Genomic DNA, 72089 nt, shown 5'->3' with positions numbered 1-72089 from the left:
GTGCCGGACGCAGACTCGCTCAGTGTGCCAACGTCACCATCAGGTAACTCCCCACAGTTCATCCATCCTCCATCTTCCCCCTCTCTCTCCCATCCATTTCTCTTTCTGCTGGTCAGCCAACTGGAAACAATCTCCGTTCTCTACATGTATGATCAAAAATGTATTCCTTTTGAGTGTGCAAGCGGAGAAATCCCTGCAGCATCTAAACAATAACGCGCCCCTGTACCTGATCAATTATACATTTCATATATGCATGCTTTACTGAGAGAGCTGCTGGAGGCGAGGGCGAGGTCACAATCACAGGATGAGAAATGATCCGTCTGTGGTGTTGAGTTTGGATTCGGACCCAGCATCTTAATGGCTTCCTCTTGTGCTTCAACAAAGAGCACTCAGCTTTAAGGTGTCTTATTTTTAGCTGTCTCTACTTTACTTGAGGATGCAGCTATTACATTTACAGGAAATGGGATAGGTCAAATTCAATACAATAAGAATATTTAGATGTATCTAGAGAAGTGGACCCATATTTGTTATTTAATAAAACTGCGGATGTTATAAAATGACAGATAAAATTGGTCGTCAGGTTTTGAGCCAGGAACTAAACTATTCAGGCAGTTTAGAGACATTTTGATATATTAACTCTCGGGAATATCCAGATAAGAGTTTCCCTTTCATGTAGCAAAGGACAGGAGATTGTCAGTATCAGATGCATTTTCCCTTATTAGGCGCATTCACACCGCAGTACTTTACCCACAAAGGTTCATGAAAACTCTTTAGTTCTGATGAACTAAGTACAGATCGCCTTCACACCGGAATCAGTTCCTGGGGAAGGATTAGGCAAATGAAGCCGCTGACGTCACTTCTTCTTCTTCTGCTTTGGGTTTACTGGCAGGCCGCAAACAACTTCACGGCGTATACTGCCACCCGAAGTCCCCGGCCGGAAGTCCCCGGAGTTGGGGACTGGCTTCAGTAGAAGCTGCTGGGACTCCCAGCAGCTTCTACTGAAGCCTTCCGAGTAAATCGGCAGAACGCCGACACCTCCTCATCTCCACCACTCCCATGTTTTATTTTGTGTTGCCATAAGTTAGTCTCTCTGCATTTGTGCGCTGGGCTAATGCTAATGCTAATAATGCTAATGCAAGGATAATAAAATGGCGGCTTCACAAAACTTTTTGGGAATTTTAAGGGCCGTGGTTTTCAATCCGCCCAGCCAATCAGAAATATCCCTGCTCTCTAGCATGGACGGAAAAGGGGGTAAAAAAGGTTCTGATTAACTCATTTTAGTTCCGGCTCTTTTTGGTGTGAATGCGACATTTCCGAACTATATCAGAACTAAAGGGGGAAAAGTTCTGCGGTGTGAACGCGGCTATTGGTTCAGTTAAAGCAAGGGGTGGCGAATGTGTTGAAAATGAATGAGGCAGGATTACATCACGGCCCACTCGTAATTCCGTCACAAACAACCAAGTCTCTCGCCGTTTCTTGACTTTTTCTGACAAATGTATTGTTGACTCTTACTAACATACGTCCAATAGTCTCTAAAGTCAGACGCTTTTCATGGCATATTTGTGTAAATGGGCCATATACGACATTCTCTTCTGATTTCAACAACCCCACACAAGCTCACTTTGAATTATCCGGGAAATGAGCGGCTTGACTCACAAATGGGCTGAGATCGACATATCAATTTGTGTTAGGAAGCCGGTAAGGTCTTAAACAAAATTAATCAGACATGTGCGCTCTCTCGTGCAGCTTCACCAGGTCATCTCAAGATAGTTTCAGAGTCACAGTGTATGTGTGAACAGGGTTTTGGTCAAATTGTTTTTAGCCTAAAAAATCCGGAAAGTACTCATGCATCGTTGATCCCTTGCTGCCCCTACTGGGCGGTTAAGAGTTACAGCTACAGTCAGTGACGGTATAACGCACCCAATATAATCATTTTTCCAACAATTAAAATCACTGCAACCACCAGAGGTCCTGGAGCGTACAGTCATACAATGAACAAATATATTAGGCTCCAATAGTAGGCGAGTTGAGCTACAGACAGTGGTTTTTGATCTGACATTTTTTTTTATTCAAAGAAAGTGGTTTTGTTTCAGATGTTTTTGTTATTCTTCTCAGCCTGTTACAGTGAGCCCGGTACTGTAACAGGGAGGAACGTTTACATGTCATTCTTTCACTTGTTGTGCAAACTGACCCGACTATTTTCCTAGTCTCTAATTAAAAAAGCATTCATCTCAGTCATTCTCCCATACTGTGTTTCTCTATCCAGAGAGGCATGCATGAAAGTCTTAAACCAACTCTGTGTGTGTGTGTGTGTGTGTGTGTGTGTGTGTGTGTGTGTGTGTGTGTGTGTGTGTGTGTGTGTGTGTGTGTGTGTGTGTGTGTGTGTGTGTGTGTGTGTGTGTGTGTGTGTGTGTGTGTGTGTGTGTGTGTGTGTGTGTGTGTGTGTGTGTGTGTGTGTGTGTGTGTGTGTGTGTGTGTGTGTACGCACATACATACAGTGGGTCTGTGAGTTTAAAGAGTGGGGGCCTGTCTGGGAATGGGTCTCATGGGAACAAAGGGTGCAGTGTGTGACCCTGTCCTGGGGCAGTGTGAACAGGCCTCTCGTGCCTCAGAGGTGTGTGTGATCTGACCTTCACAACCTCACCCTCTCTCTCTCTCTCTCTCTCTCTCTCTCTCTGCCTCCCCCCCATCACCCTCTCTCTCTCTCTCTCTCTTTGCAGGACGTCCCGGAGGCTGCCCATGCAGATTGATGGCGAGCCCTGGATACAGACCCCCTGCACGGTGAGAGTTCAGTCAATTATTTTCAGATGCATAGGTCCATGAACACGACACAGGTAGAATCCCCTTCTAGAAATCATAAGAACGCTGTTTTTAGAGGTAGATATTGTTATTCTGCACACGAGAACTAGAGCAGATTCTCAACAGTTGCTTTAAGACAAGATACTGCACCCCTAATTGCAAGATACTGAACTTCATATTGTGCGATACTGAACCCCCTATCGAATGAAACTCAAACCCAAATTACTTAAGCCACTCCCCCTAAAATCAAATAAAAACATATCATAATAAAGGTTTTCAAAGAACATGGCAGCAGCTGGTGGATGATTTCACGCAATGATTGGATATAGAATATAGTCCTGCTCAATCATACTCAAAGACCAAAGAGACCAATATGTAGGTCCCAGAGAAACACATTTGTTCTGTCTTCTAAGGGCCCTCTTGATGCCATAGGACAGCCATTTATTATTGAGAGCCAATATAACCAATGCTATGTGCTGCACCAAGTGTTCCTCACCTTTTGTCCAGGTCTCGGTTTATTTCCTTTCTTCTTTTTGTTCACACTACTCCTCTGCACATCCTCAGCCTCGACGTCCAGCACCTGCATGCAGTTCAGCTATTGTCTTCAAAGAAAATAACTAAAGCAACTATTATGCATTTGTCCTCACGATATTTCATATATAGTGTAGGCGGAGGATAGAAAAGCTTGTTCTTGTGTTATGTAGGTTAGTTACAAGGCCATGGCACAGTCTGCGGTGAAGAGCAGGACTTCATGGAAACACAGATACTGAGAACTTGCTGTATCAGCCATGGGAAACACTTTGTGATCATTATTGCATGGGAAAATGTTAAATATACCACAGTATACAATAGTTAATGATACTTGAGGTAATAGTTATTTTAGCGTTAAAACAATGGGAACAACTAACATATTATTAGAACAATTATTATTGTGTAATGATTGTATTATGTTTGTTTTTGCACACCATAACATTTGATATTCTATATTGGGTACTTGTTAATGATTACTAAATTATTTTAAATACATATAAACACACTACATGAATATATAGACCAGAAACTAATTCTAAACCACTGACAAAGTACGAGCAGTCAAAGATAATGATGTTACAAAATATTTTATAATCCATTTAACTTAAAGGGGACCTATCATGCTAAATGCACTTTTTGATGTCTTTTATACATAACTATGTCTCCCCGGTGTGTCGGGGAACTCACGCAGCGTCAGAAAATAAAACCCTCTCTCTTTTCCTCTGTACCCAAATCTCTAAAAACGGGCATACAACGGAGCTGATCCAGATTTCGTCCGATATGACGTAATATCTGAAATGTGGACCCACGGGCCAATCAGAAACGTTGCTATCAGAAACAATGCCCGACTGTTTTGGACGTAATATGGTCGGTGTTTACATTAGCATCGCTAACACTCAGAGCTAACCTGTACTGGAGAGCATGTGTGTGAAGAAGCAGGAAATAAAAAGGAACTCACCTTGTGGTATAACCGGCAAGAGAGAAAGCCTTTGAGCTCCATACTGTTTCAGAAAGAATCCTTGATAATCCATGATATGGCGTTTCATCACATCAGTATTTAGTTTAGACAGTAGCTTCTTTATCAGTTGTTATTTTTTTTTAAAGCTTTGTACCCCAAATTAGCACTTTAGAAACAGGAAGTGAAATAGAGGGATTTGAGGCATGGCTAGAATGGGTGATCTGTTTGGTATTTTGAGCAAAACACTTCATAGACATGTTTCTTAATTATGTCAGCTATTTAATTTTCTTTTTTTTTTTTTTTAATTTAAATTTTATTTAAGCTTTTAATTGTTTTAATTTTGTTTTTTTTAAATTAAAATATTAAATGTTTTAATGAATTTATTATTATTTTTTTTTATTTTTTTTTATTGTTCTTTAATTTGGTTGTAATCTTTAAGTAGAGAGGATGTGTGTTTCGCTGCCATCTCCATTTTTGTATTTTTATCATCAATTTGTTGCATGAGAAAAGAACAAATGTTACCATATCTATACGTTAACCTTCTCCATCTGATTCTTACAGATCAAGATCACCCACATGAACCAGGTCCCCATTCTGCTGGGCCCTCCTCAGAAGACGCCGTTCTTCTTCTTCAAGAAACGCAACCACAGCCGCGACTAGGACACACACACACACACACACACACACACACACACACACACACACACACACACACACACACACACACACACACACACACACACACAGCACATATATGCACAGACACACACATGCCACCCACTGTATAGGCAGCTCCACTGTTGGGAGTTTAAAGTGGGATCACATCGTGGAACATTCCCAAAGTCAGGACGCCTACTGACAATTTATTCCCAGACGAAACCTTCAGTGATGAAAGTGAAAACTCTCAGTAACCAGTATCGACCTTTTCCTGTGTAACAAATCATCTACTCGCAAAACCTCCATCCCAAATACAAGGATTTCCGTTTTTCTCGGCCCAAAAAACTCAGCGAGACCTGCACTGCCTGATAAACAAAACTCTGTCTGCTGGGAGTCCCTTGCAAAGAAGTATAGAAAGGGAAATGGAGTTAAGGAAAGCAGGTTGTAAGATGGGAAATAAAGAGCTCCAACACTACAGTAAGCAGAAGTGGCAGTAGTCCTTGTTGTTTTAAGGCCGGTGAGTAAATAGAGATCCACCTCTCGGTTGAAACACACCGAATGAATAATGAAAAAGCGGCGGCTTGTAAGAGCTCTCGCTGCAGGGCCTCCCCACAGACTGACAGCGGAGAAAGGAGGAAAGCCCTCATCCATTATTGACTTGTTTTGTTTGTGGGGTTGATGACAGTGGGGCGTACGGTATGGGTTGAAACATGCAGGGAATGATCTTAGCCCCTTTAGCATCACTGGCCTACAAAAACCCATCCTTTAAAGCGTATTGACACACTTTGTGGGGGATCTGCTGGAAGACTTCAGGCAGAGGAGGTTCCTGTCTCAATGTGCACAGATTTCACTGTATAAATTAGTCTGGATGGAAAGTAGAGATAGGAGAGATTGGGCTTTGTTTTTGCGTTCTTAAGGAGAGACACTACAGGTGGAAACACGTTTTATCATGCACTCAATTTTAAGATTTTGGAATACTTTTGCTTTCATAACCTGTCTTCTTTTAGGCAAGCAGAGACATACACATCCAGGTGTTTATTTAATTAATTCTATGGATTCTCCTGAATTAACAAGGAGTTAGTATCACATCATCCTCATTTGCATATTCAAACAGGACATTTGTGGGAACTGGATCATGGTGATATCTATTCAAATTACTTCCAATTTCTCCTGTAGTGTTTTGCAAAGCATAGGGATTTTACCATACATATCTTTCTGTCTGTTTTCCAAAAATAATGTAACTTTATTAATGTTTACATACACCAAACTTTCCATTTTCATCCCTGACTATGTTGTGAAGCTTTTTTACTGAGAGCTGTGTTCATATGTCAATCAGAGCCGGATGTATTGAGCTTTTAATTCCTGAAAACATGTCGAAAATTGGAAAAATTATTGGAAGAGCTTTCCGAAAATCCCTCTGTAAAAACCTTTAAATCCAACTGAAACAAGATTTTTAACCTTGGATAAATCTGGGTTTATCCAAGGTTTAGATTGATGCAAATAAGTATTTAATAACATAATGCCTCATATGCATATTTAAACTTATCAGAAAATGTGTAATACAAAGAAATATCATCCGAATGGAAGCAATCAACTGGGGAAGTTTCATGATGACATGTATTCATTATATTTTTCCACTGTAGCGTCTCCTTAAGAAACTCTAACAATCCTAATTGTATGAACAACAGCTCCTGTGCACCGTGTGCCAAACAACACTTCCAGCGGGACAGAATTTAAATAAATCCTCTCAAGGGTATAACAGCAGCGCCCTGGGGTTTTATTTACCAGAGCTTTGACAGAGGAACTAAATGTATCTCTCTATTTCAGGGTCTATCTCTCCTCTAGTGAAACTCTACGCCTAATTACCGTGTCAAACATCAACTCACAATGTCAAGTGTGCAAATCCCAGAGCCGTCCCTACTGCTTTAAAGCATTCATGATGAGTTGCACCAAATGAAATGGGATTGTAATGGAGGTAAAAGACATGTTAGGAGGTTTGATGGAAGATATCATTCGGAGTGTAATTCAGTGTTTTTAAAGAATGTATCCATATTACTGTCCCCACAATATGGCAAAGTATATAATACAGTGTGTGCAGAAGGCATATATGTATATTTCTGGAAAGTAGGAGTAGCTCACATATACTGTACACGCGAATGTGTTTTTAATATATCATTGTTATTAATGTGGAAATCTTAGCTTAGAGGAGTTCGGATCAGTATTCTTCGCCGTGCCGAGCCGCTGCAGTCTCTCTCTGAAGGCAGTTCCCCACTTTGTCTGATGCTCATTGCTTTGGATCTAGTTTTGTTTCATCTTGGCTTAGTCTTTGCTTGATGAAGAAACAAGCACAACAAATGCATCAAAATTACAGAATGTGTGGCAAAATTATCTCTCACTTCGAGTTCTATACATGGTCTTCGTCAGTAAATTGAGTCATTAAAGCGTTTAAAGCTAAACACAATTTAAGCAGATAAATAGTGGTATATATATATGTTGCTCAAAAGGACACAAGAAATTGCAGTAAAGAAACGTGATGATACTGTGTGTTTTAAGGTAATTTAACAAAAATAATTGACGGTCTTTGAGCTGGTATGGTATTGTGGCATGCTAACATAGAGAACCACAGTGACGCGTCCTAAAACCCGGAAGTGAACTCCTTCCGGTTCCTTCGACAAAAAAGCAATTTCTCCATAGGATTTTGGAAAATAGCTGGAAATAAGGTCTGTGGTTGAGACACATTGAAGAGACGGATCACGTTTTGTTCAGCCGGATAATCTCCACATGTCTACCCTACTTTTATAATTTTCTAATCATAAATCTAGTCGCCAGAAGCTAAATGCTAACGTTATGCTATAAAGGAACTACAGCAGGGTCGCTGCTTCAACGTCACGCCAACGTCAGATCCATATTCAGAACTACAGATTCTAAATGGTACGAGTTTAAGCGTTTGTTTGAACAGCTTGCAGGAGGCAGGTACTTGCTTTCAAGCAGAACACGGGGGAAAACAAACTTAGCGGGAGTGTTTACGTTTTCGGTGTAATGACGTACAACGGCCTCGATAACTTCTGTCGTCCTATTCAGCCACTTGGTAACAACCATCGTTTTTCAGACACGTGAACTCTTCAGAAATCCCCAGTGGGGTCACTGCTGATGGATTTAATGTTGTAGAACAAAACGTGATCTGTCTCTTAAATGTGTCTCAACCACAGACCTTAGTTCCAGCTATTTTCCAACACCCTATGGAGAGATTGCATTGCTTTTTCGTCGAAGGAACCGGACGTGGTAAAATGCTAACTTACTTCCGGGTTTTAGGACCCGTCACTGTGGCACTCTGATAATGCTAAAATGCTATCTTAATTATGTCTGGTTCACCCTATTTTCCAGCCTGTTAACATGATAATGTTTGCTAATTAGCACTAAACACATCGGAGCTTGTCATTATTTGTGTGGTCTTATGGGCTGTACCAAGTTACAAATGGCAGTCCATTCAATAGTTTGTATAGACGTTAAGCTAAAATCCACCGATCTGAAGCTTGTTTGAACAGAAGGATTTATCATCTGAGGACCAAGAATATTACATCCACTAATTGTTGAGTAATATGAATCGTGACCAAAGTGGTGGACTTGTTGAACAACATGCAAATTGCCATACTTAAAGCCATGGATAGCTTAAAACTAAATACAAGTTTATTCTTGAAATGTAAAATGTCCCACACAATGGATATCCTAAATAGACACACATCAAAAATTATGCTGTTTTAAAAAAAGAAAGAATATGAACTGACATAACCTCGCCTTTTCTTGATTCAACATCTATATTGGCAGCAAACGTAGTTAAAGAAATTAATGGACCTAGAAATGTTGTCACACACACTCGCCCTAAAGCTAAAAAAAGCACCAAACTAGAGATGCGTTGAAGTTCAACCTGCAGCAAGCTTCCACACAGTCCTTATGAAGAGCTATGAAGTTATTGCATCCCATTGCAGCCATACAGTACCGAAAAAAGATTCCTGTGATATGTTGACATATTACAAAGGATATTGTCCTGGCTGACATATAAGAACAAGCATCCTGGCTACAGAAACAGCTATTATTCCGGAAACTGGCCAACCTTTTCAAAGACAACGTAAAAGTGTGATTGTTAAATGATCCATTGTGTGATTTGAGTTGGATGATTGTGGGAAACTGTCTGCTGTAAAGTGGGTTTTAACAGCAGGACGGAGAGAGACTGATGTTCGCTCTGACGGTTCAAACTGAGCTCCACTGTAGGGTCAGGCTTTAAATGCCTTTACACCCTTTTCCCTTTAAAATACACTGAGCCAGTACTCTTGCACCCAGGCCCCTTGATTAAAAACAGAGTATGGAGTTAGTCATGTGTCATTCGTATCCAAAAAAACAAACAGAAAAACAGCATATCAGAATACTTTCAGGTCACTAATGGAGCCTGGGCGCTAATGGAGCATTTCCACTGCAGCGCGTAGCACGGTTTAAGCGTGCCGTGCCAAACCCGGCCTCTTTTTTGTTGCGTTTCCACTAGCGGTAGTTCCGGCTAACGGGTACTTGTTCACAGTTTTTTCTGGCCCTCCAAAATCGTGGTTCTTTCCGGGCCAACAACCGGGCTGAATATGCTAAACTAGTGACGTGAGTGGCTACAACTACAACACAATGAACATATTTTACCGTGATTTAATTGTAATCCACGTTTCAAAATGATGCCGAAGTAACAACATACTGATACCGGTTAGTAAAAACCATGAATTAATGCTTTGACAAGTCTGCAGACAGACGGCAGGCGAAAAACCTTTTAAAATGCGTGTGTTCTGAATGGAAATCGGCTAAGCTAACGGTATATATGCTCCGACCGTCCACACTCACAACAACAGCCTATACAGACATAAATAAACCAGCGATTGTATTCGCCATGACACAGACAGTCTGTGGTTTCTACTTGTTTAACTTGTGTCTAGTTTCTGAACAGATATGAGGAGCTGTGAGCTCTGAGTGCTAACAGCTAACGGCTGATGTTGGTTTTGTGGTTCTCATTGAAGATGACGTCATGGCTCCGCCTACACTGCGTTACTATAGTTACTGCCCCGGCTACACCACTGTAATGGAAACGCAGCATAAAGTGAGCCTGGCCTACCAAGGCCTAACTATACCGTATTAAGCCGAGCGAGGCCCTGCAGTGGAAATGCGCCATAAGAGTACTCAGTGAGAAAAGTGTGCATGTTTACAGTAACTTTACATTTATTGAGAGAATTGTTTTAGACAGCTATATTACCAAGTGTATATATTTGTTTATAATATTTTATCTGAAGATGCATCACCGCATGCCTGCTGAGACAAAAGAAGAGTGAACAAAGAGTGTGGACTATTCAAACTTTGCTTAAAACCATTTACCTGATATATTTATTTCTTGTGGTTTCCTTTTTAAATGTTTTGTTGGCAGCTAGAAGAAGTTGTCTTGTTCCATTAAAACAAGGGAAAGAAAGTAGTATTCCCAGAGGAAGTTTCTAACATTACAACATCCATTTGTGATTTATTGTAGAATCAAAATGGCGGCAACATGCCCGCCCACACAGAGCCTGAGTCAGTGAATTTCCAATATGTGTCACACAAATCATGTCTATTCCTGTCCTTTGAAGTAATCAATTGCCTTAACCACCGAATGGACGCGCTCTGTGCTTACAGCGCACAAAGACAACAGAGAAAAGTACAACAATTATTTTATGGCAGCACATTTACCTAGAAAATTACAAAAACAAGACGATTTGATCAATTTCTGGCAACGAAACAGTCATTTTGGTGTCCTCCAAACATTTAGTTAGTTATGTTGGTTACCATTGTGAGCTGACGTAATTTGCAATTATTGAAATGCCAAACGAGAGGTGATACCTGTTTGATATCTGCAGTTTCCTGAAGGTGTCTTTAAGATAAAGCAACACATCCATTTGTTTTTACTGAATACTTAAAAGTATCTGTAACATTTCCGAATTAAACTGTCTCGACGAATTGTGTGCAAACATTATAACAAATGTTTGCAACAGGTTTTAACCCTAGACATATCTGTAATTCAATCAAACGGTGTGTTTCCTCTGGTGTCTTGTGATTGCTTTTTGTCCCCTTCGAGCATGTGTTAGCGTTGTCTGCCAGATGTTGTTTGAATATACTTTTTACCCTGTTTTAAGCCTGACTTTACCATACACATTTTAGATCTTTGTTGTTTTTAACTCTCCAATGACTGGATTTTAGTTATCAAACGTCTTGAACGTCTAACAGGGAAACAGAGCAAACGTTAGCGGCAGCCAAACAGCATCAGAGAAACACAGATTTTTAGCATGAAACTGATTTTAATTTGAGTTTTAATGCCAGGGTATCTTTGTTTTTGAGCTAAGGAGACTTTAACAGACAATTCAGCTCTGGGTAAAAACCCTCTGAACAACAGGATACTATCAGAAATACTACGCTAAGCTAACGTTAGCAATGGCTGGCAGGAATGCGTCAGCGTTGTCTGCCACTAGTCGTCATCAATTGACTTTTTATCTAGTTTTAACCCACATTTTTAACGTACACTTTTTAGATTTGGCTCGTTTTTAACTCAATATTTTAACCTGTTGATGGATTTTTAGGCATCAAACGTCTTGATCTTAAAGTAAACGTTAGCGACAGCCAAACAGCAGCGAGGACACATTTCTTAAGAAACAAGCTGAGCAAATGTTATTAAATGTCATTCCAGAATTGGAGGATATTTCATGTCCCCCATATAAAAAATCTAATAATCCATGCCCAAAAAGCTAAAACACGCACTTGTTGTGTTAAACATACTTGTCTTGAGACAAAATGTATATAGAGTTGTAGAAAAAGTGGTTTCGAAATATTATTTAAATTATCAAATAGCTCTCGAACACCCCTTAAAATAGCATTTTTCTCTTGTCCCCGCTTCTTGGTGACCAACTTGCATGTCAAATATAACATTTAAAATAGGGATTTTATTTAATTTTTTTGGTATTATTCTATTGATATATGTCTCTTGAAATGGTCAAATCAATTTGTTAAATCATAAACATATTTTAAATAACAGTAATTTTGCACAGAAGGTGTGTCCCTCAACATGCGTTCAACCCAAACCTTTGTAGATTGGCAGAGGAAGTGAAAAAACTGTAAGTCAGATGACACAGTGGAAAGGACATCAGCAAGCCATGTGCTAGTGCCATGGGTAGACCAAAACTAAGTCCTCACTTTTATTTTTCATATTTTTACAATCGTTTCAGTCTTAAAAGAGTGTGGCATTCTGACCCACTCAACCCTGTTACTGATATTATCAGAATAAAGCATATTCATTTCAAAGTTATCTTTCTTTCATTAGATATCCAAGGTTGTCCTTGCCTTGAAAGTAGCATTACATGCTACATCTAGCAATAATTCCTGAGGTTAAAACTCAAATTAGCATTGATTTTCAACCCTGTTACTATAATTAGAGTAACAGGGGTAATTCTTCATTGGAAAATATACATTTGGTTCCTATCTGGGCAAATCACTTTTTTTGATGGTTTATTATCTGTTTTTCCTAAATACATAAAAAGAATTATAAAATAAAAGGTTCATTTTTCAAAAATGTTGGTGTCTAAATTGTCCTCCAATTCTGGAATGACCATGAATTCCGGGTTTTATTCAGGTTTAATCGCTGTGTCCCTTTTGTTCTGGAGAGTTGGAGACTGTAGATTACCTAACCTTAGTGGCAGACAACTTTTTCTTGTGCATTTGTATCTTAAAACGCAGTAGTTTTTATGCAAATACCACTTTAACAGGAGTAAAAGGTCAAACTGAACATGCCATAAAGTGAAACAACTTAATAATGTGCAAAAAGTATTAAATGTTCCCATGAGGTTTTGGCAACCTGAGTGTATATATATTGTTTATTATCATTAATTAACTGTTGGTTTTGTTGGCTTTTCAGGGGGTTTGTTCATGATGAGAAAAAGAATATCACCGACCTTATCCTTTATTCTGTTTGCTTCTTTTTAATTATTGTCATAAATGACTGATTGTGAAAGCACTCAAAAGGCACATTTAGTAATCAGGTTCAATCAAATAAAAATGAATCCACACCTGGACACTGAAAGGAATCCAACTGCTACTTTTTTCTTCAGATGTTTTGTGTGATTGTTAGCAGGCTTTACGTCTAGTTACCAGAGAGTGGTTTCCAGTTTAAAAACAAAGGAAGTGTAACCCTTTATACTCTCCGGTCTATTCAAGTTCCTCTTGGTAGAAATGTTGTTATCTCTGCCTCTTTAATGTCTCCCTGTGTGAGTTTTAAAGCACACATTGATGAGTCAGGAGCAAAGTCCTTGGACTGAAACCTGCCTCACAGTGATGCTTTTCACTCTTTCAAATGACATATTGTAATCTCACTGGAAATGTCTCATACTATTCATTATAACACAATACAACATCAGAAAACACACACTCACATACAAAGAATTTAACAGAAATGCAATGCATCGACCAAAATACAGTTTATCTGGTGGATATCAGCCCTTTTCTTGTTGAGGGTTAGCTTAGCATAGAGACAAGAAGCAGAAACAAGCCTATTCGAATTGACTTGCATTGGGAAAGAGACATCTGTAAGTGTGTTATATTTTTGTAAATCAACATCCCAGTACAAGCACTCTAATAACCCTCATTTCAATCATTAGGTCCTCAAAGTTATTATATATCCAGAGATCATACTTGTCAACCCTCCCGATTTTCGCGGGAGACTCTCGATTTCATTGCCCTCTCCCGGTTTCCTCCCGGGGTCATATTTCTCCCGGTTTCTGACCAAATCAGATTTACTCAGGACTGTTTCCACTCGGACTTTAATACAGCTACACCATTGTTTGGTTTCCATGGTAACACGTCTCTTTAGTAGCGCGCGCAACTGAAAGTCTGACAGGGTGAGGCAGATAGTCACAGAAAACAGAACAAGAATCGACAACTACTCTACTCTCTGCTCGCTCCTTTCCTGCCCACACATATGCTCCATCAAGGATGGTGCTACAGGCTGCACTTAGAACTACAATAAGCATGTTAATGTTAATCTAACAGCTCCGGCGATAAACTAGCACCCCGCCCCCCCCCCCATTTTGCATTTTGAAATGCTCCCGATTTCTGAGGTATCAAGGTTGGCAAGTATTCCAGAGATATCTTTCCTCCTCCGTTCGCTTGAAAAAGCCAAGACAGAGCTTTTTATGAGGGTTGGTGTTAGTTTCTAAGAAAACGCTAGTTCACTTGCTCCATTTTGCGCAAAGATGCGGAAGATCCCAGAAACATTTGGGAAGTTTTATCTCCAAGTAATCGAGCCATTTTGGCTTCATTGGCATCTGATTAACTTTCATAGGAATGAACAGGGCTCCACTTAAACGCTGTATCCAGTTCTCTTTCTATATCAAAACCAACTATTTATTGTAAGCGCCACAAAAAAATAAAGTGTCTTAATATTATCGTACAGTATTGGGCATTAATGATCAAACAGATTGCACATTTTTATGATTATTTCAAATCTGGCAACCCTGAGAATTACATTTCCATCTGTTCCCCCGACTATCTGAGCCCCCTCCCCCACTTTTTGCTAGCAGACATGACTCTATCGTCTCGATATGTTGATCCAGATCTCGTCCCGGGACAGATCATCAGTATTGAGTGACATCAGAGACCCAGCAGACCCCCTGCAGCGTATTCCTGCTCTACATGTACAATAAACCATCAAATAATAGAAATAAAGTGGATCACAGATCAGATGCTACATATCATAATAGCAACGTCATCACACAGCCTCCGGGGATTATTACAGATGAGGGAAAAACTACTGTATGAAACCAAGATGAAAGTTAATCAAGTTATCTGATTTATTAAACTCTCTGTGATCTGGCTTTTTTTTATTCCCCCTCGGGGTCTCGGCACACAGAGGGTCAAGGACACACCGCCCCCCGTGATGTACAGGACGGTTAAAGCAGGAAAATCATTATATCAAGCCTCTGCAGTCTGTCAACCTCAATGTGTGTTGACATTTTAGTGAACATAACACATTTCAAATAAACAAAGGAGGTTGACTACTGTTACGTTATTTTTTCTTTGAATCACAGACATTTAAAGCTATTAGCTCAACACTTTTGTTAAATTATTTTCCTCTTATTTTAATTCTATATCATCAATCTAGATCTTGTTTGGATGTAGGTAAGGTTAGTGTCTAATTTAGTGAAACTATGGCACTTAAAGCACCAAAAAATACATTTGAAAAAACTTAACATCAATGTTTATTTCCAACAATCTTGACCTTTTTACTCAAGATGATCCACAGACCTCTTTGAGGGGAGTTTTGTTTAGGAACGTTTTTCTTTCTACTGTATCCTCCCGCGCAATTAGCCCCCTCTTCCATGACTAGACGCAAACTTCCTTCTGCGCAGTGATACGTTGGCGCGTGTCATTCATCAAGGTCCGTGGATCATCTTGATTAACGTGGTTCCTGGAACATACATTGCTGTTGAGGTTTTTTAATTGAATGTTGTTGGCGCTTTAAACCCAACAAGCTGAGTACCATCGACTTCCGTTATATTGAAGAGAAGCTAAACTACACACGGGTAGAAGTTAATGGGGAAAAAAGAAAAACTTGAATTTCTGATTTTTGTTTGGTGTCCTTTTAAGATGGTTGGATTTGAATTGATCTTTAAGCCCTATGCAGTACTTTGTGTTATTTAACCCTAACCCACTACTGCTTGATATAATCAGAATGTGTTACATGGGGGCTTTAGAGAACATTGTTTGTTTTCTCTGTGGACCATTTGAAAACAAATACATGGCACTGAGTCACTGATGACATTAAACAGTCGTGGTGAGAGAGACTGAGTGAACAAACAAAGAGACAATGGGGTTTAAAGAGGGCCATGTTTACCCAGTAGACTCCAGAATAATTATATCTTACTGTAAATGCATCCCATGAAACCAAATCTGAACTTACTATGATGGAAACATACACCAAAATGTAAACCTGTATTACCTCACAAAATAGTCCTTCATTGAAAATGTATTTTAAAAAATATATATGTTTAAAAAAATTCTGATACAGAAAAATGACCCCTGTGAGTAGTTTAAATTGTTAGATAAATACTATAGATTTATCGATATAAATGTAGTGATTTGCTGGTGTAGTTAGCTAAGGTAATTCTAATATTGTATTATACTTTTGGAAATATATTTTAACTTGTTTATGTATTGTAAGAAAAAAGTCACGTTAAGCAAATAGTGACGAAAGAGACATTTTAAGTGATAAAGTGCACACATTTACTTAGTTACATAAAACAATATAAGAACATCTTATTGTCCATGACATTAAATGAAACGGGATTTGCCTAAATACTGTAAAACAGACAATAAGCAAACATTAACAGTAAACCATTAACAGAGCACATTCATGTTTTACAATTTTAGAAAATAGCTATTCCCCCACATCACATGTCACTTGTTAGACACTTTTATCCAAAGCGACTTGGCGACTGCAGTGGGGTTAGGAACCTGTGACCCCCTGATCCTAACACCAACGCACTAGTCCACTGCGCCACACGCCTCCCCCACAGGAGTAATTAACTTCTTCTTCTTCATCATCATCATCATCATCATCATCATCATCATCATCATCATCAGTGTAACATGACTTTTGTGTCATTGATTTAAAACCAGATACCTGAAAGGAAACAATGACTTGATGAGCAAATTAAAGCAGATCAAAGGGAAGTTTTAATAGCTGCTCATTATTTCCTGCGATGTGTTAAGAATCTTCTTTTTGCCCTTTTGGCCTCAGATCCGTGGCCCTGTAGCTTCTCACAGTGAAAGCAGAGAGAGCGAGAGAATCATGAAGAAAAGGGAAAATGTCAAAGAAGAAGGAAGAGGCATTGAATTGAGAATGAGACAGATGATAAAAGAAAGCGTGGTTATACAACTCAGAGCCTGCCTTTGGCGAGGCTTCTTGAGTACGGCTGCTAAGATAACAAGGCAGGAATTATCTCCCAAAGTGCTATTAATAGCAGGCAAGTCACATCTTGTCCCTCAGTGAGAGAGCATCCTACGCCCAGAGGCACCACTTCCCATTTTAACTCTTTTTGAAATGTGCAGTTTGACAGACATTCTGCAAGCTAGGACAGAGTGCAGAGAGACTCCATTATTATGCTCTCTCCCCCTTGTGCTTCATCAGTGTCTCAGCTGTGAAGGCCAGGTTCACTGATGGGATTAGGGACTGAGAATATTTATAAGAGCTACAATATCAAAAGGAAAGAAGCTCCGTGTTTATGTAGTTGTAGGTGTAGTGGTTTAAATTACTTTTAAATTAAAGTTGACTGTTTTTACTTCAGTTGGTTGTAGGTAGCTATTGAAGACTGAAGTTACATTTTACAATTTTGTTCCTGTTTTTTGTATGGTTAAGTAAGAAATAAAGTCACTCTGTTACTACCTGAAACTTTAGGCTAGGTAATCTACAGTTTTGGTGGGATTTAAAGAGGCCCTATGCTTTTGAGGTTGTCCTAATATTGTGTTATGTAGGTTTTAGTGCATGTAAATGGTCTGCAAATGCTAAAATCCCTTCTATTGGCTACAATCCAACACATTGTACGTGATAGGCTAAGGGGCGGGACATCTCTAAGTGGTTGACCAATCATAACAGAGCCGGCCAGCTAACCAATCAGAGCAGACTGGGCTCTGGTTTCAGACAGAGGGTGAAAAGAGGTGCAGCACAGGCAAAGACAAATAAAGAGCTTTTTGAACATTTCAAAGCTTGGAGACATGTCCCAGTAGAGACACTACATACTGATATGAACCTAACATTTAGAATAATGTGTCCTCTTTAAATTAAAGTAAAAAGTGTCACAACCAACCCATTTATTCCCTTGTTGTTTTTTAAAATGACATATTTTGTTTTTACTTTCTCTAACTGCTGTAAAGAAAAAACCTTTGAACTTCAAAAAGTGGTAGATTGTCTGCAGTAAAGCATCTGACCAGGACCATGGTTCTGAGCTTTCAGGTGTAGTGTGTTCATGTTGTCCTCACCTGGTTTAGTGAAGGATCCTCAGAAACAGGATTAGCACACATTGTGCTGACCTGGCTCTTATGTCAGTGTCACACTAACCTATAGTAGTAGTCTTCGAGGGAACAGGAAATTAGCGCCTTAAATCTCGCCCTGCCTTCGCAACACCCACTCTCACATTCACCCAGAGAGAGAGGGAGGGATGTACACAGGCAGCATGTCACCCGCTGCATATGGCACATTTATTTAAGGAAAGAGTAAGAACAGCAACACAATGTGCTCACTCGCCACACGCCTCCAAGTGACCACCCACCACATCCGCAGCAGCTAAGAGGTGCACCATACAGTGGACCTACAGGCTTTAAACACAGATATTTATATATTTCAAGGTATTTTTAAGGTCTTGCAGCTCCACGATTTAAGCGCTACACCTCCAAATGGAGCTCATATCCTGTAAGACAAGCTGTTTGCCTTTGGCCTTAGACCTGTGGGATGAACAGCAAAGATAGCACTGTATGGTCCTGTGTCACTCCATGCATGTTTGCCTGTTCTTTCTATTACTGCCTCTGCAGCAGGCTCATAATCTCTGCATCACTGCTGCAGGGATTTGACGGGGATTATATTTTTCATACCAGCTGCTGGAATCTGTGTGTGTGGGGCCACAGAGTTTATACGCAGGATTCCTAATTTGGGGACAGAGGTGATAATGACAAAGGTTATATGTTCCTGACCTCTGACCTTTGGGCTTCAACAGCTGTTCCTTGCATGCATATTTGCATGCAAACAGTCACACGCAAGTCCTCATATCTTATTTTCTCTCAATGCTTTATCACAGTTCATTTAGGATGGCTTGTTATTTTAAAACAGTAGAAGTAAACTATATTTTATTATAGTTGAAGAACACTTGTTTGAACATAGATGAGCGGGAAAAGGGCCAGGTGCCCAACATGTCAGGAGCCACCACGGTTTTAGCTAATGTAAAGTGGAGGCTGTAGCTCAGTGGTTCGTGTTCTGGATTTAGAATCAGAGAACAAGTAGAACAAATGACATGTAATGTAATGTAATGTAAAGAGACATGTACTTACCAGGAGGAGACTCAAAATGACCAAAAAGGAACAAAAAATAACAACAAAGAACCTACAACAAAGTGTCACATAATTACCAAAAACAGACACAAAATGTCCACAAAGTCACATAATGAGCACAAATCGACACTAAACAACTACGAATAGAATCACAGAGGCCACAAAGTTCAATGTTTGATATTTTTGTTGCTGCAGAAAAGAAAGTTGATGGAAGTGGTTCACCTTCTGGGGAGCTACTTATACAGATGTGCGTCTAAGAAAAGTATCTGAATATTATCATGTGATTGGGACACTGAGGCGTGTCCTTCAAATATTTTTAAACCTGGTTTACATTTTAAATTGTACAGGCCATTATTCAGGATTTCCACACAAGGATGTAGACCACAATGTTAAAAGAAATACAATATACTAAACATGTATTCAGTGAATGAACATTTCAACATGTTTTAAAGAGGGATGTACACACTCAGCATTAAAACGTTTTTAGAAAATCCCCAAATAAAAAGTAGAGTAGATTGTTTCAGTTAATTATTTCCCTTTTGCGTCAATAAATTGATAAACAGATTAACTAACCTCATCATCGCCTTTTCTCCTCTTCGATTAAAACTAATCAGATTGTGTGCAAATATAACTGCTGAAAGAATTATGTTGTTTCTGACAGTGAACAAACAAGCAAAGTTTAAACATTTAAACACGGCCAGTCATGCTTCATGATTGTAATGCCTCTCTACTTTCCATGATTCATTCATTTCTATCGTGTCCTTGAAATACATTCTCTCATTAATAATCCTTTGTAATCCTCAGCCATTTGCGTCATTCATACTGTTGCATTACTATTCAGTTTTAAATCACTTTAATTTAATACAAGTGTGTCAATTTTAATGAAATGTGTCCTCACAGTGTTATAATCTATCATTAGGGTCAAGGGAAAGTCTGCGTGAGACTGACGTTGCTACAGGGTCGATCTTTAGTACATTTCCAATGCAGCTGGCCCTTTAACAAACACATCTTGGCATTGGTGGCTGAAAAAAATGTGAATGAAATCCAGCCATTCATAAAAATAGGCTCCTGCTGCGATGTGACTGGTCAAACCGAAGATTATGCATAATTCATGTCCTCCAGAGACGCCATTGGCTACTTCACTTGACGGACAGGGTAGCTCAACCAATCAACGGCCGTCTCTGCGTGCCGCTTGGAGCCCAAGGGAAAAACCGACCGAGCCATTAACGAAAAGCTCAGTCAAGTTTTGTGAGTCGAAGGAGGCACATCACTGTAACATTGCGCAGACAATTACTCGACTACAGACACTTTGTTTTTATATTTGTGGATATTAATACCGCATTTTCTCTCTAAAGAGGACGTCTATACACACAAACAAGGTAAGCTGCATTATTTATTCATCCGAAAACTTGCTCTCTTTTTTTTGAAGCCGTGTTACGGGGTCGTTATTTTTCTTACGCCATCTTATTTAAAGATATTTACTTTGACAACCATCTTATATCTGCTCGTATTAGTGTAACATACATGTTGTGTGTTGTATTTAAACCGAAAAGCGTGTGTTTAATCTGCTTAGTTTATCTGCGTGGGGTTGGTTTATCAGCGCGAGCGCGATTGTTTGGGATTTTTTTCCTTTTTTTTATGAATGGACGGGCCGTTATTTCTCTCCTCTGTTTCCACACGGTTCGAGTTTCACTTCATTGAGAAAAACAAGGGAGGGATGTGTGGGGGAAGGGCCGGGAGGAGGAGGAGTAAGGGGGGGGGGGGCACCACTGGGGGAGAAATATCTCCTCCCCCCCCCCCCTTTACTCCCCAGCTTCAAAGCAAAACTTTTGCGAAAATGTACACATTTTTACACATTCACCGTAGTGATAAAAGTTGGTTGGAAATACGTAGTAAGCAAGTTAACTTTTGTGTTTATTAGGCAATGCCTGTGAAGCCGTAGTGAAAAAAATACAGACCAACAGTGTGAAAACTTTGGTGCATTTTAGGACCCCTTCATGATTTAATCTTCCTTATCAGATATACTCCACTTTTATTTACCCTCATCAGTAGCTCATCACTGTTATTTCGAATAAAGTTACTTTTTTGGCTCACATTTTGCAGTCAAATTCTTGCAATGTGTGAATGCTATTAAAATGTACCACTTCCTACTTTTAATTGTCCTACACTTCAACCTTATTATAAGCTACTCTGCTTTCATTTACCGTCACTGTTGTTTTGTCAAAAAATAAGCACTACCTGCTTTTTATTGACGTGCTACAGTACCGTCTTTGATTGTTTGATCCACTTGGAGAAAAGTACAGTGAGTCCTGATGTTGTAAGTGTAATATGTGCTCGGCGTCAGTAATTATTGCCCTGCAGCTATCCTGTATTCGTCATCCATTAACAGGAGATATAGAGTGAGTCATATCAGCCTGCTGAGGGAGAATAGAGGGCAGATATAGTGGCTTAGTTTTTCTGTTATTGTTGTTTCAAAGGGATTTTGTTATTACTAGTGTTTCTGACTACATTGAGGGTAGACAGAGTTCAAGTTCTCCAGGTTGCAGCATCAACATTACCTCACAACTGTAGATGTAAGCCTCTATAAACTCTTTTACTGATCTTTTTTGAAAGTGTTTGCGTTGCAGTGCATGCCACAATTAAGTGTAGATGTACTCTTAAATGGTGGAAATTACTCTTTTTAGGTTTTTTCCTCAACATTTCCAAGCTGATTATAGTGGAAAGTAGTGCCCACAGATGGCCAGTGAGTGTTATATAAGTGTATTAAATGCGCCATGTGTTTACATTGTGCTTCTCACTCCGTATGGCCCAGTTCAAAGGGCTGTTTGTTGGTTAAATAACAAGCTGGTAGATGCTGGTGGCCTCGGCACATTATCACCCCGTTTGCTGCTATATAAACACATGACAAAATACTGAAGCACGGCATGGCAACATTAGTAATGGCAAAACATTAGGCAATAACATATTTGACATTGTATTCACCCTTATCTTTTTTACAAGCTGGGGAGTAAATATTGCAATATCAAGATAATATTTTTATTCCGGGGGTCATTGTTTGATTCAAAAGCTTGTAAATCATTACATAGTGTGAACATGTCAGTATCTTAGATCAGTTGCGTGGACATAAAAGTCTTAGTTTTTTTCAAATAAAAAATAACGCCTACAGTTAAATGTAAGACAAAGGGAACATGTATTCAGGCAAAACCTGCACAAAGAAACACTTTTTACTGTAAAGTTTTTCAATTCTTAGTGACTTAAAGAATAGTAGGCTCATGCTATACAACCAATACCTGTTACTTAAACACAATTGGTCAGCGTAGGCTAGCTGCAATATTCATTTCCAAAACAAACTACATAATAACTGTACAAATAGTATTTTGTGTGATTTCTCACCGGATCACACAAAGTTCATCTTACAACTTTGACTCTTCTGCAAACTATCAGCAGCAAAAAACTTTAAAATCCGTAAGTTTGGAATCAACGTACAGTTAAAACCCATTTCCCCCCTGACCCGCCAAGAAACTCATTCAAAGAGCCCCTTTGTGACCCCTTGCTGTATGTTTTTCCAATCTTGTGTTTTCCAGTGACCCTCAGAGTGACCCGGGCGCTGTCGCTTTAAAGCGAACACCTCCCCCTCCCCCCAAATATCGGAGCCCCCCCCCCCCCTTCCAATCAAGCAGATAACATGGACGGATTCTACGACCAGCAAGTCCCATTTATGGTCCCACCCAGCGTAAGTGGACACATGCCAGCTCCTCTCCTGCTGGTCACTAAAGATCACTTTCAAACACACTTGTATTACATTTCTCTTTTTGAACTTTTCTTTTCTTTCCCAGCAGCACGAGTCTCACGTGGAGGAGCTTTCTCACATCAGACCTGTGAGCGACAGGAAGAGGAAGTTTGTGGACACAGAGCTCGCCCAGGACACAGAAGGTAAACGTCAGGACGTTAATAAACAGTTCGTATTTTAGCTGAAGTAACTAGAGCTGCAAAGATTCATCACACTTTTTTTTATATAGAAAACTCAACTTTTTCTAATTCCAACTTCTTAAATGTGAATTCGTTCTGGGTGTTTAGCTCCTCAGTGACATTAAGCTAAATATATTTTACATTGTGTTCAAGAGATTTTAGGAAATGTTCTCTTTTTAGGAAACACTGATCGATGTTTCCTCCATTTTCTGACATTTCTTCAACCAAAACGAACCAATAATCCTCAGATTAACGGCAATGTAATGAATCACGTTTAAACAACAGGATTGAAATCTTTTAACCTTTATTTCATATATTTCACTTTCAGATCTCTTCCAAGACTTAAGTCAGCTTCAAGAGATCTGGATCGCAGAAGGTAAGTTATTTTATAAATAAAGTCATATTTGCAATTTCTTTTTTTGGGATGAAGGTCCTGTATCATCTCTAATGTTTGACATGCATCTCTTAGTCTTATTTGTTTTCTAAATAGTGAACAAGATGAAGTATTTTCATTAAAGATTAACTTGATAAGAATGTGAACTATTGTTTTTTTGTGTGTTAGCAATTTCTGCACGTAGAGCAAAGTCCTCTGCATGAGAAACTGCTGACAGCGACCATGTTTGTTTTTCTAAAAGTAACTTTCTCTCCATGTCCGCCTAGATGACATTCCTGCTCTCTGCATAGTGTCTTGGATGTTGGCTGTGAGAAAGCTTGATTGTCCTCCCATGTGAAACCCTCTCTTATGTCTTCACAGCCCAGGTGCCCGATGACGAACAGTTCGTCCCAGACTTCCAGTCGGATAGCTGTGAGTACCTGATTTACGTTGTTCTGATTTCCCGGGTCGATCCGTGACCATGATGTTGGTGTTTTAGCCCCGCCTGGTTCTTGGCAGAGGGATTCAAACTGCAGTGGCTATTATGGCATTTCTCACCACCTTCTGGTATGTGCTTTTCTCAAAGTACTGTTTCTGATTGTATGCTCAGGTCACCTCTCTTTCATCGAAATGTCTTCATCGACTCTTCCAAACACAGCTCTGGGAAAGGCTGCTCTCCTCCCTCCCCTCCATTTTGAGTTTAATCAGCCGATTGGCATGGGGCATCACATGAGCCAAGCTCCTAATCTGATTTCACACTTCCCCGCACTCTGGCCCTGCTGCTGAGGCGGCTCGATTCCAGCGGATAGCTTCAGATCTGTCTCGCTTTACACAACCCATCCCCAAAAAAACCTTAACCCGTTGTTAATCCATACAGCCTCCTCTGCACATTTCCTTTAGGCTGCAGCTGAGGGATATGTTTGAATGATGCCCAATGAAGCTTTTTACGACCTCCTCCACTCCCCTCTGTCCTTCTAAATTGATGCTTTCGTCTGATGCGTAGGAGGTGCAGACGGGGCGTGGTAGCTACTCTATAACATCTTTGCAAATGTGGTAAAGCGAGCTGCGAACTGACCTTGAGTGCTGCAACATGTTATTGAGGTCGATGCATTGACATGTATGCATTTTTATGGGGCGCCGTGTGTGTGTGTGTGTGTGTGTGTGTGTGTGTGTGTGTGTGTGTGTGTGTGTGTGTGTGTGTGTGTGTGTGTGTGTGTGTGTGTGTGTGTGTGTGTGTGTGTGTGTGTGTGTGTGTGTGTGTGTGTGTGTGTGTGTGTGTGTGTGTGTGTGTGTGTGTGTGTGTGTGTGTGTGTGTGTGTGTGTGTGTGTGTGTGTGTGTGTGTGTGTGTGTGTGTGACTCAGTCAGTCATAGAAGAGATGTTGGCAGTGACTTCTGTTGCCGTGCTGCAGGCCGTTCCCTCTCACAAAGTCGCCTATTCACCAGAACCACATTTTCCGATGTGAGCTTCAGTCAGTAGGACACCACATGGGGTGAAGCGACGTTCCACTGACCCGAGCTGAACCATATTCAACTTTTCTTCGGAGTGGAATATCACTATCAGTTTATAGTCTGTGTAGTTATAATGTGTTGAGGTTAAAGCCTAATGCTGCAACTAATGACTTTTTTCATTTTGAGATCGAAGTATAGTTATAAAAAAAAATGGCTGAAAAATGTCTCAAATCGCAAAAGGATGTCTTAAATGTCTAGTTTTAATCAGCCCAAAACTCCAAAATATTAACTTTTATTATAGTATAAAATGCAATAAAAGTGAACCCCATGAGGACAGGCAAGCGTTCAAATGAGGATCATTTGAATATTGCATTAAAAATGAGTGACAGTATAGACTAAAATAAAAAAAAGTGTACATAAATAGTTATGATCAGATAAATATGTCTACATTTTTTTTTTAAATGGCACAAAAAATTAATGTTACTTTAATCAAGTGTCAACATAGTTGGTGATTTGTCGACGGAGCGCTGCAGATCTAGTGCAGGCCCGTTTGTGTAGAGTAAGAAAAGAAGCCTGATGTCTTCATTACTTACTTTTCTGCTGCTGCTGCTCGGGTCCATCAGCACGGCGCTGATTTATTTGGCCCCCGGCTCCTCTGCGCCGAGGGATCCAGTTTCTGCCCGGCTATTAGGTGGCGCCCCGGAAACTGCAGCCGATACGCAGAGAGCAGCAGCAGCTAGTGTCTAATGGTTACAGCGCGGGAGAAGAAAATCATTGTCCGCCATTAGATTACAGCCGCACTGATTCATGGGTATTGGTATTGGCGGGCCCTAATGGGAATCAGACGAGGACTTTGATAGCCTCTGTGTGTGTGTAGAGCAGTCAGTATGGTGCTACCTAGCAGCGCTGGGTGGATGGCGTGTGTTCAGACTCCCCTGTCATTAGAGCGGATGATAAATTGCTGCTAAGTGTCTCTGTCAGTCGAGGGAATACACAGACGTCGTCCATTTATCCATCAATTCCAAATGTGGTTAAGAGAACTGCTGCACTTCTGTTCATGGCTTCAATTAGGTGATATCTGGAGTTGATCTAATGCACTCTCTTTGTGTGTCTCCAGTGATGTTCCATGGCCAGCCACCGGCCAAGATCAAACGCGAGCTGAATCCCGCCAAAGAGTTTTCTCCTTGTCGCCAGGACAGGAGTCCCATGCCCTACGGAGAGAAGTGCCTTTACAGCTACAGGTATGTCCTGGGTCATCACAGAGAGACAGCTGCTTTAGCCCCACGGTTCAAACCAGAAGTCACACGCCTGGGTGTTATCCTTTCCTCAGACTAACATGTTTTAACTACTTTATTTTAACGTTATGTTTGCTTGTTTGCAAGGCTCTCAATGGTCTGGCCCACATTACTACATGTTGTTTGTTTTATAATCCTCAAAGGCCTCTTACATCCCTGACGCTTTTGAAAAGAAATCATCAAACAAAAGCCTTTTTTTAACAATGCATCAAAAACAATGCATTCCTTCTCCCTGAGACTAAAGGAGGTGAACACCTGTGTGTTCAGTGTTGCCTTTAACTCTCACTCTTATCTATGTTTGAAAGGGGCTCTATGAATTCATGTCTTATCATTACAAAGAGCACGATGGCTGCCGCTGGATATCCTCTTGATTCTGACTGTCTCTGTCTCCTCAGTGCCTGTGACAGGAAGCCCTCTCCCGGGTTCAAGCCATTAACCCCCCCCTCCACGCCGGTCTCTCCCTGCGGCCCCTCCAGCACGCACACCCCTCCTCCTCACTCCCACGTAGCCAATCCCACACGTCCAGTGCACGTACACCAGCCAATCACAGCGAGCGCAGGCTCCCCCAACCAGCAGGCGCTCTCTGTGCACAGCCCCCCCTTCGCCGTGCCCTGCGCCCCCATCAGCCAGGATGCCAACAACTTCTCCCCTGAGCACAGGTGAGCACTCGCAGTTTGCCCTTTTTATCTAGGGGGGTGGGCCGTGGCTGAAGAAGGCTTTACTTGAGTAAAAGTACCAATACCAATTTTTGTCAAAATACTTAATTGCAAGTAAAAATCCTGGATCAAAATCTTGTTGTCCTTAAAGTATACAAGTGATCATTGTGTCAAAAACGTTATGTGTGTATAATTGTATTTAATTTTACACACATAAAGGTTTTGACACAATTTTGCATACTTGTATCTAATTTTAAGAAAGTTTAGTCAAATTCTGGATGGAAATGATTACTGCCGGTTTGTATTACATATTTTTTTCCTTTTTATTCCATTCCATTTCTATCTACTAAAAACTGTTATATTTTTAATATTTTTAATATTTTTCTCTATCTGTGTTTTTAATTCTTGTTTTTCTTTTCTGTGTGCACCACGACACCAAGTCAAATTCCTCGTTCGTGTGAACTACCTGCTGATAAACCAGATTCTGACCCGGAGAGGGTGTTTCTGTTCATTTCGTGTCTTTGCGCGTATTATTCCTGAACAAAGACCTCATCCCTCTTTCCCTTCCATCTCCTCCATCTCCAGGTTCCAGCGGCAGATGTCAGAGCCATGCCTCACTTTCCCCCCCTCAGAGAGCCAGGCGCGCCCCCACTTCCTGCCCCAGCCTCCCAGCAGCCACCACAGCCTGCCCCGCGACGGCCGGCCGCCGTACCACCGCCAGATGTCCGAGCCGCTGGTAGCCGTGCCGCCCCAGGGCTTCAAGCAAGAGCTCATCGACCCGCGCTACGCAGAGCAGGGCGTCCCCTCCATGGGGCCCCCAGGTGCTCCACGGGGGGCCCCGCGCCAAGCTTTCCACCCCATGGCCATCAAGCAGGAGCCACGAGACTTCTGCTTCGATTCTGGTGAGTAGAGATGGGTAGTTGTGGTGATCAAATAAGTAGAGAAGGGTCCATTACCTCCTCGAGATGTCACCGTGGAGAGAATGCACAATTGAGAATAAATAACGTCAATACTTGAACTATAGTTGCAATATGATTAACGACACAATACTAAAATCAGAATCATATATTACATATTTATCCTGTAACTAATATTGCACCTCCTGCAATTTGAATACTGCACAGCCCCATTTTGTGATTAGTTTCGCAGCCCTGCTCCTGCAGACTTGTTTCTCTGCATAGAAAGCATTGAAGTGTATCGCTGGCTGCGTGAAAGCCATTGTACAGGGCTGTGAAAGTGGAGCGGGCAGAGGGTGAGGAATGTGCCTCTCTGTGTTTGTTCTGGGCGCCAACACTCGCCTGTGAGTTTTAGCACGGCCACTCAGGTGCTCATTTCACACACACACACACACACACACACACACACACACACACACACACACACACACACACACACACACACACACACACACACACACACACACACACACACACACACACACACACACACACACTCTCCCTTCAAGCCTAATCTGAATGGTTCCTCCAGAGGCATGCCAGCAAAGTAAAACTGGGACTTTTATCTCAGCCTAAGCCTCAAAGGGCAAAAAGGAAATGGGTCACGCAGCCAGGTGCGGGCAACGTCTTCACTGAGCCTACCTGGAATAGATCTGGGTCGCAGCCCTCAGAGGACTGAGTGACCTGCGGCACAGCGAGATGATCGTAAGAGCCTGCACATTCTGCTTTATACAGAATGTAGAATCGGCCAACCGGTGCCCGTCCTCTGCACAAAGCCTCGGCAAACAGAGGCTGTTTACTCGCTTTCAGTCAAACAAGCCGGAGCCACTGTCGCTGCCTTGTTTGATCCGAACGCCCACACACCCAGCTGTTGTCCCTACATCCTCTTTTCCTGCAACAACTTTATTTGTAATCTTTTCTCACTCGCTCCAGTATTTTCTATCACTCCCGTTCTGCCTGTTGGCCGACCGGCTGGCCGCTCAGTGACGTAATCACCGCAAATCCTCTTAGCATCTTATGGCCTTTTTAAATACCTACGTCACACCCATGTATCTGTACAGGGGTGAAAGGAGGGCATGCCAACATGGACCATCATGTCAGCAGCAGGGCCGTGTAACCGCCATACTTATCACGATACAACTTCATATTAGTGTTGCTGTAAACAAGGCCTTATTCTTATCTATTGAAAAGTTTCATAACAGGACACACCACCATAATGCAGCAATGTTAATCCAAATGTATTTTCATTTGTAATCATTCAAATCAATGGGACATGTTTCTAGTATTTCTCATAATCTACTAGTATCTGCTACAAATCTTTGCCTATTAGCTGTTGTATCAAATGCAGCATGGACGCACTGTAGCAACAGAGCTTCTTTTCATTAGGGCTTATTTGTGTTGTTATGTTTTAAAAACACAAGATTTGAAGTGGTGCTTTGTGGTGCTTTACAGATCTGTATCTTCTAATTGACTATAGCAAACAATTAGACGCCAAGTGACTATAAATGTCTTTATCTGCCATTATTGTTGGTGCTCTAGGAAACAGATTTGAGTAGGAGATAATTAGCCCTCATCTAAATGGATGCATTGAACAGAGGAAGTCTTTCTCCTCACGCGTGGTTTGACTCGGCTCCACCAGTGACTTCCTGCAGACTCTTCTCTTAAGTGAGGACAAGCGGAGACAGAGACTTAAGGAAACACTTGCTCAAGATTGATGTGTGGTTGCCTTATCAGCAGACAGGAAGCAGCATAATAGATGGTGTGTGTGTGTGTGTGGGGGGTGGGGGGACGAGGGGGTGATGCTCACTGCAGACACACTACAAACGGAAGACAGGCCTTGACCCCCCGGGGGGCGGACTGGTGTAACTCGATTGTCATTGAGATTGAATACAGCAACCATGGTGCTAATCTTATTTAAAGGCTTGGTGGACATGAGGGGGATGTTGTGTGCAGTGTATTTGGATTGAAGATTTAGTGTGTGCGTATTTTCGGTCCAGCTGTTGGAGCTGCTCTAAATCGGCCATTGATTGGTCAAAAAAGCAGCCTTCACTCAGAAGAGTCTGGTGGCTATAAGGAAAGCTAATCCATTGCATGTTTTTAAATGAAACGAATGATCCAAATCCCTGTTGACATTGTTGTAACATATCCACCTTAACTCCACACACACAGCATCCACCATGTGTTTATTGTGACTTGAAACACTCCTATAGTGTGGACTGGCTGTCTATAAACGGTTATCAAAGCTGTGTTTCTTTGTACTCTGTGGCACTGATCCAGAAATATCTGTCAGCTGCGCGGCGGATTTGATGCATTAAACATCTGATATGACAGTGAGGAAGTCTCTGGTCTAAATGTATCTGCTCTCTTTGTTTACAGAAGTGCCGAACTGTCAGTCATCGTTTGGGAGAGCGGGGAGCTTCTACCAAAATAACCATGAAAGTAAGTTATGTCTCAGAATGATTTCATTAGCCCAGTCCTTCTGGTTGTGAGCCCCTGACTCATGGAGCTGGTTAAAGCGCAGTATTGGGCGAGAGGATATCGGGTCAGCAGGGGAAGTGAAAGTATCAATGAATCTGTCGCTGCTCCACACACACTGTGCATCTCTCACATCAGCAGTTGGCACAAGCTCAGCTCAATATAAGCTTCCAGTCTTGGGAAGCTGCCCAGTTATATTGCTTTGCATGCAGTTTGGGTCTCTGGGTCTGGGTCTCTGTTTCCCACGCTCTATCTGCTCGTCATCCCATTAATGTCGCATTTCTTTCTTCCATTGCAGGTTTCTCCTTCGACAGAGAGACTCAGCTGTACTTTGACGACACCTGTGTGGTCCCTGAGAGACTAGAAGGTAAGACTGGAAATACAAATGAATGTATAAAGTGCAGATCCACCAAAGCCAATGTGGCATTTACTGACCCCTAAGGACCCTACCTCACACATTTGGAAGTTAGTCTTCTGTGTGTTTAAGCGCTTCAATTGGTAACACACACAACGTGAGGTGTTGCATTTTAAATAATCAGAACGTTTAATAACCACTTTAATAGCTGTGTCAGAATAGTTCTCGTTTAGGATTTTAGGGGGAGTTCATTTGAATTCTCCAAGTCTCTAACATGGATGTTTAATAAGAACTGGATACAGCGTGGGAGGCGGGGTCTCGTTCTTTCCTATGAGAGCTGCTCATTGGCGCATGAGGGCAAAATGGCCCAACTTTTGAGAGAGCGAAACGTCACAGATTACCCATCATGCCTGGCTGTCAGAGCAGAAGAACCCGCATGTGCGCTCATAGAGCATGCGCCCCTTAAGCCCCGCCTCCCGATAAATCTAGATTCGGCTTTTAGTGCATTTTACAACTTTGAGGACCGAATGATTTTAATAAGGGCTATAACATAGTTCATACTGGGTAGCTTATTTAGTTAAAAAAAAGTATCCGCTGATTTACAGAAGTTTCTTTCCCAATGTTAGTCAATGGGGGAAAGTCTTTCTGGGCCCAGAGACGTCACGGACTGATATGGAAGTTTTAGTACCGCCGTTTGGACACAACGAATATTTTCATCAGAGTCCGGCTCACTTCCTGGGGGCTTGGTCTCTAACTCATATTTCTGATTATTCTAACCCTACATGAATGAAGGACAAATGTCTTTTCTTTCAATGTTAATAAAATAGCCAATTGATTCAGATCTGCTGCAAAATGTAACTAGTTCTGTGTAGGTCTGTGCTACACCCTTCCACCAAGTATAAACAAATCTGATCAATATATTAGATTTTCTGTAATCCTGCAGATAAACCGCCCAAAAGTACCAGATATTGTTGAACATGTTCTGAGTCCAGTCCTTTGGCTTTGCTCTCGGTGCATAATGAACAGCGAGTCCACTTCACAGTGTCCATCTGGCAGGAATGTCTCACCACACTGAGTACAGTCCTCTCTGACACTTTTCCTTCTCCTTCTGCCTCCTTTTTCTCTCTCTCTCTCACTCTCTCTCTCTCTCTCTCTCTCTCCTCTTCCTCTCTCACAGGTAAAGTAAAGCAGGAGCCCTCTGCGTTTCGTGACGGACCCCCCTATCAGCGCCGCGGCTCCCTGCAGCTCTGGCAGTTTCTGGTCACGTTACTGGACGACCCGGCTAACGGACAATTCATCGCCTGGACCGGCCGCGGCATGGAGTTCAAACTGATCGAGCCCGAGGAGGTGAGTCCTTCAAACAACTCATGTCTTCTGTCCAGATCTCCTACTCCCAGAAGTTTACTACCTTTTGATTCTATTTGCTTTACTTGCACTGCTATCATCTGTTTCATTGTGTTGCACTGTTGGAGGAGCCTCTGACCTAAGAATGTCCTTGTCATAACTACACTGTAGCTACTATGTTCACATGACAATGACTTTTGAATTCGCTGCAGCTCCTAAATCAGTGTTTGTGTGTCCGTGTCCTCAGGTGGCTCGGCGCTGGGGCATCCAGAAGAACCGGCCGGCCATGAACTACGACAAGCTGAGCCGCTCGCTGCGCTACTACTACGAGAAGGGCATCATGCAGAAGGTAAAGGCACGTTCACCCCTTTTCCTTTCTCTCCCCACGCCCCACCCCTCTGCAACTATGTCCTATTATGTCCCATAGAGTCTGAATGATTAACTCTTCTACTAAATATATCAATCTTAAACAACACATACAGTGTTGTCCATTTGTTTGTATCCTCCCCCCCCCCCCCCCCCCCCCCCCATGGAATAAGACTAGATTAATAGTACAAACACATTTACAATGATAGACAAACAAATGGTTTAAATCACAGCACAAAACAAAACTACAAATATACATAAAAAGGTTGAGATAAAAGTTTGACTAAAGTACATCTGTGTTCTAATTCAGTTTTTAAAAATGATGAATCCGTTAGGGAAGAGTACACAGTTTCAAACTCTCCATGTACGTACAAAACGGTTGCCATGTCCTATAAAATGTAAAAGTGGAGCCACCCAAAGTACACTTTACTTTCTCCATGTGTAGAAACTGCATAAGTTCTGTCACCCACTGGACATGAGTGGGACACGCCTCCTGCTTCCACCATACGTATAAGTTGCCTAGCAATCAGGGAAGCAAAAGCTAATCTGCTTAAACATTCAATTAAATATGTGTGTTTTGGTGTTCCTCAGGTGGCCGGTGAGAGGTACGTGTACAAGTTTGTGTGCGACCCCGAGGCTCTCTTCTCCATGGCCTTCCCCGACAACCAGAGGCCCAACCTGAAGGTGGACCCGGACAGCCTGCCGGGCCCCGAGGAGGACACGGTGCCCCTCACTCACTACGAGGAGAACGCCCCCTACCTGCTGGACGCCAGCGAGCAGTGTGTGGCAGGCCTGCCCTTCCCCGACGGCTACGGCTACTAAAAGCAAAACACACATGGACACGCAAACACTCCCAAAGTCGCCCGGGAAAAAATCCAGAGCTGGAACTTGCTGAGTCGCTTGGAGGGCAAATTCCTCTCCTGCTCCCTGGACAAAACCTTCATAAGACTCTGAGGAAGCTCCCAAGCTAAGAATGAATGAGGGGGAAAGAGCTCCTCTCCGCCGAGTGAAAGAGAGAGGTTGTGTAACCAGTGAAGAGGAACTGGACTGCAAGAGGCCGCTTCTGCTGCAGAGACCAAATAAAAGCGAAGCCACGTGGCGCCATCTTTAAAAGAACTGACCGGGGTGGGGGGGGAGGAAGCCCGCTTTGTACAAGAGTCGTTCTGATTTTGTGACAATCTGCTTTTCTTAAAAACAATCAAGTAAGTTTTAAATAAAAACTAATTCTAAATGCAGCACTATTCTATAGTTGCCTTTTTTGGGTCGCCCCCATTCTTATGTCGCCACATCCGTGAAAGGGCTTTAATTTTGCATAACACGGATTCAAGATGGAAAAACATATATTCTAAACTCACAAATCAGTTAGTTTTCTGTACATACATTTTAGTTTGCATCCGCCAGCTGTTCTTTAGAGACCCAGGCCTCTCAGGTTTCTGGGGCGTTGCTGTGTTTCAGGCTTGTTGGTTGGGCTGCGCTCTCTCGTGTACATGTTACGTTCTTTAACCGCTTCTACCCGTGTAAGAGATTGTATCCGCTTCCCTTTAGAGACTGCAGTCTATACAGTGCACTCCTCGTGTCTACTCATCACCGCTGGGTCCCTTTTTATTATACCGCTCCAAGTTTTAGAGATGATTAGCACTCCATCTCCTCCATTTCAAAAGGGATGCAAGTATTTCCCCTGATAAATGTATGATCAAAAAGGTCACGTTGCTCCTATTTGTTTTTTATTTTGTATCTCTGTCTGGGTGCTTCATGTTCTCCTCGGCAGTGTACTAGTTACTCTGATGCACCAGTATGGCAGGCTGCATCGGGATGTTGCATGCAAAGTAAAAACTAAATAAAGAAGGGTGACTTTCTCCTTCTTTCGGACACCTGCCAGTCACAAGTGGTCAACAGGAGGCTTCTCTTTGCATGGTGTAACACTGTGTCCACTAACATATCGCTTTCCTGTCTCTGGACAAAGAAGATATTTGTGATATTCTCTGCATTTTTTTTTTTGTCTGTGTGTTCATTATGTAGGTTTCTTAATATGGGGGGGGAGGGCGAAGACAAACGTATATAAAGTATATATTTTTGCTATCAGGCTGCATTTGTTTTGATTTTAATGTAAAAGCTGTATAGTTCTGGCTCTCATAGACAATGTAGCTTTTTAAATATGGATGCTACTACTGCAGACTGTTTCTTTAAGAGGCCTCACGGTTGGAGAATGGAGGAGGCGATGTTATTCCCTTGCCTGTAAAAGTGTGTGTGTGTGTGTGTGAAGCCGGAGTTCCATCAAAGGTGAACACACACATTATATCATGGGCTCCACTCCAGGCGCAGGGATTGTCTGCACTTGTATAGGCGTCGGCCCCCTCCCCTCACAATGTGTTTCTTACACTTCTGAGTTTATGATAATCTGTACTGGGTACAATAAACGGTCCTTTATGCTTCATTGCCTGCAGTCCTGGTGTGTTTCATCATATCCCCCCCCCCCCTCGTTGCTCTGGGTCAGTCAGCTGACTTCGGGCTGCTGTGGTCTGGCAGTCACTGCTTGACCTGGCTCATTTCTACATCACATGCTTCTCTAAGTTTCTGGGTAAATGATTACTGTGTGTTGACCTGCGGACATCAGTGTGTCTGCTAAGCTGTGAACGAGGAAAAACACTCCCATGTCTGTGTTTCATTTTCTTAACATTTAATTAAATGCTTTAGCTCATTAAGTGAGGAATCTTACAATTAGTATTAACCTTCTCGTGACAATGTTTAACTTAACTTTATTACAGGCATGTCACACAGATGCCTTTTTGCATGCTTTAGTCTAAATAATGCCTGAATTTGACAATATAGATTATTTAAAAATGCTAACACATGGGAAGTAGGAGTTTAGTTTATTTATTTCTCAAATTGCATTGTCAATTCTAAAATAAAAAATGTTTTGTAATACTTTTTTCTTTTTTAAAGCATCATGCTGATAGTGGAAAATAGCGAATAGAATTGCTCCAAAATGTTACAAATTTTAATGCGGGGTAGCATTTAAAGAGTCCTAAACCTAATTTGGGATTCTCAGTATTTATTGCAGTAAAAAATATTTGTCAAGAGAACAAAAATATCACAAAAATCTGATTTTTGCCAATCTACAAAAGCTACATTTGTGTAGAATATGTAGAAAAGGAATAAACTAAATAGATGTACCGTAGACATAATGCCACCTCAACATAACATGGTTGTTCTATCAAAGTATATATATAACTACACACACACACACACACAATACTACACACAGTTAAACATTAGCAAAACTAATGTTTGAAAATAAAGCCACACTGCGTCCCGGGCTTTGTTCCAGTCAGAGTGTCCGAGAACAAGAGAAGATTTACTACCCATTTTAATATTTATGGATTAGTTACACATGAATGTTCTCGTGCTCCAGCGTGATTCATCAGTAAATAATTCACAGTCTGCTGGTGTAAAACCTGCAGTGAGCTCCAGAAGTATGTGGCACAGTAAGAGACTGTGTAGAATTATTCATGAGTTCAGACTTGAGTGAGAGCACAAGTCAAAAATATTAAATACACACGCAACTTTACAATGACTAAGAGGTTAAAGTGCAGTCTGCAAGCCGAGATAACTCCAGCAGCTTTAACAGATATTCCATTAAGAAAATGTAAACGTTGGTTTGACATTTTGAGACATATTGCAATATTTTGCATAATATTGTTCCAATACATTTGTTTTGGGCTGAAGCATATGTTGATATTTAACACTGATGGGGAAAAGACTTTAAGAAATAGTTGATTTAACTAATTGAAAATAGTGGTTCTAACTACTGTGTAAAGTATTTGTTGGCTACCTATTACTGCACTGCATTTCTTTGACACGTTTTAAATTTAAAAAAAAAAGCATAATATTAGTTAAAAAAGATTGGCTTCAGTTTGACGAACCACAACAATAAAATGCATGCATTAATGATGAAAAATATATGTAATTAAACAACTGGAAAAGGAGCAATGAATAATTCAAATAACATTTTTAGTTCCAGGTTTTTATTTGTGTATTTACTTCAGTATTTCTATACTTTCATGCATAGAATTAAAAAAGAGTTTATTTAAATAATGATGCTCAAACTCACACAGATTGAATACTTATTTCCAATCCTTTTCTTGCTTGTTTACCTTAAACTGCTTGTTCTTGTTTTTTATTGAATTAACCTTCATATTCAGTTTATAAGTAGACTACTTTCACATACTGTTTATTTAATATTTTGTTCATTATTTTCATGTTGTATTGGTGTTGTTTGGGATGAAGCGAGCACGTGTATGTCCTTGTTCCTATGTCTATTGTTTCCTGTTTTTTTATTTCTTTACTTAAAGGTGGGGTATGTCATTTTGGAGAAACCAGCTCGAGTGCGCTAGAATTTGAAAATACACAACCGGAAAAAATCTGCCACTTCGTTACAGAGCCCCTCCTCCAACACACACATGACCAATGAGAGCACGAGATAAGTTTGTGCACGAGATGGAAGGCTGACAGGCAGGTAGGCCATCCAGTTACTTTAGCCGGGCCGGCTCAGATGATTGGTCGTGCTTTTTACAGCGCCACGGCTTCCACAGATGACGTTTTTTTAATGTATTTATTGTCAAAGCATTTAATATATTCAATGCTATCGGGATGTTAAGAGCATTCCATGGAATATAACAAAAAGTGTTTCTGAAATAAATAAGGTATCATTATCAATATCCATGGGCTTTAATGTTTACCATCTCAAAAGACACTCAAACATGTTTTCATAATCTGGAGTAGTGGTTATGTCATTATTTTCTAATAGTTTTTTCCCAGGAGCTTTTATCCATGCTTATGTGCTTATGTGTCATGGTTCTGTATGTATGTGCATTTAATTGAGCCTTTGCTTATGTAAATCTGACCTATTTCCATAATAGACATTTAAGAAAGGACATTATATATTAACATAGTGCCCATGTTAATATATAATGTCCTTTCTTAAATGTATACACTATTGCCTCCAATTATATTCTTTAATAAATAGCCTACACGTTTTGCAGACATATAATACATTTTGTTTGAATCTTAATCTGAAAACCTGAAACTAAAGTTAGCAAATACATACAGTGTAGAGAGAGAAATATGCAATAAGCCCTGGTAAACATGGTGCAGGCCTGCAGGAGAAGTAAGTAAATCATTGTGAACACTAGCTGCTGACTTACGAGCTGTATGAATGTTTCAAAACTATCTTGTGATGTTTGTTTCGTTTCGACAACTCATTGAAGATTTCCCAACGTTTGAAAAGCTTCCCTTAGGCGTTTGGCGTTATTTTTATAACACTGTCTGCCTTGTAGTATCTCTTTGTTGTTAAATGTGTCTCGAGCTGAAATGCGTATAGCATGATGGAGTATGTGAAGCTTTAGACTCGGGCTTTGTTTTGATGGCCAGCAGCACTCTGCTGGTGTTGAGTCAGAGCCTCATCAAACCACAGAGTGTAAAAGTCTCCAGTAACAGCCTGGCAGGCAACTCTCCATTGATCGAGGAGCAGAGTGCCTTTGAATGCTTTGCTTTTAGCGTACTCATGGGAAGTGCCCTGCCCTGATAGTGTGTGTTTTTCTGAGCTGCAACCTCATAACAGATGTTTTTTATTGTTTGTTTTTTAATCTACTGTGACGAGCATATGTCATTTTCTACCACCATGAGCTGTTTGGTGGTGTAGTGATGTAGCAGATATTGTGAATTTGTAATTGCCCTTCGCTTCTCCTGGTTAGGATTACTACAATGTTTAGGACGTTTTTATTAAAGCCAAATTGTCCAAAGGTCAAAACAACTGCACACATTTAGTAAAGCTAATACAATAAAGCAGTTTCGTGTTAGAAATCAGTGTTATTTTTGGTTGACCCATGACGTAGCGGCTGCTACTGTAGCTAAACGCTAAAATGTGCTGAGCAATTTATTTTTTCACCAGTGGCTGAATTATCTGATCTCCTCATCCAAAATAAAACAACATGACAATTCATACTAGTAGAAACACTGAATAAATTGTTTTATTTATTAAAAATCAGGGTTTCCATAGTGGACAGGATGATGGTGCTACAAGCTAAATGTTAACCTTAGCTCAGCTTGTTTCTCTAATAACTTAAGATACAGATGTCCAATGATGTCCAAAAATCTTCATCTGGTTTATTAATATTATGGTAAATTGTTGGAAATGTACAACTCAATCAAATATAAGTAATTTTAATACATTTCTATGTGCAAATGTTACATAATATGTCTCTTCAGCTCAATGTTTTCCTTGTCCTTTATGGAGGTGAGAAATTCAAGCATTTATGTCTAATCAACTGGCCTTCTTCTGAGAACAGCTTGTCTGTGTTTCAATTCTCCTCTTCATTTATTGAGCAGTGGTTAAGTGATAAACAACAGTAAAAATGCAGTATTTTTGAAGAAATTAAAGCATCAATATTCACACCTTAGCTGTGAATTCTCAAGAGACGCCCACAGTCCTCTTGTCAGATTCAGATGTAACAATGCATCACTGTCACAAACTCAGTTGTCTGCGCTTTTTAAAAATGCAACATTACATTGATTACTTAATTGTGGTTATAACGAATAATCAAATTACCTCAACGACGGTATCACCTTATAGTGGAGAAGAAATGTCATTAGGCTTCATCCTCTTGGGAATATGAATGTGCATAATACATTTAACAGAAATCCATTCCAATAGTGGTCACAACATCTCACCTAAAACCACAAGTTATTTTAAATCAAGGCAATCAAATAGTTATTGCGATATTTCCATCTAGACCAAAGTGTTGGACCAACAGACTGACCCAAGAGCTAAAAGTGCAACTCGTTCCTCTATCACAGTCAAGATTCGGCCATTAACCCAATGTAATGATGCTGATCCATTTAACAGGAGGCTTTTGATGCGCTCCATAATACAGAATGCTTCTTCCTCACCACTTACTGACCTGCCAAAGGCTTACCGTGAGGTATGGACTGGATATGTTGCAGGAAGGATTTAGGGCCCCACATACTGTATGAAACAAACAAGGCTGCATCATAAACATTACACTAAATCAATTCATAGTATTACAGAGTGCTTGACACATGGCCCTGCCTGGGAGAAAAGTGGACGTAGTCCTTCAACATACATCATACCACATGACCAGTAGCTGCTTCAGAGTGAATTATTGATCCAGATATTGGACGAGGCAGCTCAAACTTAATGTGGTTTCAGCTTTGAATCTACAGAGCATCGCAGGCACTCACACACTGACTCCATCTACTGCAGTTTGAGAGAGCCAAGCAAGCACTCAGTTCTGGCTACGATTACTGAGAAATATGGGTCATACTGCGGGGAAGGGAACAGCAGAAATCTTTCACATTATTTGGCCGATGCGGTGTGTTCGCACAATGCTAATTACCATGGTGAGACCTTGCTCCTAAAACTCTGTTACATAACTGATTTCCCACAAACACATACTACACACGCACGCACGCGCACACACACACACACACACACACACACACACACACACACACACACACACACACACACACACACACACACACACACACACACACACACACACACACACACACACACACACACACACACACACACACACACACACACACACACACACACACACACACACACACACACACACACACACACACACACACTACACACTACACACCACCCACAAGTCAGTATTTATTTCAGAATTTGAAGGGAGTTCTTTTTTATTTTACATTGACCCTGGCTGCCCTCTAGTGGAAGTATCTCGCCCATTAGAACATGAGTAGCAGGATGTTTTGCATGCAGTAATAGACTTACACAGTATCATTTGAAATGCAAAATAGCAATAATGTTTTAACTTTATTTATATGGCACCTTAAACAATAGAGTTTGCAAAGACAGCAAAAGCATACTCAGAAGACAAACTAACTGCAATAAGGACAAACAATATTGAGATTGCTTATTTACTAAAAAAAACATTATTTCCCCACCTATTATAAGTGGTACAGGTGGACATACTGCCACTGCATATGCAATCGGAATAAAGTCATAAGTATAAGTATGAAAGTGCATTCTTATTAAAGTTTGTTGCCACACTTTGTAATAGATTTAAAGGCTTTAACACTCATTTAAAATTGTAACAATGCAGCATGCTGTGTTCGTTGTTGCAAAGGAAACAATACTTTAGCTTGTCCCTATGCTACTCTACTCTACTGTACTGTATAGACTTGCGTAGTGATATAGACTTTGTGATAATGTGTTGTTGAGTATGCAGTATACTTGAAACTATGCATCAGACTAGCTTTATCACCAGGGAGGTAGTTTACTGGCTTAAAAAAAATAGCATATAGTGCCCTGCAGTCTTTAAAATGTCACATTGCAAAAGCTGAACAAACTGTTCCCTATTGCAGCTGCATTTTTGAGAGACTGCAGCTTTCTTTCTTTCCTTTTTTTCTTCTGTAAATCGTGGGTGTAGTGTGGGAGTTTAGAATTTATGCTCTTGTAAAATGGGTTTTTCTCTGTCAGCCGCACATTGAATTTCCCGTCTAGGACAATAAAGGTTCTGAACTAAATTGAACTGCTTAAAATAAAAGTTAGCACTTGTCAGATTGGGATGTGAATATTTCCTGGTGGCACGACAATACGGTGACTAAATATAATCCTGTGGATTTTAAACATGCTGACGTTAAACTTACATAATTGTTTGTTGCCAGTGGCAGTTTGGAGAGAACCACAACAGCAGAATCCTAGAATGGTGTGCGGGGGTGTTGACCACTAACAATCAGTGAATTAAACTTTCTCAGATCTTGTACTTAAGTAAAAGTAGAATTATCAGAGTGTAGGAATACAAGTAAAAGTCCTTCATTCCAAATGTTACTCAAGTAAAAGTTTGTGCAAATTGGCCCATTTCAAAATAATATGTTTTGATTATAATTATTGATGCATTAATGTGTTTCTCCAAGTTGGTAAATGGTGCAGCTAGTTTTAATGACTTTTTATATTGCAGGTTATGTGAAGTTGAGTCCGGGTGTAACTAAAGTCTGATTTAAGAGTTGATTATATTTCACATCATTAATCCAAATCTGTAAAGTAACTAAAGGTATTAAATAAATGTAGTAAAATTGCACAATTTACCTCTGAATTGTAGTGGGTAGAGTTACAAAGTAGCACAAAATGTAAATACTAAAGTCGAGTACAAGTCTCCCAAAATTGTAATTTAGAACAGTACTTGAGTAAAATGTAGTTAGTTACTGTACACAACTTGTTATATGGAAGGATACATGATGCTCCATTTTGGTGAACTTTAAATCCAGTACATGGCTCTCTGTGTGAGGCAGAGTACACAAAAGAAGAGTGGGTGAAACCATAGACTGTATATAAAAAGGGTGAAACATGCAGGATAATGGATGTTCTTCCTTGGTTGTGCATAGTTTGTGGAGCAACTGCAGTATCATAAGGTAGGAAAATAAAGATTATATATATATATTTTATATATTTTCTTCTTCAAATGAATGTATTTTGGAATATACTTTTGGTTAAACCTTGGACCCCGTGATTGGTTGGTGATTTGGCGCAGACCATGGGGCAGACCATGGGGCAGGCCCTTGACACGCCACACATGACATTACAGTTGATATCAATTAGCTTGAGTACCTGAGTGTTAGCAGAGATAGCTAGTAAGCTAAGGCCACCGCCTACAAAAAGGCAAAAGTAATACTAACTAAAGCTATCATTGACGCTGAACATGGCTAGTGGACAGGTAACATGCGTTTAACATTTATGTAGGTTAAATAGTTAATATTTGTAAAAGACGTTAGCGTTTTGCTTTGATATTCGTGTAGCTTAGCTAATGTGATAACCGCATGGGTGACCTATCCTCAACACTTTTTGAAAGCATAACTTGTTATATATGGTTGCCTTGTTTGCCTGAAGTGAATGTTGTCTTTTTGCCTTATTTTCTTCTCAGAAAGTACCAGAATGCGTAGTTTACATGTTAAATAATATATATATTTTAAACGTAATCTTTAATAATAGGAAAACTAGTGTGTAAAAAAATCACAATAAAGTGACGCACATGAATAACCGTTAACGTTGTGCTTTAGTTGTCATGGAGTCACATTAACGTCACGTTTTTATCGACCTAAAATACTGCTGATTTTAATTTCATTTTTGGACTATATTTCGGACACTAAAACCATATCTGTGTTTCAGACAATCCATGGCTGGCCATCGTACCATTTCATGGTGCCATATTGGAATCTGGTGATTGAAAAAACACTTCCACGTAAGTAACGATATACTGTCATGTAAAGTAACTAAGTAGATTTACTCAAGTACTGTACTAAAGTATACTTTTGAGGTACTTGTACATTACTTTATTTATTTTTATTATTTTATTTTATTGGTATTTCCATTTGATGCCACTTTGTACATCTACTTCACTATAATTCATAGGTACAGTGGGGCAAAAAAGTATTTAGTCAGCCACCAATTGTGCAAGTTCTCCCACTTAAAAAGATGAGAGAGGCCTGTAATTTTCATCCTAAGGTACACTTCAACTATGAGAGACAGAATGGGGGGAAAGAATCCAGGAAATCACATTGTAGGATTATTAATGAATTAATTGGTAAATTCCTCTGTAAAATAAGTATTTGATCACCAACAAACAAACAAGATTTCTGGCTCTCACAGACCTGTAACTTCTTTAAGAGCCTCCTCTGTCCTCCACTCGTTAACTGTAATAATGGCACCTGTTTGAAGTCGTTATCAGTATAAAAGACACCTGTCCACAACCTCAAACAGTCACACTCCAAACTCCACTATGGCCAAGACCAAAGAGCTGTCAAAGGACACCAGAAACAAAATTGTAGACCTGCACCAGTCTGGGAAGACTGAATCTGCAATAGGTAAGCAGCTTGGTGTGAAGAAATCAACTGTGGGAGCAATTATTAGAAAATGGAAGACATACAAGACCACTGATAATCTCCCTCGATCTGGGGCTCCACGCAAGATCTCACCCCGCGGGGTCAAAATGATCACAAGAACGGTGAGCAAAAATCCCAGAACCACACAGGGGGACCTAGTCAATGACCTGCAGAGAGCTGGGACCAAAGTAACAAAGGCTACCATCAGTAACACACTACGCCGCCAGGGACTCAAATCCTGCAGTGCCAGACGTGTCCCCCTGCTTAAGCCAGTACATGTCCAGGCCCGTCTGAAGTTTGCTAGAGAGCATTTAGATGATCCAGAAGAGGATTGGGAGAATGTCATATGGTCAGATGAAACCAAAATAGAACTTTTTGGTAAAAACTCAACTAGACGTGTTTGGAGGAGAAAGAATGCTGAGTTGCATCCAAAGAACACCTACTGTGAAACATGGGGGTGGAAACATCATGCTTTGGGGCTGTTTTTCTGCAAAGGGACCAGGACGACTGATCCGTGTAAAGGAAAGAATGAATGGGGCCATGTGTCGTGAGATTTTGAGTGACAACCTCCTTCCATCAGCAAGGGCATTGAAGATGAAACGTGGCTGGGTCTTTCAGCATGACAATGATCCCAAACACACCGCCCGGGCAACGAAGGAGTGGCTTCGTAAGAAGCATTTCAAGGTCCTGGAGTGGCCTAGCCAGTCTCCAGATCTCAACCCCGTAGAAAATCTTTGGAGGGAGTTGAAAGTCCGTGTTGCCTAGCGACAGCCCCAAAACATCACTGCTCTAGAGGAGATCTGCATGGAGGAATGGGCCAAAATACCAGCAACAGTGTGTGAAAACCTTGTGAAGACTTACAGAAAACGTTTGATCTCTGTCATTGCCAACAAAGGGTATATAACAAAGTATTGAGATTAACTTTTGTTATTGACCAAATACTTATTTTCCACCATAATTTGCAAATAAATTGTGATTGTAAATGTGATTTTCTGGATTTTTGTTTTTCTCATTTTGTCTCTCATAGTTGAGGTATACCTAGGATGAAAATTACAGGCCTCATCTTTTTAAGTGGGAGAACTTGCACAATTGGTGGCTGACTAAATACTTTTTTGCCCCACTGTACATAATGTACTTTTTACTCCACTACATTTCACAGTCACTTGTTTCTTTAAAACAAATGATATGCTTATATTTGACTTGAGTAACATTTTGATTGCAGGACCTCTGCGTACATACTGTCAATAAATAGCAGATCTTCATTTGGTTAACTTACAACATGACTTGTTTCTAACTTCTAACCTAGGTGCTACTGCAGGATACTTTGACTGAACATCATGTTTCTGTGTGGACTGTATGTTTTATAAGCTAATGTTACACACTTTTTGACCCCGGATTTATCATCTAACTAGTTTCTTCATCAACAGTAGTACACCGGACATTCCACCTGAACAGGTATGTGACTCTTGTATCCTCACTCAAATGTAAAAAGGCTTTATCAGTGTTGGAAATTCTATACTCTAGTATTGTAATATTTTGACATATTTGTACTTTATTTGAGAATTTCTATCTAATGCTACTTGAAATATGTAATAATAATGTTCTCTTTTATATCAAACACAATATCCCTTGGTTTGTATTAATAAAAAAAAAATACTTTTTAAGAAATCATTTTTGACTTTGAGAAACTGGGATGGACATTTTTACCACTATTTTATATCCCCAAATTAAAACATAATTTAGTTGCAGCCTACCAAATGTATGAATATACAAGACCTGTGTTGTTCATTTTACAGGTCTATATTTGAATTGGTGGAATCTCATAACTACCTGGAATTAACTGACCAAAGGCTGCTGCAGTGGTACCTTGGTTTGAATTTTGAAGACAGAAGGATTATACAAGGTATGCTGCTCTTTCAATAATTAAAGAATCGTTTACCAAATGTTTTTTTGATTTTGACTGTTAAGACAAAACAAGACCCTTTTTTAAAGAGGTCATCCTGGACTCCTGGATTTTTGGTGTGTTTATAAATCAGACAATTCGTATTTTAATAATTGATTGAACATTCATACTCGGGTCGTCGTCATCTTTTAAATGAAAACGGAAATGATATGGCAATAAAAGAGAGTAATGCCAATGGCCAATATATTACTATATAAAGTTAGAGTCTATCTGCCCGCCTTCGTGTAAGACATTTTGATTAAATGTTGCAGCACATTTTCATATTTAATTGTTTTCCTCTCTCCTAGACGAAGGAGGGTTGCACTTGTTCTTGGTGAAACATCCTGCCCTGGAGCTGTCTCTGCAACATGTTTATGTGAAGCGTGAGTCTGTGGAGATATCATATTTTAATAGCTGTGCACAGACCAAATATTGACGACAGTTTTTATTCACAATCCAGATTGTCATAGTGTCATGCCTCTGCTGCCGACCATGACACCCAACAGGCCTACGCATGTCTCACCGTAAGTACAGTGAATACTCAGACATTTCATCAAATGAATGAAGGTTTTATCATTTTTACAGTGATTTATTATTAATGCTGTTTTGTTTTCAGATTTACATCAGCAACAGCAAGAACCGGTAACTTACAAGCCTCATACACTACCAGCATTTCACTTCTATTTACCGTTTTAAAGTCATTGACATAAAAGTCATAAGAAATAATTGGAAAGAAACATTTGTCCAAGGCTTGGTTCTTGAAAAGATATTTAGTCACATTAATTATAAAAACTCAACTCCCATACTACATAAGGATTAATTTCTTTATCATAATGTTTGTTTGCTCCTGTACACATCTAGACTTCGAGATGCTTCCCAATGCGAGAGACCCTTTATCCCATCTTGGCTATAGCAGCAGCGGAGATGGATCACAAATACGTCAACATGAGGAAACCTTGCACACCGAAACGCTTCTCCACCCACGGGAAAGCTACCAAACAGCTTTCACTAACTTCTACTCGCAGGAAGCAACCTATCAGAGGGTACGAACTTTCTGTATGTCTTTATAAAGTTATAACACTGTCGTGTAGTCAGAGGTGGGAAGTAACTAACCTCAAGTGTTTTGACAATAATGTATTGGTACTAGGGATGCACCGAATATTCGGCCGCCGAAAATGGTTAAAAAGGCCCTTTCGGCTTTCACCGAATGTCAGAGAACAGGGTTACGTTGATCATACTCCGTATATTTGTCCGGGTGTTTTGATTTCAAGTGGTGGAGTAATCCCGAAGTGGTGAAAGTCTTTGCAGTTACACCCCCTCGAGAAATGTCAGCTGAACACGTTTTACAAATCGCAATCCGCGCCTCTCTCTCTTATATTTTTGAAATATCTCCAAGCGGCAGACATGTTGGCTGTGAGCCAGCCGCGAGCATGGTCGCGAGCCGTGCTTGTCGCCGCGTTTTGATTACGTCATCACAACAACACGTTAGGTTACCAAACTTATAGGTGCATTTGTTGTTGTTGAAGGCCTGGCTGTTAGTCTTTATTTACACTATTTTGTTGTAGGCCTGCTGGCCTCAGGGTTCCCGCGGGGTCTTAAAAAGTCTTACATTTGATAATCTGAATTTAAGGTCTTAAAAAGGTCTTAAATATGACCAAAGAAAATAAGAAAGGTCTTAAATATGATTTTAGAAGGTCTTAAAAATGATGGGATTTGAAAGGTACTTCTGTGTTGCGATCGCGTCTAAAATGTGTTTTGGGGGAAATGTCCGGGCTGCAAAGTAACCAGTACGGTAATGGCCTTTCAGTTCCCCCCAACAATTTCTATTGAAATAAATCAACATGGAACCAGTTATCACTGACTTCGTTTCCCTCAGCCCCTTATCGGAGAACACCCAGCTAGTAACCTAGCAACCAAGCTTCAGCTAGCGGCAGTCAGAAACTCATGTCTCTTCGAATCTACTTACAAATAAATATGGGGAAGTGTAAGTTCAACCGTATTTGGTTGGAAAACGTCTAATTTAGTGCTTGGTTGAAACCAGTGGAGGGGAACGTGTTTGAAGCCCGCTGCACCTTTTGCAAAATAAATTAGCGTGTGTTTTGCTAATGTAGCGTTAGCTAGTGCAGCAGCTCCCGCAACAACACCGGGGGACCTCCGGCGATGTTTGGGTCTACGTCGTCAAACCTAAAAGCGGAGGTGATGCTAAATACAGTGGTTAAACACCAATCATACAACGGCAACAATGAAAGATTGTAGCCAAGGCAGCAGAGCTCTGAATATAGCTAGTGTTTCTCTCTCTCTCTCTCTCTCTCTCTCTCTCTCTCTCTCTCTCTCTCTCTCTCTCTCTCTCTCTCTCTCTCTCTCTCTCTCTCTCTCTCTCTCTCTCTCTCTCTCTCTCTCTCTCACGCGCACACTAGGGCTGCTCAATTATGGCAAAAATCATAATCACGATTATATTTGGTCAATAATTGATATCACAATTATTAAATAATTTGAACAGTATCTTTTTAACTGTTGATTACCCTGAATGTATAATTCAACTGAAAAACCAATACTAAATTAAATAACTTACATATTTAAATAAATAATGTCAAAATAATAAATACCAATAAACAAGATCAACAAATGTTTTGGAGCGCACTTCCACAAGCTACTAAACATAAATAAATATAAATTAGACTAAAATGAATTAGATCAAATGTGTTGTAGTGCACTGTCACAACCTAGCAAAGCTAAATAATAGTTTTTTTCGATTATGTTGTTTTTGTAATCGTGGCAGGCCAAAATCGTAATTGCGTTTTTAAAATATGATTAATTGCACACACACACACTTTTTGGCACAGTTCTGTGCTGTTATGCTGTTATGTTCAGTCATTGTTCTTATGTTGAACATGAATTAATTTACTTTGTAAGTAATTATGGGACGTATTTCTTCTTTCATCGCAATTTTCCTTCGTACTTTCTTGCCGTGAAATAGGTCTTAAATTCTATTCAAAGTGGTCTTAAAGAGGTGTTAAAGTCTTAAATTTGAGTTGGCGAAACCTGCAGGAACCCTGGGCCTAGATGTTTATGCAGTTTTAAAGCACCTTGGCTTTGTTCTGAATGCACTTTGTTGTAGTTATCCTACAGAGAAAAGAAAATGCACTTGACTTGGAATTAATGGACCCATTTTATGGACCCATAATAGTGATTATTATTTAAGTTAAGTTTTGCCATAATTATGTCTTTTTCCATAATCAGGTAGCTGAACAACATTGGTAAAAAAAAAAAATACATATATATATATATATATATATATATATATATATATATATATATATATATATATATATATACATACACACACACACACACACACACACACACACACACACACACACACACACACACACACACACACACACACACACACACACACACACACACACACACACACACAGGGGTAGACATTAAGGGTAAAATGCCACTGGCCCTCCGGGCCATTGTATTCACTGGCCCGGAGCATTCGTCCAAAAAAAATAATGAAGAAAATGAACACATTTGTTGCAATAGTAATTTATGCACTAACTACATTACTACTTGTACTACAACATTTGAATCATCAGTTCTTCCTCATTTCCTCAATTGTTCATATTTGGTTTATTAAAATAATGATATTGTGGTCATTGTTAAAAAATGTCTGCTATTATTATGAGTATTATTATTTGTATAAAGCGCTTTCTACCTTCCTGTCATTAGGAGTTAGAAATGTAATGGCTATGTATTAGATTAGATTAGAACCTTCATTCTCCTAAACTGCTGGGACATTTCCCTAAAGCCAATACCTTTTATATTTTCTACTCTTCACTTACTTGTCAGCATAGGTCGGCATTGATGTACAGAGCCGACAGAAGACCTTGTTTATATGGGCATCATATTGAGAGGTGCAGCGACGCGTCGTAAAACCAGGAAGTATAAGCTGCTGGTTTCCTCGACAAAAAGCAATGGGATTTCTCCATAGGGTTTTGGAAAATAGCTGGAAATAAGGTCTGTGGAAAACAAACCTGTTTGATAAATGTACGTTTTGTTCAGCCGGATAATCTCAACATGTCTACCCTACTTTTATCATTTTCAAATCATAAATCTAATCGATAGATTATAAAAGGGTTTTAGGACGCGTCACTGAACTAGAAGCCAACTCCATCGATCAAGCTGGCTGAAACTTTCTCTCCCTCTTCTTCTCATGCTCCCTGTCACTCTCCTTTAACTCCTCCGGTGACTTTCTTTTGTTTGAAGATTGTTTTTTGCCTGGCGCTTGGCCGGTTACCGCTGGTATTAAAAACATTAATGGCGAATGGTTAGGTGGCGCGATAGTCTGTAGTTAAACAGCTGTTTGCTATATATATATATATATATATATATATATATATATATATATAAATAAATCATTTTCGGCCTTTCGGTTTTCGGCCAACTGTTTCCTATTTTCGGTATCGGTTTCGGCCAAGAATTACCCATTCGGTGCACCCCTAATTGGTACTTTTACTCAAGTAAAGCATCTGAATACTCCTTCCACCACTGGGTGTAGTCATGAAAGGCAGAATGAGTTGGATTCTTCTAAAGGTAATTACACCTCTCAATCACTGCTTACCACTCAGAGTGTAGGGGTGTCTGTATCTGCAGACGGCTTGTCCTCTGCTTACGTTTAGTTATTTTCCTGTGTTTTTGACATTTCCTGGCATCAATCTTAAAAACCAGGTGTAGGAAAAGCATGCATCCAAAAGGAAGCGAGGAAAACGGAAGACATCGTGCCAATAAATGCGAATGTAGTGAGGCAAAAACATAACTTCAGCTCGTTCCAAAAAGAGATTGAATCTATAGTTGGAGTCTACCCGCGGGCGAGAACCGTAACTCTTGTTTAGTTGAGGAGGAAGTGCAAACTTCTGAAAGATCCTATTCACTCTGTCTTGGCTGTTTCGTAGTTGTAAATGCTAAATTCCCTTGGGCAAAAAGATTAATGCAGGCTTTTTTGAAGGAGTCATCCCATCTATATGAACAAAGTCCATCAAGGCCGATGTCCAGCAGCAGTACCAGCAGCTTAGTCGTATGCAAAGTTCCAGCAGCCCTGACCAACTTATCTCTGGACATGGATCTGGAAAGAAGCCAACCGTGGGGAGAGCCGAAGAGCCAGATGTCGAGGTCCCAAGGCCAGAGTGCTTATGACACACATGCTGAAGTCAGTCCATCACAGTGAGTGTGAATCTTGTGTCTGACACAATGTGACATTTGTTCATATCTTGCAGCTCCACCATACCCATCTAAGCTCTTTTTATATTTAGCTTGACGTGTCTGGATTTCCTAGTTATATAGCTTGAGGTTAAATTAGGGGTTGGTATGACTGAAGCACATTTTTTGTATTTGTAAACCTACTTGCCAAAACACCTGATTCTGATTGCTTCATGTTACAGATCAGAATGGCCAAATATTGAAAAAGACTCTCCTGATTATTACAGTGTTGACAGCATTCATATGGATGGCACAGAGTACAATGACAGGATCGTCATGCAGTCAGACGGACAGACCATCCCTCCTCTGGTTGAGGAAAGCAGCACAAATGAAGGATGCTTTGAAGATCAAAGTAACATCTTCCATAGCATCATGGAGAACGATGAGAGCATACTCACCTATGAAACCAGTCGACATATGAAAGCTCATAACAACGGGCTGCACTCAGTTGCTGGTGAAGCTCTGGCAGCCAGCAGTGACACCTGGAATACTGCAGACAAGTACATCTCCTCTACACCACGGGTTACTACCTGTGACGTGATGGTTGGCACTGAGATGCCACTGTGCACGTCAGCCGACACCCAAACTACGGCTCCAGAAGCAGCTGACAAACATATCAATACTGAAGTCCATATGGTAGATCTGGACTCATTAGTAAAGGTAATGATCAAACTAAAGAGTAGTTATTATAATAGCTTGAACAAAATGTAACGTAACCTATTTAAACATTTCACTTTCAGGCATTTACCAAACTCGAGGGAAAATATAAAAGGTATGAGACACACACAGTCCAACACTAAACGTGGGCATTTCTTCCACAGTAGTTGTTGAAGCCATTTTGCATATCTACCTTATTTATATAATTATAATTAATGTGTAATTATATTATGCAGCGAATGTGATGGATATCCCTGTGTTCATTATTGATATTGAGGATCACTGAATTAAAGTGACGTCACATATAGGCGTGTTTTTGGCTAGGGATGTCCCGATCAACTTTTTTTGCTTCCGATCATTTGATTTTGACAATTTGCCGATACCGATTTTTCCCCATCCGATCTTTATGCAATGCATTAAGAGAAAAAATATACGCTGTATGGCTTCAACTCTTTTGTTTATCTGTTTTTAAAATGGACTATTTTCTCAGTTTTCTTCAAATATACGGATGACAATGGATCATTCATGTGGATGTGTGTTGATTTTCCAACTGCCCCATAACAGTAGTACTATTAGCTTTAATCAGATACATATTTTTCCAGTTTGGCTCGTAAACTGAGAAAGGAACGTGAGTGTTTTCAGCGTGCGGACCTGAGCCTCCTGGCCCTGCAGTACAGCATGTGCAGACAGCACTGCTCCACCCTGAACGACTCCTCCGCTGAGGGAGGCCTGCTCGCCCCACAGTAAGGACACATCAATCAATAGCTTACCAGAGTTTTCCTTTTTCAAGATTCAAAGGCTTAATTGTCGTCATGCACGACCCACATCCAGTTGTGCTCAAAAGTTGACAAACTGTACACATGCATTTCATGACAGTATTGACTTTGCAATAACTCTTATTTTTCTAATAGAAAATGTTGCTGTTTGTGTATTTTTGACCCAGTAGATTTGATCACATTTTCAGAAGCCCCATTATAAAGTCATAAAAGAACCAAACTTCATGATTTTTGTAAAGTAGTATGTGCTCCAATCACTCTATCACAGAATAACAAGAGTTTTAGAAATGATTGAAAAGTCAAGACTGTCATTAAATACATGTTCTTTACAAGTGTACGTCAACTTTTGACCACAGCTGTAGTGTAGATATGGTGTTGACAATCTTAAGTCCCAAGCTCCTCCAACAATGCAACATAATATATAAGACATAAAACAAATATGAAAAAAAGTACAAGATTATGTTACGAGACCAGTGTGCAAGTAATGCAGATAAAGTAAACTATAAATGTCAGAACAAAATAACCTTGATTTAGCAGAGAATGTTGTGACCAAGTAAATGCAGAATTTACAATTGAATGACTGAGCAGTGGAATAAAGTACAGTTTATTGTAGTAATAAAAACATTGTGGGAACCAGACGAATGCTTCAGGCAGTGAATGTGTGCCGGATTGGTCTTCACTTGTATTATTCCCTTCTCTCTGTCGGCCCAGTAACCCTCCTGCAGACATTGCTACTGTTCTGCAAAAACTGGAGTGTGACTATAAAGCGATGAGGGATCAGATCCTGGCAGGCGTCCCTCTGGAGCAGCTGGAGCCTCTCTCTGTTGATTCTGAGAAGACAACCACGGGGGGGAGTTACATCCCTGCTCAGGTGAGACTCAGCCTGCTAACCCTATAATGTCTTGGAGGCCATCTTTCTTAAAAATGTTTGTCATTTCATATATTATAACCCCAGCTGTGATAGTAATGACTTAATTCTCTGTTGTCCCTGTTTAGATGGTTGCTGATGTGCTGGGAAATGTTCCATCAGGGTATGTCACCGACGTTTATATGTGTGTGTGAAGGTATTCAATTTGAACAGTTTAGCTTTGACTAGACTCTAGATGCTCTAATGTGTTTGTTTCTGATCCCAAGGAGCTCCCAGGAACTGCAAAAACATGACTCCTCACCAATTGAAGACACTGCATGTCCTGATGGTCAGATCAGAAGTGAATGCCAGGTATGCGTACACACACTAAAGGGCACATGTACAAAAGGGTTGATAGACTTGCACATATGAGAGCCCATTTACACGCAAACGAACCCAATACGATATCAAAAAAGTCTTCCGTTCACACGAGACCGCGCTGGAGACAGTGGCGGACTGGCCATCGGGACGAATCCGGATGGGCCGGTACTGAAGTGGGCCGGTCGGCCGATGTGGGCCGCCCCATAAGTCACTAGCAAACGGGCTATACGAAAGAGAGAAGTAGCGGATACGACCGTTTGCCTTCTCGTGTAAACGGCACATGAGACAGAACTAAGTAATACACAAAGCACATCTGAAATTCACCCCAACTCCATTTTGACATCATTTGGAGACCTTTCTATGTAAAAGAACCTCATCGTAAAAACAGTCCGTTTCACATAGATCAGAGTTCAGAGCCACACACAGTTCCACTGAAATGATTAGTGTCTCAAGAGAGTTGGTGGTAACTGAACTACACTTAAAGGTTGTCATGGCCAGACTTTAAACTGATAATTGCAGCAGTGATTGTAGCCATGTGAACGCGTCATGTTCCAATCAAACCCATGCAATTAGGGATTTAGTGACAGGATGCAAAGACAGACCTGAAGGATTACGGAAATATAAATACACTTAATGGGTGTGTTAGCGATGTTATATCATTGGCATCATATTTTCTGGTCCTTTGGGTGGGGCGGATAGCGGTTCACAATGACGCTCTGTTCATGGTGTTATCAGCAATCCATTCTTTGTGGAGTCTCCCCTGACACTAGTTTAGTTCAACAACGTGACCTTTCATCCTCAGTTTGACCATCTTTGATGTTTTGTTTTCATTTCTTCACCAGCAGAGCAACAATGAGGAAAAACCAATGAAGAAGGAGAACAGCGCGGCTGTCCCCCAGGATAGAGATGCTACCCATAATGCACACAAGCCAGAAGAACAGCAGACACGTAAGCAGAAGCCCCCCTCTAATGCTTTAAGAAATCCCATGATCATGAATTTATTAATCAGAAGATGTGCCATTCTCTGAGTGAGCAGCAGCTGCATGTAAAGATGTCAGCACATTGGAGGCGTGGTTCGATGCTGAAGAATACCTGCAGCCTGCAGCAGCTGCTGAGACTGAGCCGGACCCTACGGTGATCACAACAGATCAGACCAGTGGTGAGAGATCAGGGATTGAAGTTAAAGCATTATAGCTGCACATTTCCATAAGGTTTTTAAATAGATTTGGGATCAAATCCTTAGTGGAGAATTTGTGTTACCCACAGAATCCGGCAGCAAGGAAGTGGAGAGCTCGGTACTCTATGTTTCAAACCTGCCCAGTAACGCCTCAGAGGTGAGGTTCTGCTGCTGACTGCACACACATTACCATTTAAAGCCGTACTCATAAGAACACATGCTATTATAGTTGTTTAATATTTATTTGTTAGACATGTTTTATTAGCAAGTCAGACCTTGTAATGTTATGGCCTTGTATTACAGAGGTGTAGCCACCAGGGGGCGGTACAGGATTTAACAGACTCTTGTTTTCCCCAGTGTGATGTGATGCAGTGGTTTGAGAAATACCATCCCTCTGAAGTCAGCATCTCTGCTTTAAAGAACGATTTGAGGTGAGCGTCTGCTCTGCTCTGAAGAACGTATATATTGAGACACACACACACACACACACACACACACACACACACACACACACACACACACACACACACGTTTTTCTTGTCATGCATCCATCCGATCTATGTGTGGTTGCATGAAGAAGAACACAATGCTCTTCAGCTGTAATTGTGTTATGTTATGCCTGAAATCAGAATCAATCAATGTTTATTTATATAGCCCAATATCACAAATGTTACATTTGTCTCAGTGGACTTCACAGTTTGTACAGAATATCAGTATGACAATACGACACCCTCTGTCCTTAGACCCTCACATCGTACAAGGAATCAAGTTTATTTCCTAGTAAGTCAACACATACAAGGAGTTCGCTGTGGTGTATGGTGATGTCAACTTAAACAACATTCAGGGGGTCCGCGGGGTCTTAAAAAGTATTAAAAGTTGATCAATCAATTTAGCAAAAATGAAGGCTATTAAAAAGTATTAAACAGCATTTTCCGAGGTTTTACATTTTGTAGCTTGTCTTCAATAAGTATATAAATGGTCCAAAGAGGTTGTATTCTACAGTCTGCCTGAATGTAATCATTGCGTAGGTGTGTAGTGTGATTCTGTGGAGTTTATTTATGGCATCCCGTTGGGACGTCATCTGAACAGGACATCGCACGCTCACTGCTTGATAGCGCGCGACGGTCCGTTTACGCCGGTTGCTAAGCAACATCGTTATGGGGAAATGCAAGTCTACGTCCAAATGGTTTGAAGATAAGGAGGAAGGACAATCAATACTGTATATAGTCAATGTGAGGTAAAGTGTGTCGCCAAGGTAACCGGTTAGAACTCAAAGTAGCGATGAGGTCTTAAAATGTATGGAAAGGGTCTTAAGGTCTTAAGAGGTTTTACATTTGACTTCAGGATTCCTGCATATACCCTGACTGACAAAACAAAATAAGTTGTAAGAAAATGTAAAAAATATAACGATTTAACATTCAAAAATAATAAAGAAGAGTATTTACACCACATTTAAATATACTAAAAAATGTAAGAACAATGAATATATGACAACCTGCAGTGTATTCATAAGTCCTTCGTCAGTCAGAGAAGTGAATATGTTCTTGCCGTCAGTGTAACATATCCCTCTTTGTTCTGTAGAGTTGCCATAGTGAGGATAAGTGGAGCCCGATCTGCAGAGGTTGCAGTGAGAGAGCTGAATGGCAGCAGCAAGCACGGCCATGCTCTACATGTGGGGCACATCAACAGAGCCAGGGAAGAGACCCAGAACCAGGACCAGGCCTCGGGCACCGTGAGGGGGCCGGAGTCCGCCCCAACACAAACCTCCAAGTCTGACTCCAGCAGCGCAGACAGAAAGGTGAACACTTCAATGATGTTCACTTTAGGTAGACAAAGTGATGATTGTAAGAAACGATGAAGTGAAAATGACAAGACATGACAATCATTTGTAATCTTTTAATAGTCTACTGTACGTGCTGTGCAAATGATGAACATTATTGATGCTTATTTCTTCATTTGGAGCTGACCAACAGAAACAGCTGCTTTAAATGTGTCTCCCTGTGTATCGTGTACCCAGAGCTAAAACAATAATCATTAATACAATAATAATAATAAAGAATGAATCAATCTTTCAGTAATGTTTCAAACAAAAAGGCCAAACGCTGTTTTCTGCTTCTCAATTGTAAAGATGTTTTGCTTCCATTGTTTGTTATTATATAACAATGTCATGATATTAACATATTTAAAGCTTCAGAGTTAGTCAGACAAAACTAAGTAGTCAGCTTGGACTCTGGAACATTTTATAGACAATACAAACATTAACACTTTTAATTGAGCACCAGGAAAAGCGCTTTATAAGGTATTATTATTTTTAATCGCTGCCTTACAAATAAAATATATTTGTGCTTTTATATCATTTATTATTTTACAGGATCCTGAAAGTTTAAACAGCTGTATATGTCTTTGTCATGCTTTGATCCCTCCCTCTCTGCAGCTGATCAGTCAGCCGCCGCTGAGCTCCAGCCTGAGGGCCAGGAGGGTGGTGTGCGTCTCGTCCACAGCGAAGGGAACCATGGTGCAGGAGAACTACTGCACCATGGGAGGCTTCAACGCCCTGATGACGGAGCTCACTCAGCGCCACCCGGGCGTCTCCAGGCAGAGGTTTATGGACGCTCTGCTGGAGCTGAAGGCCAAACACAAGGGCGTCCTCTGCGGCCTGCCGCTCCGCACCATCAGGGAGATGACCTCTGACCTCATCACCGGGCCAGAGAGCGCCACACAGCAATGAGGAAGCAGTCTTTACCGGTTTTTTGGTTTAAAAAGCATCATAAAATGTTTGTTTGTTTGTTCTTTACAACTCGAGTAGTTCAGAGGGAGAAATTCACCTAAAGGAATTGGGTTTGCTTTAAAAGATTTGTTTTTGTCATTTCCAGTTGTTGTATTTTCAAAAGATGCTTCATAGAAAGTTCTAGTTATTTATTTGGCATTTCCAGTTGTATATTCAAAAGATGCTTCATAGAAAGTTCTAGTTATTTATTTGGCATACAGTTACTTGCATACCGTTTTATGCATCAGCTTTGTTTGTATTTGATGTCCTCTTGCTTTGTTGTATTTGATGTCCTCTTGCTTTGTTGTATTTGATGTCCTCTTGCTTTGTTTGTATTTGATGTCCTCTTGCTTTGTTTGTATTTGATGTCCTCTTGCTTTGTTTGTATTTGATGAGTTCTATCAATAAAAAGGACACAACATTTTCCCATCTTAACCTTTGTTGTTAGCCCTGCTCTGTTTATTGGATTAACCACTCTGACGTGAGGAGACCCATAACACGGCAAAGTAAATATATCTCAAATAATGTATGCACTGTCATTTCCCCACATGAACATAACAGTCTGCAATGAAACGGTTGTCTCCTGTGTGTTCCTCTTCCTACTTGGCGCACCGATACATTTCTCGTGCGCACGAGAGGCTGAGACCGGCTGAGACCGGCTGAGCCTCCGAATCCCTCGGAACATCATAAAAGACATTTTCAACGGTTTTCTGGTGAAAGATTAACTAGGTTACTGGATGAAATAATATGACCGGTATAGGTGCGACAATTATTACTATAAAATGTTGTTATATATTTATAATTCAAATATTACGATAAACTCCCAGCTATTTCACGGCCCGGCAGTAACACCTCCGCTGCCCGGTACCGGTTCGGGGGAACCCCTGCTCAAGAGGAGATTCAGGTGATAAGGTGTGGGGGGGGGGGTTACCTTGGTTGGTGATTGGCTAATGGTTACACAAGCCAAAAAAGTCGTTATGACATAAAGTGGCCAAAATCTGATCAGCTCATTTTCAGACAGGTTTTTATATAAATGGATCAGGACAAAGAGAGAATCTTTTTCCCTGAAACTTTCAGAATCTCTTTACACATGTTGATGTGAAAAGAAGTGAAAAGGTGGATTTTGCATAGGTGACCTTTAATTTAAAGTATGTATTTTACCTCTGGAATCTCGCCCTGGAACCGGTTTGGTGGAAAAGGGGCACAGTTCCTGGATGATTCCCCAGGATCCACCACTAGGTGTCCGCAGCTCCTCTGCCTCCTGTCGGGTTTTAAACCACAGTGTGGTGCCAACTGTTCAACCAGCAGCGGAGGGGTTAATATAATCCCTGCTAGGGAATGGGCGGAGATTCCAGCTGGGACACAAACCGGACCAACCGCAAAGGCAACACTGAAACCTGGAGCAGAAACCCGCTGCTGGAGTTGTGTGCATTAATTTATCTTTGTGTGGCCTTTTTTGTTTCCTATATACCTTTTTTTGCGCATAATTCCACCGTGTGGTACCGAGGAGCGCCATGAAATCCATTGAGAAGTTGTGGAGTTGCTGTCAGCTATGGGTGAAGTAGTCATTAGGACGTGGAAATCTGCTGTGGAGAAGTCCAACAACAGAACCTCAGGATCAACAGGACTGCGAGGAGCGCTCCCTTTCTGCACAATCTAAAACAATGGTAGAGGCTCCATGCCTTTACGCGGATACAGCACTGTGAGCCCAGACAACGCGCTGTAGAGGGGCTGAGATGGTCTAAAAGCACACTTTACTGTGGAGGTTTGCACAAATAAAGAGGAGTTAATCCAATGAGAGGGCTGATGGTAAAGTAATTACCGGTGTCAGCAGCGAATAGACACACAAATCTGGTATTTCGACAATACGCCGACTGACACCATGTGGAGCCCGGGGACGTGGATATGGAGAGTGGCTGTGTGCTGCATGCTTCTGGAAACATTTCTGCACACTGCCAGAGGTAGGACAAAGCGGGATTGTCTGCCTTTGCAATAAATTATCTTCTATCGAGCCTGTTTGTGTAGAAAAATCACACAGTGGGTCAGTGTTTGGGGCACACACAGGGAGAGTAGCTACTGTAAACTGGAGCCACATGCAGGAGAGTCAACATTTGGGTGTTTGTTTACAGTGCAGCCATGGCTCTGAGAAAATATCATTAATACCCTCTTTCATCAGAACATATGATGGACTTGCACTGTGCCTAACTCAGTCCTTCAGGAAGATAGATTTAAAGCACAATATGAAAAGATGATGAATACATTTAAAGCAGATATATGAAAAAGAAGGGGTTTATAGATTTCTGTTTGGGACTTTTTAGGAATATTTAACAAATCATTTAGATTCTTTAATTTTCAGTGTGTGAATTCAATGATAATTGGGCAATATAATGAATGCCTTCAAAAATATCTCTAATTCTGGGTTAAAACATTTTTGTATGTGCATTTAAGCTGCATAAATTGACCAAATGAAATTTAGCAAAAACACAAGGTCCCTATAGGCCTTTAGTTCAAAGTAAGATGACACTTTTGAAAATGTCAACACTCTTTAAACTGACTGACCTGAAAACCTCACTTGCAATGCCATGCAAACTTCCTTTGTGAGTATTCTAATGTTTAACTGTTGTTGGCACTGAGTCCGATCACTGGTTTGTTTTTCTGGCTGCTGTTAGTTTTATTGAACTGCATTTTTACTGAGAGATGTCATTACATTGATGTCACTTCAATTGGACATACCATAAGAACAAATCATTACAACTAACATTACCATAGAGCTGAATAAACAGACGCACTGCTATTGAAAACCATACATTTCACAAGGAGTCCAGCAGGTCTGTTTTCTGGTCCCTAACTTTAAGTCCCATTAGAACTACATTAATGATTTTTTTTCCAGTTATTTATTTGTACTGTAACCCTCCCTGTCTCTGATTTTCTTCAGGTCTTAACATGTGTATGGGTGGCAGCGCTACTTCCTGTGAAGAATGCCTCCTGATTCACCGCAGTTGCGCCTGGTGCGCACAAGAGGTACCTTATTGTTCTCATGATTTAAACACTGTGCAGGTATAGTTTCCACAGAGGTCAACAGAGGTGGGAAGTAGTGGAGTACAAATACTTCGTAACTGTACTTTTTCGTGTACTGTTACATTTTTCTGGTATCAGTACTTTACTCCACTACTTATTTTTCTGACGACTTTTTACTTTGACTTCTTACATGTTGAACACAAATACCTGTACTTTCTACTTCTTACATGTTGAACTCAAATACCTGTACTTTCTACTTCTTACATGTTGAACTCAAATACCTGTACTTTCTACTTCTTACATGTTGAACTCAAATACCTGTACTTTCTACTTCTCACATTTTCCAAACAGGCTGGTTCCTTTAGTTTGAATGTGTGTTTGGTGGCGTGATCATTATTATTTAGAGTCATTGCGTGCCTATTGATTTGAACACGATCCGTGTATCCATCATTTCCTGGTCTTCTCTAAAGAAGAGGGACCAATGAAAACGTTGTCATGTTGCCGTTGGTCACCATGGAAACATTCATTAGCTAACAATGACATTATTGTTCTATTAATATAAAGGGAGGTCAGGTACTCTTTAAAACAGCTGCTAGTTATGGGTACTTTTTACTGAAGTACATTTCAAAGCCTCTTTACTTTGACTTGAGTAAAGAAGTTTAGTCAGTACTTCTACTTTCACCAGAGTATTTTTAAACATGAGTATCTGTACTTCTACTTGAGTAAAGGATGTGTGTACTTTTGCCATCTCTGGAGGTCAAACAATGATTGTAGGCCACTTGTATCATTATGTTTCCCACCACTGTCAATAACGTAAGGTTTGTTTCCTCTCCATCCTTCAGGCGTTTGGGAGGGGGCGGACTCTGACACGCTGTGATTTCAGTCAGAACCTGCAGAAGAGAGGCTGTGACGCTCGGTTCATCGAGTACCCCACCAGCAGCGTCTCGGTGCTGCACAACATGCCTCTGAGCTCCAAAGGGTCCGGGTGGACCCAGAACGACGTGGTTCAGATTCAGCCTCAGAAACTCTCCCTCAGCCTGCGGCCAGGTAAAGATAGACTTTAGAGTGCACACGCCGGAGAGAAGGTTTGGTTAAGAAAAGTCACATAATGAATCATACAAAGCTTCTTTCCTCGAGTCTTAAAGGAATTCCTCACCCACCAAAAGACCGTATGTTTATGAATGAATGACCACCTTGAAACTTTTTTAAAGAAGAATCCAAAATCTGAGGAAAGTCTGAATGAATTAAAGTAAATGGCGGCCAGGTTTTAAAATAGCAAACTTTATCGAAACATCTGTTTACAAACTATCACAACACTCGTGCAATGTCATCCAAGTCTTGTGTTTTCAGTGGCATGCTCACTATTTTTATAATTTCATGCATTTTATAATAGAAGCTGACTTTATGAACACAGAGCATCACGCCTGCAAAAGCATGAGACTCACTAGCAGTGTTTTAAATAATCCGGTTTTAGTCATATGCATGTGTTTGTAAAGTAGTATGCATGGGCCTGGATAAATGAGACGGTTTGTAAATAAATGTTTTGATAAAGGTTCCCTGTTGTTTACTGCTGCCCTCATTTACTTCAATTCGTCAAGATGATTCTATAGTTTTTGGATTGTTCTTTCTCCCTGGAGGCATGAAAACAACCTTTCTCGTTTGGATTAAGCACCCCTTTAAGTGTTAGTGTGAGTAACCCAGCTCACAGCTTCTCTCCTCGGCCCCTCCAGGAGACCAGACGTGGTTTGAGCTGCAGGTGCGGCAGGTGGAGGATTACCCGGTGGATCTCTACTACCTGATGGACCTCTCTCTCTCCATGAAAGACGACCTGGAGACCATCCGTAACCTGGGCACCAAGCTGGCCCTGGAGATGGGAAAGCTCACCAGCAACTTCAGGCTGGGCTTCGGCTCCTTCGTGGACAAAAACATGTCGCCCTTCTCCTACACTGCTCCCAAGTACCAGGAGAATCCGTGCAATGGGTGAGTAGCGGCTGCAGGATTGAACCCTCCTGTCACGTTCGGGTCAAATGTGACCGATATTCTACTTTCATCAATCACAAATATTATGTTTTACATTTGATTGCCTAAAAGCCCTTATGATATCCTCCACAGTAGGCATTTAAACATATCAGAATACCTGTATTCGTCCAGCAGAGGGGAAATTTACATATAACTTTGTAACACCTATGATGTTCGCCACACGTAAATGAATAGGTAACCCTCGACAATGTTCATCCATCAGATATTACAAACCCACAAATCAAAGAAAGTTATTTTAATTATAAAGTCAGTGTTTATTCTTTGTATGTTCACTGCAGTTATACGTGTAAACCAGTAGTCTGAGAAATAGTTTACAGCTTAAAACGGGGTTAAACTAATTTGGTGATGATTCATGTTTTTTTGTGTTAAATTAAGAGCAGTTAAAACAGACCGGTCAAATTGAACCCCAAAGTAAGGGCGGAGAAATGAACCCCAAAGTAAGGGCGGAGAAACGAACCCCAAAGTAAGGGCGGAGAAACGAACCCCAAAGTAAGGGCGGAGGAACGAACCCCAAAGTAAGGGCGGAGAAATGAACCCCAAAGTAAGGGCGGAGGAACGAACACGACAGGAGGGTTAAAGCGTGAATGTAAATGAAGCAAGGAGCCTGCGTGTGACTGAAGAGGCGCTCTGTCAGGAGATGAAAGTGAAGTAAAAATTGACTCAAACCCACTCGTTCTATTTTTTCACACTCATGAAACATGCACGGTTGGATATCCTTCAGTTGCAGGGATGGGAGATTCTTCATATTTGATTAAAGCAGAGGGAAGCTGGCTCGATGAGGGCAAAGTGACAGAAGCTGCAGAGCACCATGTTTGCCCCGGAGCTGAGAGCGCTCTGCATCGCGCATCACTTCACATCTAGGCTATGGCTTCTGGTTCTCTCTCTCTCTCTGTGTGTGTGTGTGTGTGTGTGTGTGTGTGTGTGTGTGTGTGTGTGTGTGTGTGTGTGTGTGTGTGTGTGTGTGTGTGTGTGTGTGTGTGTGTGTGTGTGTGTGTGTGTGTGTGTGTGTGTGTGTGTGTGTGTGTGTGTGTGTGTGTGTGTGTGTGTGTGTGTGTGTGTGTGTGTGTGTGTGTGTGTGTGTGTGTGTGTGTGTGTGTGTGTGTGTGTGTGTGTGTGTGTGTGTGTGTGTGTGTGTGTGTGTGTGTGTGTGTGTGTGTGTGTGTGTGTGTGTGTGTGTGTGTGTGTGTGTGTGTGTGTGTGTGTGTGTGTGTGTGTGTGTGTGTGTGTGTTCATCCTGTTTATGTAAGAATAGAGCTCAACAATGAGTCTGAGTTTCGTATGGACTTGTGCCATATATGAATCACAGGAGGTGGGGTATTTGAAAAATGCAAAATGTGTCAAAACATCATTCAGAATGAAGTACTGTTGGTGCCTCAGAGATAGATGTCCTGCAAATGATATTCAGACTTAGGATAAAAAACGTTTTTCTTATTTTTATTCTTGCAAATTTAGAATCATACCATATATTTGTATTGGAATCGACAAAAATAATAATTATTCCGTCCAATATGAATGTGTTATATTCTAATTGCAATATCAGTAAAAAGTAATCGCAATACTATTTGAGAATACTTTACTTTGATTGCCTGTGTCAAAAGTCTGTCAAAATGTCAGATTTCATTTGAATTTTTTGCAATTCTTTATTTACAAGTTGGTTGAGAACATTTCACTACAATTACATAAACTTGCAGTTACAGGGATCAGGGTTGGCAATAAGGAAACAGTATGAATTAAAACGCTTTTTTTAAGCCAATATCAAAGAAAAATTACCCAAAAGTCACCCCTTTAAAAAAAATGCTGCTTAGATTTAAGCATATTTTACATGAAATGTGCTTAAATCAAGTTCGCTTCATTGTGTTTTTACAGTAGATAAATATATAGTATACCGTAATTTTCGGACTATAAGCCGCGCCTTTTTCCCTATTTTTTGACGCTGCGGCTTATATAACGGTGCGGCTAATCTATGGATTTTTACAGCTAACGGCCAACACCTTTAACTCTATGGGCTCTATGGCCGGTCCGCGGACCCCCACCTTTAAGCGGCGGGTTCCAGCAGGAAAAGCTGGAGGCCGGAAAAGAGTGAGACAGGTAGCGCGCAAAAGTAAAAGTGGAACCGAGAGTGGTATGCCGCTGCTGCGGCTTATATTCAGGTGCGGCTTATAGTCCGAAAATTAGGGTATATCATCAATATATTACAGGTCTCAGATATATACAAAACATGTCTCTGATTGGCTCCAAACACCAAACAGATCATTGCAGCATTACCCATAATCCCCTCTGTTTCAGCCCTGTTTCCAAAGTGCTGATTCTCTGTCTAATACTTTCGATGAAAATAAGGAGCCCCTCCCCACGCCCCTCTGAGAGACATCTGGTTAAAAAGAACTCAATGGTGCTCTAGGAGGAGATTCAGGTGATAAGGAGGGGGGGGTGGGTTACCTTGTTTGGTGATTGGCTAATGGTTACACAAGTCAACAAATCGTTATGACATCACAAAGTGGCCGAAATCTGATCAGCTCATTTTCAGACAGATTTTTATAGAACTGGATCAGGACAAAAAGAGAGAGAATCTTTGTTCCTGAAACTTTCAGAGTCTCTTTACACAGAGGGGACACATGTTGATGTAGAAGAGACATGAAGAAGAGGGGACACATGTTGATGTAGAGGAGACATGAAGAAGATGATTTTGCATGATAGGTGACCTTTCATCTCTAACCCCCCACAGATACAAACTGTTCCCAAACTGCGTCCCCACCTTCGGTTTCCGCCACATCCTCTCGCTGACGGACAAAGTGGACCGCTTCAACCAGGAGGTGCAGAAGCAGATGGTGTCTCGCAACCGCGACGCTCCGGAGGGCGGGTTCGACGCCATCCTGCAGGCCGCCGTTTGTAAGGTGAGGAAGTCTTTAGAATCTGAATCTGAATTTATTGCCAGGCGCGTCGACACAAACAAGGAATTTGCTTTGTGGTGTAAACATGAACAACATAAGGAAATAAATCATCATTAAAAACTCACCTTTTCACCATGGCCTTTGACCCCTAACCCATCACAGTCCCCCTGCTTCCACTCCTACTGCTATTTATTACATTTTCTACTTTATTATTTGCCCCGTTTGTTTGTTTGTTGTTTGTTTGTTTGTTTGTTTGTTCACCATGTAAAGCGGTCTTGGGTCCCTTGAAAGGCGCTATACAAATGTAATCTATTATTATTATTATTATTATTATTATTATTATTATTATTACTATAAGTGGTAAGAGAGGGTCAAAAATATAACAATTATAAAAAAGAAAACATGAATATAAACTATTTAACATTAAAAAAGAATAAAGACTAGATTTACACCAAATATAAATATTCCAAAACGTAGTTCAATGAATATACGACAACATGGCAATTTATGACAAACTCTATCTTTTCTCTTTTAGCGATACAAGTTCATTGACATTTAAAAACAGTCATTAAGAAGCTAAGAGAATTTAAAAAGCTAGAATAACACAGGTATAAAATACATGAATGAAAGTCACAGCGTAAGATATGAGCAATTCAAAGACTGCCTTGCATCCACTGTTATCTTACGTAACCCCCCCCCTGACTCGGCTGCATTGAGGGGAAGATACCCCCGTGACAAGCGTCTGGCCTGTTTGCTTGTTAATTAAAAGCACAAGGGGTGGGGGGTGGGGGGTAGACAGGAAGGGCCGTCTCCTGCAGCTGGTTAAACATGAGGACGAGTCAGAACTGTCCTCTGCCAATTTAATTGTTTACTACAGGAAGAGAATGACTTCCTCCGAGCGGCTCCTGCCTTGTAATTTACTCCTGCCGCACTGTTTCAAACCTTGGCTGCTCAGGGGGCGGGGCTTAGTCCCTCCCCGAGACTCATTCATCCTTGTTTATGTTTGATAGTGTAGGTATGGTCAGCAGTTTAATGTCAAGTTGATCATGAGTTAAAATAAACATTAAGTAGTTGCATTGTGTGAAACGGAGACAAGTGTTTAATTAATGAGACATTACATAGGTCAAAGTAGAAATACTGTGTTTTTTGTATAAGTCCTGAGTTAAATAGGTGTACACGAGTAAAACGCAAAATGTTCTTAAAGTAAGAAGAGTTAAAGTTCACAGTGTCTCTTTTCAAAGTATTATACAATATTATATTAACCTATTTTTATTAATAACAACACTATTTGCCTCAAATGTTGTAGAACCAGCCAAATAATAGACAAGACATTATAACCCCTCTCCTCCATGGCTTCATGTCGTGTTTCTGTAGTGGCGTGCATTAGTCAGCACTGTTGTTTCCTGTTGATAATGCAGGGGGCCTGTGGCAGACAGCTCTGGCTGCTGTTTCAGTGTGTGTGGATCAGTGGGAAACCTATATTGAGTTCTTGGTTAAATATGGAGGCTTACCTAAAATATAAATCAATGTTATGTGTTGATATGTTGCTTCTGTCATCTGTACACAGAGGTGGACGAAGTACTCAGATCTTCTAGTAAAAGTAGAAAACCACAGTATAAAAACACTCTCTTATAAGATTAGATGAACCCTCTGGCACATGAAGAAGGAAATACAATATTTTCTTCTGAGTCCTGTTGGAGTCGGGAGGCCTGTTAATTTATTACGGCAATTACTCAGACCAACTAATTGACCTAACAGAAGTTATTGAGTCTATGTAAGTTTACATATCATGCTGTGGTCAATTACTAATGTGAAACCTCAATTCACAGTTTTACATTTCTTATTTTATTGTGTCACTCTCTCTTCAACTGCCCCTCTTTAGTTGTGACATTTACATTCCAACTTCAACTGTCCCTCTTCAGTTGTGACATTTACATTCCAACTTCAACTGGCCCACTTCAGTTGTGACATTTACATTCCAACTTCAACTGGCCCACTTCAGTTGTGACATTTAAATTCTAACTTCAACTGGCCCACTTCAGTTGTGACATTTACATTCCAACTTCAACTGGCCCACTTCAGTTGTGACATTTAAATTCTAACTTCAACTGGCCCTCTTCAGTTGTGACATTTACATTCCAACTTCAACTGTCCCTCTTCAGTTGTGACATTTAAATTCTAACTTCAACTGGCCCTCTTCAGTTGTGACATTTACATTCCAACTTCAACTGTCCCTCTTCAGTTGTGACATTTAAATTCTAACATCAACTGGCCCACTTCAGTTGTGACATTTAAATTCCAACTTCAACTGTCCCACTTCAGTTGTGACATTTAAATTCTAACTTCAACTGTCCCTCTTCAGTTGTAACATTTAAATTCTAACTTCAACTGGCCCACTTCAGTTGTAACATTTAAATTATAACTTCAACTGTCCCACTTCAGTTGTGACATTTAAATTCTAACTTCAACTGTCCCTCTTCAGTTGTGACATTTACATTCCAACTTCAACTGTCCCTCTTCAGTTGTGACATTTACATTCCAACTTCAACTGGCCCACTTCAGTTGTGACATTTAAATTCTAACTTCAACTGGCCCACTTCAGTTGTGACATTTACATTCCAACTTCAACTGGCCCACTTCAGTTGTGACATTTAAATTCTAACTTCAACTGGCCCACTTCAGTTGTGACATTTACATTCCAACTTCAACTGGCCCACTTCAGTTGTGACATTTAAATTATAACTTCAACTGTCCCTCTTCAGTTGTGACATTTAAATTCTAACTTCAACTGGCCCTCTTCAGTTGTGACATTTAAATTCTAACTTCAACTGGCCCTCTTCAGTTGTGACATTTACATTCCAACTTCAACTGTCCCTCTTCAGTTGTGACATTTAAATTCTAACTTCAACTGGCCCTCTTCAGTTGTGACATTTACATTCCAACTTCAACTGTCCCTCTTCAGTTGTGACATTTAAATTCTAACATCAACTGTCCCTCTTCAGTTGTGACATTTAAATTCTAACTTCAACTGGCCCTCTTCAGTTGTGACATTTAAATTCTAACTTCAACTGGCCCACTTCAGTTGTGACATTTAAATTATAACTTCAACTGTCCCTCTTCAGTTGTGACATTTAAATTCTAACTTCAACTGTCCCTCTTCAGTTGTGACATTTACATTCTAACTTCAACTGGCCCACTTCAGTTGTGACATTTACATTCCAACTTCAACTGGCCCACTTCAGTTGTGACATTTACATTCCAACTTCAACTGGCCCACTTCAGTTGTGACATTTAAATTCTAACTTCAACTGGCCCACTTCAGTTGTGACATTTACATTCCAACTTCAACTGGCCCACTTCAGTTGTGACATTTAAATTCTAACTTCAACTGGCCCTCTTCAGTTGTGACATTTACATTCCAACTTCAACTGTCCCTCTTCAGTTGTGACATTTAAATTCTAACTTCAACTGGCCCTCTTCAGTTGTGACATTTACATTCCAACTTCAACTGTCCCTCTTCAGTTGTGACATTTAAATTCTAACATCAACTGGCCCACTTCAGTTGTGACATTTAAATTCCAACTTCAACTGTCCCACTTCAGTTGTGACATTTAAATTCTAACTTCAACTGTCCCTCTTCAGTTGTAACATTTAAATTCTAACTTCAACTGGCCCACTTCAGTTGTAACATTTAAATTATAACTTCAACTGTCCCACTTCAGTTGTAACATTTAAATTCTAACTTCAACTGGCCCACTTCAGTTGTAACATTTAAATTCTAACTTCAACTGTCCCTCTTCAGTTGTAACATTTAAATGATAACTTCAACTGGCCCACTTCAGTTGTGACATTTAAATTCTAACTTCAACTGTCCCTCTTCAGTTGTAACATTTACATTCTAACTTCAACTGGCCCACTTCAGTTGTGACATTTACATTCTAACTTCAACTGTCCCTTTTAAGTTGTGACATTTAAATTCTCACTTCAACTGTCCCTCTTTAGTTGTGACATTTACATTCTAACTTCGACTGGCCCACTTCAGTTGTGACATTTAAATTATAACTTCAACTGTCCCTCTTCAGTTGTGACATTTAAATTATAACTTCAACTGGCCCTCTTCAGTTGTGACATTTAAATTATAACTTCAACTGGCCCTCTTCAGTTGTGACATTTAAATTATAACTTCAACTGGCCCTCTTCAGTTGTGACATTTAAATTATAACTTCAACTGGCCCTCTTCAGTTGTGACATTTACATTCCAACTTCAATTGTCCCTCTTCAGTTGTGACATTTACATTCTAACTTCAACTGGCCCACTTCAGTTGTGACATTTACATTCTAACTTCAACTGGCCCACTTCAGTTGTAACATTTACATTCTAACTTCAACTGGCCCACTTCAGTTGTGACATTTAAATTCTAACTTCAACTGGCCCACTTCAGTTGTGACATTTAAATTCCAACTTCAACTGTCCCTCTTCAGTTGTGACATTTAAATGATAACTTCAACTGGCCCACTTCAGTTGTAACATTTACATTCTAACTTCAACTGGCCCACTTCAGTTGTAACATTTACATTCCAACTTCAACTGCTCTCTTCAGTTGTAACATTTAAATGATAACTTCAACTGGCCCACTTCAGTTGTAACATTTAAATTATAACTTCAACTGGCCCTCTTCAGTTGTAACATTTAAATTATAACTTCAACTGCCCCTCTTCAGTTGTGACATTTAAATTATTCAGGGCCCCGCTCTGGAGCTTTCTCCCTCTCAGCTAGTGCTTTTATGGTGCACAAAAGGACATTAAAAAACTCAAAGATACACCTCATACCCATGTAGATAAAGGTCATGGCCTCTGGTGTGCAGGACTGGACATGTCCAGACATATTCTCCTATGGTATGGCCTAAACACATTTTGGGGCTTCAGTACTTTTCATTTGAGTCAGGGGCCCCCTGTTGACAGCCTGCTGTAAGTGATGACAACTGTCTCCCCTCTGCTAATCAGTGACACCCATAAACTATAATAGGCCTTCTAAACTTATATTTGATTATAATTGATTATATTAACTTTCGTTTTAATTATTCAACTTAATGTGGAGATCTCAACAGTCCTGACCAAGCCGACAGGAAGTGTGCCTGTCGTTGAAGCAAATGTTCGTACTGGCCAAACGGCGGTACTACAACTTCGGTGTCAGTCTGTTTAACGTAATTTGGCGCAAAAATACTTTTTCCAATTGACTTGCATTAGAAAAGAGACATCTGTAAATCAGCTGATTTTTTTTTTTTAACTAAATCAACTAGTTGTATTATTCCTTAGGGTCTAAAAGTTGTAAAATGCGCTAAAAGCCGAATCCAGAGTTTTTTTTTCTCCTTTAATTTGACTGAGATAAAGTCGGGAGATCAAAGGCGGGACTTAATGAGAACTCAGGTGTGCATGCTCTATGGGTCCAGATGCAGGTATTTTTGCTCTGGAGAGTCAGTCATATTTTGGCTTCATGCGCCACTGAGCCACTTCCCTAGAAACGACGTGTCCTGCCTCCCACGCTGCATCCAGCTCTCTTTATACTCCGTGGTCCTGACCTGCTGTGTCTCTCTCAGGAGGAGATCGGCTGGAGGAAGGAGGCGTACCACCTGCTGGTGTTCGCCACAGACGATGTTCCTCACCTGGCTCTGGACGGACGGCTGGGGGGCCTCGTGCAGCCCCACGACGGGGAGTGCCACCTCAACGACAAGAACGAGTACAGCGCCTCCACACAGATGGTGAGGAGGAGTTCAGTTTTTGAGAGTTTTTCCTTTTTCCATCCTTTTTATATATGTTCACATTATCATATTTATCATTTGGTTGTCTATGCGGTAAATGGATTTATTTCTTTAAATCTACCTCATCAGGATAATTCTGACTAATTAGTAGATACAATTAAACATTACAGTTAGCTTGAGAGTAGAGCTGTGCAATTATTATTATTATTATTAAGTCATATCTTCAATGAAATGATTAAATTATAGAGATATTATAATTAGAAATCTCGCAAATGTTTCGTCATTTTTCATTTATTTAATTTAAACAGGAGTATGCAAAAGTAGGCTTTACCATGTGGTTTTTACATAAAGACTGATTATTTATCGACTTACTATCGAAAACATATTACATTACATGTTAGACTCTTTTATCCAAAGCGACTTCCATACTCAATACTGTGGAAAATCCCCACAGGACCAATTTGGGGTGAAGTGTCTCAGGGACACAACGACATGCTGACTGCAGTGGGGTTTGAACCTGTGACCCCTGATCCGAACACCAATGCACTAGTCCACTGCGCCACAGCCTCCCAGCTTATATCATGATATACATCAAGTGATGAAATTACCTAGAACAGTGGTTCCCAACCTGGGGGGCGCCAGGTCTCAGATCATTTGAGGCCAAATATCATATTTAGACTTTTTTTTTTTTTTTTTTTTTTTTTAACATATAATTGTAACGCAATACATGATTGTCACTAAAAGCATTGTCTCTACATTACAATAACATATATACAAATAATTGATTAATTAATTGTAATACAAATTCAAGTTAGTAGCTATTAAAGGCATAAAAAGACAGAAATGTATAATTCTTTCTTTAATAGAAATGTTTCTTCTGCCCATAAAGTGTCCAAACCAGGCTTGTCTGGATAAGCGCATTTTTAAAACATAGTCATTGTCCATGCCGGTTTCAGTTGGATTGTTTGTCAGTTGCTCCGATCAGATCGGTCTCCTCCATTTTGTAGATTATCTAAGACTTTTGAATCCACATAAACACATCGGCAAAATCCGGCTTACTTTGAGCATGTGTTTTAAACAGTTTAATCCCTTTGTGAATTGTTTCCACTTCCGCCGTCCTTTAATTTCTTCATACAGCGGGAATCCAAATGAATTCATCCTGAGTCCAATAACCATCAAAGTCACTCCAATAGTGCTCCTTAATTACGCTTTCATCCTCCTTTAACAAGATACTTCACATTCATCCAGTTTGGGACCGTAGTTGTAGCATTTTTGAAACTTTGAAACTTTAATTACCGCTGTTGCAACACAGGG

General features: G+C 40.4%; 4 protein-coding genes across 7 annotated transcripts in view; all 4 read left to right on the top strand.

The window, feature by feature from the left end:
• The window catches only part of dgkg (diacylglycerol kinase, gamma), a 152555-nt gene extending 139484 nt beyond the window's left edge, over positions 1-13071 (top strand). The window contains exons 18-20 of the mRNA XM_079665825.1: positions 1-43; positions 2721-2781; positions 4850-13071. The exon at positions 1-43 is cut by the window's left edge and continues 78 nt beyond it. Coding sequence (XP_079521951.1) covers positions 1-43; positions 2721-2781; positions 4850-4948 — 203 coding nt within the window. The 3' untranslated portion in view covers positions 4949-13071. The remainder of the gene's footprint in view (positions 44-2720; positions 2782-4849) is intronic.
• A 7229-nt stretch (positions 13072-20300) lies between these two features.
• On the top strand, positions 20301-34756 carry etv5a (ETS variant transcription factor 5a). 4 transcript variants are annotated; one of them, XM_079667478.1, is made up of 13 exons: positions 20301-20460; positions 22666-22814; positions 22921-23014; positions 23379-23426; positions 23805-23855; positions 25991-26114; positions 26564-26827; positions 27410-27726; positions 30157-30219; positions 30554-30622; positions 31788-31957; positions 32202-32303; positions 32912-34756. In XM_079667478.1, the coding sequence occupies exons 2-13, from the start codon at positions 22767-22769 to the stop codon at positions 33140-33142; spliced, it is 1581 nt and encodes a 526-aa protein (XP_079523604.1). In that variant the 5' UTR covers positions 20301-20460; positions 22666-22766; the 3' UTR covers positions 33143-34756. The 4 variants fall into 4 exon arrangements, with proteins under 4 accessions (XP_079523604.1, XP_079523602.1, XP_079523603.1 ...); XM_079667476.1 differs by having other exon boundaries at positions 32202-32309; XM_079667477.1 differs by having other exon boundaries at positions 22918-23014.
• Positions 34757-41934: 7178 nt separating this feature from the next.
• rbm44 (RNA binding motif protein 44) lies at positions 41935-57224 on the top strand. The gene is made up of 21 exons (XM_079662922.1): positions 41935-42093; positions 42546-42618; positions 44671-44713; positions 45055-45161; positions 45509-45583; positions 45661-45724; positions 45817-45842; positions 46062-46243; positions 50215-50429; positions 50648-51125; positions 51206-51237; positions 51725-51865; positions 52610-52769; positions 52895-52929; positions 53033-53117; positions 53969-54074; positions 54163-54285; positions 54393-54460; positions 54661-54734; positions 55885-56101; positions 56738-57224. The coding sequence occupies exons 1-21, from the start codon at positions 42079-42081 to the stop codon at positions 57029-57031; spliced, it is 2613 nt and encodes an 870-aa protein (XP_079519048.1). The 5' UTR covers positions 41935-42078; the 3' UTR covers positions 57032-57224.
• A 1195-nt stretch (positions 57225-58419) lies between these two features.
• Positions 58420-72089, top strand: part of itgb5 (integrin, beta 5) — a 53331-nt gene continuing 39661 nt past the window's right edge. Inside the window, exons 1-6 of the mRNA XM_079665824.1 lie at positions 58420-59031; positions 60006-60091; positions 60931-61135; positions 61819-62068; positions 64851-65019; positions 70614-70775. Coding sequence (XP_079521950.1) covers positions 58953-59031; positions 60006-60091; positions 60931-61135; positions 61819-62068; positions 64851-65019; positions 70614-70775 — 951 coding nt within the window. The 5' untranslated portion in view covers positions 58420-58952. The remainder of the gene's footprint in view (positions 59032-60005; positions 60092-60930; positions 61136-61818; positions 62069-64850; positions 65020-70613; positions 70776-72089) is intronic.

This window comes from Notothenia rossii (genome assembly GCF_949606895.1).
Source record: "Notothenia rossii genome assembly, chromosome: 2".
NCBI classification, from domain to species: Eukaryota; Metazoa; Chordata; class Actinopteri; order Perciformes; family Nototheniidae; genus Notothenia; species Notothenia rossii.
This window is presented reverse-complemented; position numbering and strand designations above follow the sequence as displayed.

Bases quoted from the DNA above. Each gene is read 5' to 3' on its own strand.
- etv5a (XM_079667475.1), top strand. From the start codon at position 22,767: ATGGACGGATTCTACGACCAGCAAGTCCCATTTATGGTCCCACCCAGC. The intron at 23,856-25,990 runs GTGAGTACCTGA...GTGTGTCTCCAG, and splicing joins AGACTTCCAGTCGGATAGCT to TGATGTTCCATGGCCAGCCA. The intron at 32,310-32,911 runs GCACGTTCACCC...GGTGTTCCTCAG, and splicing joins GCATCATGCAGAAGGTAAAG to GTGGCCGGTGAGAGGTACGT.
- rbm44 (XM_079662922.1), top strand. The intron at 53,118-53,968 runs GTATGCGTACAC...TTTCTTCACCAG, and splicing joins AGATCAGAAGTGAATGCCAG to CAGAGCAACAATGAGGAAAA. The intron at 54,461-54,660 runs GTGAGGTTCTGC...TGTTTTCCCCAG, and splicing joins TGCCCAGTAACGCCTCAGAG to TGTGATGTGATGCAGTGGTT.